The sequence below is a fragment of the Quercus lobata genome, chromosome 1 (assembly GCF_001633185.2).
Source record: "Quercus lobata isolate SW786 chromosome 1, ValleyOak3.0 Primary Assembly, whole genome shotgun sequence".
Taxonomy (NCBI): Eukaryota; Viridiplantae; Streptophyta; class Magnoliopsida; order Fagales; family Fagaceae; genus Quercus; species Quercus lobata.
In genome coordinates, this window is record NC_044904.1 from 31,541,120 (window position 1) to 31,613,208 (window position 72,089).

General features: G+C 35.2%; 3 protein-coding genes across 5 annotated transcripts; all 3 read left to right on the plus strand.

The window, feature by feature from the left end:
- The first annotated feature begins 9,669 nt into the window (after positions 1 to 9,669).
- On the plus strand, positions 9,670 to 14,798 carry LOC115986764 (RHOMBOID-like protein 1). 2 transcript variants are annotated; one of them, XM_031110049.1, is made up of 7 exons: positions 9,670 to 10,643; positions 11,534 to 11,697; positions 12,635 to 12,798; positions 12,907 to 13,166; positions 13,992 to 14,118; positions 14,203 to 14,333; positions 14,530 to 14,798. In XM_031110049.1, exons 1-6 carry the CDS (start codon positions 10,180 to 10,182, stop codon positions 14,323 to 14,325), a joined length of 1,302 nt encoding a protein of 433 aa, XP_030965909.1. In that variant the 5' UTR covers positions 9,670 to 10,179; the 3' UTR covers positions 14,326 to 14,333; positions 14,530 to 14,798. The 2 variants fall into 2 exon arrangements, with proteins under 2 accessions (XP_030965909.1, XP_030965904.1); XM_031110044.1 differs by lacking the exon at positions 14,530 to 14,798 and having other exon boundaries at positions 9,671 to 10,643; positions 14,203 to 14,490.
- Positions 14,799 to 30,729: 15,931 nt separating this feature from the next.
- LOC115986774 lies at positions 30,730 to 39,005 on the plus strand. Of its 2 annotated transcripts, XM_031110063.1 has the most exons (5): positions 30,730 to 30,905; positions 30,991 to 31,020; positions 34,111 to 35,206; positions 37,756 to 37,872; positions 38,004 to 39,005. In XM_031110063.1, exons 3-5 carry the CDS (start codon positions 34,118 to 34,120, stop codon positions 38,721 to 38,723), a joined length of 1,926 nt encoding a protein of 641 aa, XP_030965923.1. In that variant the 5' UTR covers positions 30,730 to 30,905; positions 30,991 to 31,020; positions 34,111 to 34,117; the 3' UTR covers positions 38,724 to 39,005. The 2 variants fall into 2 exon arrangements, with proteins under 2 accessions (XP_030965923.1, XP_030965930.1); XM_031110070.1 differs by lacking the exon at positions 30,991 to 31,020.
- A 23,249-nt stretch (positions 39,006 to 62,254) lies between these two features.
- LOC115986781 (expansin-A4) lies at positions 62,255 to 66,084 on the plus strand. Its single transcript, XM_031110085.1, has 3 exons — positions 62,255 to 62,475; positions 62,982 to 63,300; positions 65,269 to 66,084. Exons 1-3 carry the CDS (start codon positions 62,322 to 62,324, stop codon positions 65,576 to 65,578), a joined length of 783 nt encoding a protein of 260 aa, XP_030965945.1. The 5' UTR covers positions 62,255 to 62,321; the 3' UTR covers positions 65,579 to 66,084.
- The last annotated feature ends 6,005 nt before the right edge of the window (positions 66,085 to 72,089 follow it).

Sequence of the window (72,089 nt, forward strand, 5' to 3'; positions counted from 1 at the left end):
ACTTTTGTACTCATTTATTCTCTTCCACAATAATTGGTTCAGGTTTTAGTTACATACTCACACTTTCATCTCTCAAAATGATAGAGGAAACAAACATGTTTATTCTTTGTTCTTTTTCTAAATTTATAATTTGTGTTAATTTCTTAATTTTAAATTATGAATAAGTTTGATTATATTCTTTATATTGAATGTAGATTGTTGTTTATAGGTTTTTGGTTGTGTTATATTCTTCAGAAAAAAAGAAAAAGAAAAAAAAAAGAGTTTATATAAATTTGGCAACAAAGCTAAATAGATAAGCCTAATAATAGTTTTATCAATAAATTTTTATTAATGTGATTTTTAAAAAATTGAATAGAGAGATAATTTATTAACGTGATTTAAACTCTACTAAAACTTTTTTAAGGGATTGGTTAAAAAAAATTTCGTAATTTTCTAATTATTAACTACTATGCGCTAACTTCTAACTACCAAAACCCACAATTGAAATACTAATCTGTATGAGATACCACTTCCAAAAATTAAATATCTTAGCTTTTATATATTATACACTGACTTTTTTTTCTTTCAAAAGAAGCATTTTTCTCTCTCCCCGCAAAACAAAGGAATTATAAGAAGAATTAGCTAGATAGGGGTAAGACTACACCACTTCTTTTCTACAATAAATGTCAAATTTAGATAATTTTTCATGCATATACACATGCTACACAAAGGGATTATAATAAGAATTAGCTAAACAGGGGTAAGACTACACCACCTCTTTTTTACAATAAATATTAAATTCAGATCATTTTTCATGCATATACACACATATGTAGCGTGCAACGCACAAGACTTAAACTTGGTAGGATGAATCTCACTCAAGTTTCAATGTTTTCTTCCATGCTTTCAAGGACAAAAATTAAACTCTCATGTGAGTTTCTCTCTACTTCAAATTTTTAAATGTTTAATAATTTAGATTGTTCTTAATTATTGAATTGAGCTTTCTACTTAAACATGATTTCAATTATTGTTTTGGATATTTTTTAACTATTAAATTCAAGAGTTTTCTATTTAAATATATGTGATTAATTGAGCCTTAAAGTTCAATGTATTATTGAAAATCATTTTGGGCAAAACTTAGATACAGTATCTTACATATTGTTCCTTAGGTACCCCTTTTAAATTGTTGCCATCTGTCTAATTAATAATCTCACTAAACAGCGTTTGAAACATCTTTTTTCTTTTCTTTTCTCCTCCACACACATGACAATAGCTGATGGCTTATTGCCCAGTAGATGAAGGATTTTGTTTTTTTGTTCTTCTCTTTTCTTTTAGTTTGTTTCATCTTCCTTGATTTTATTCGAAACAAGAAACCCATAGATATTTTTTAGAGCGACATTGATGGTTTGAGTGGCGAGCGATGGGCAACAAAGTTATCTAGGTTGGGTAATGACACTCTCTGTGTCGAGTCGAGGTGGTGGATCTTGGCAGCAATTCCTATCGGTTGGGTTGAGTTTGACAATGGCAGGCCATGGGCCTCTCGGCAGTGACTAGCATCAATACTAGATGGTGGGTCTCTGTCATGGGAGGCTTCCTTTTTTGGTTGGGTGGCTTGTTAAAAGCCTCACAGACCAAAGCTTCATTGGCTCTAATATCACCCAAAGTATCAAACCACCTACACCTATGACTTCTAAGTTTCCTTTTGAATTGAAGCTTTTGGCTAGTTGAAAGGAAAAAGACCTAGACTAGGGGAAGGGGAAAAAGAGAAAAAAAGAAATTAACACCGTTTGTTGATTTTTTTTTTCTTTAGACAGATGGCAGCAATTTAAAATGGGTACCTAAGGAAAAGTATGTAAGGTACTGTATCTAAATTTCGCCCAATCATTTTATATATATATTTTTAGGTACCTCTACCATCATCCATTCAATTATATATATATATATATATATATATGCATTTTATAATACCTTAGTCTCACACAACATGCATTCATTATGTAACTTAAAAGTAAAATATTCATTAATTATTTATTTTAAGTAAATTAATAAAATAATTACTTACATAAGAATTTTGATTAAGCCGTGTATCGCACGAGCATAATGCGTCAAGTTGGGCTTACAAGCCGTGATTGCGCCAAGTGGCTTCACCAAATTGCAAAAATTTTATTAGATTTTTTTTTGTCCTTATCTTCTTCTCCTATAATTTAGAAGTTGATAAAATTTTTAATTTAATTACCATCCAAATTCTTCATCTAATCCTTTAAAAATTAATTTTGATAATATCTTGATTAAGTTTATAAGAAATTAAACGTAGGTTTTTTTTTTTTTTTTTCCTTCCTTCAATACATTGGAGAAACCATAGACTCTCCTGAAACAAATTGAAATTAATAAGGTTGTTGAAGGAGTTGTAAAGTTTAAAAGGTAAAAGCCTTAAAGCTTCCTCATCTAAGTTAGCATTATGCATATTGCATACCCGTTTAATTTTATTTTTTATTTTTTTAAAACACCTTATAGATAGACAAAAAATTATAATTATTCTTATTGACTTTTCTCCATACATCTGTTGATGCCCACTTTGGCAGAGAGACCCAATAGCAGAAAAAAGCCCAACAATGTGGAAGGAAAATAGTTAGTAAATTGAGAAGAAAACCATTAAGCCTGAATGATAGGAATAATGGATCATAGGCCTAGAAAATAATAAATGGGTCTTAGAGAAAACAAGTGGGCCTAAAGGAGCCCAGAGAAAAGAGGTAGTAAACCCATGGGCATTATATGAAATAAAAAGCAAGCAAGAATAGGCCAAAGAGGCCCGAAGTAATGAATTAAGTGAGTAAGGGGTTGATGGAAAGCCCATGAACCCCAAGAGTAAATGATATGGTAATTTGGGCTGGGGAAGCCCAAAAGACAAGGCTCATGAGAGCCGAGGATGCCCAAGGAAAGGAAACGGGCCGAGGATGCCCAAAAGGATGAGATGGGCCAAGAAAGCCCAAAATAGTATGAATGCTAGCCCAATGGTAATACTGGGCCACGAGAATTAAGCAAATGGAAAGTATACAGCAAGCTCAAAAGAAGCCCAACAAGCACGGGTTATACAATAGCACAGCAGGAATGACAAGATGGCATGGTAGAAGTGCTAGCAGACCTGCGAAAGGGGCAAAGGATGGATTAGAGAAGGAGTAAGTTACAATCAAGCAAGGCCCAATCCAGGAAGGAAGTAAGACATAAAGAACGAAGGCTCAGGGAAACATTCATGCCACAAGAGGTCAAGAACAAGCGGCAGAATGTACATTCAAGCCTTTAAGTCATGGCAAGCGCATGAGCAGCAGACAAGCCATTGACACACATGAAAGTGGAGCACGCGCAAGGTTTAAGCACCACCAACCTATACCCAGCCAATACAGGAGTGGTGGGCTATGAGTCAAAGGTAAGAGAGGGTATGGTCTGACGGTTGGGAGAAAGGGAGAGCCTATTCTGGAATTCTCGCTCAAACTCTTTTGGGGAAATGTCCTGTTGGGATGACATATTGCCCAAAAGAAGGAAAGATTAGTTGGAATCACTAGGTGCATGCCATGAGGAATAGTGAGAGAGAATGCCCACCTTTATCCGGATGGGAATGCTACAGTGAGCAAGCAAACAAAATAAGACTCTTTATCTGGCAATGAGATGTGGCATTGCCCGTACAAGTAAGTGGTGACGGCTGAGCAGCTGACAGACTAGTGAGTGGTCTGGAAGGACATTCACACCCAGACAAAAGTAGTTAATGGGGTAAAATAGTAAAAACCCTTCACAACATGCAGTATAAAGGGGCCTTTCGTTGTGTACATAACAACAAGAAGAACGGAGCAACAGGAGAGAAAAGCAAGAGTGAACATAACAACCCCACAAGGGAACAAGAAAATAGAGAAAAATGGAGTAGAAAGCTTAGAAAGAAAAAGGAGGAGTTATAAAGAAACAACAGAGAATAGGCAAGAGTGTGATAACAGACATGCACCAATAAGCTAATCCCTTTTCTCTCTCTAAAAGTCTACCCTCTATTAAAGATTAATGAATTTAAGCATAAGCCATTTATGCCCATTCTCTCAAAGTGGGTAATTTCCATGGTAAGATCTCTCTGTGAGGTTACCCACATTGAAGAAGTGGTTCCCTTCTTGGACTTAACCCCGTAAGACAACCAAGCACGGCAGACTAACCACTTCTTCTTTCTTTTTATTGATTAAGCATTGGTGTTATTTCTCTCTTGTTATTATCATCTTATTTATATTGCATTTATACTGCTGCATTGCTTTACCTTTTATTTCATTCAATATTTTTTGCTTTCCAGTTGACAGTAAGCATACTCCCTTTTATTGTTGCTATATTATATTTGTCTGTCATAACCTTTTTGTAACAGTTTTCTCTGTCATGGGCATGTCGCCAAAGTTTTAGCAAAAGGGCCTTATTTTGCGCACAAGCTGGTTTGGGGTATGTTGCAGCCAAGCCGGTCTTGACTCTCCTACCTAGAACCTTTGGGCCTTAGTGTGGCAGGAGGCAGCCCAGCCCGCAATTGCAAAAAGGTCCACCACAGCATCTCTACCAATTTTTTAGATAAATACAAGAACTTAGTTGTTGTTATCTTTTGTTTTTTCTTTCACTCTTTGTGCTAACATTGCATTTGCACATATATTAGACTTCATTCTCTCAAAAAAAAAAATTTAATAGGAACTCCACTGTAACTTTAAGTTTATGTGTTGATTTATATTTCTTTCTTTTCAATACTTCATTTAAGCTACTTTTTATTTGGTCTTTATTATATCTGGTTGGTTAGATCTTCTTGGGTCTTTCAATCTCCTTTTTCTTTATGTGAAAAATTGCATAACTTTAATATATATATATATATATATATATTTTTTTTTTTGGTAATAGGATTTGAACCGATGTACTTGAGACAGCAAACGAACCAACTAGTTTTGCTAGAGATGAAAATGATTTACACATATTGCTAGAGGATGTTTTCCCAATAATTTGAAACCATTTTCTTGAATTAACATTTTTTTGTATTTTATTTTCTTATTCTTTGTAAGGCATTGATTTTATTGCATTTTTTTTATTATAAAGTTTATGATAGCTATTTTATTTATTTTTGCAAAAAAAAATTCTAGGAAAGTCGTTTGGATCCAAATCCATAGCCGAGACTTTACCAGTTGAGCTAATTGGAATCTATTGATAAATTGAGCCTTAAAACTCAATATATACATACATACACACACACACATACATTTTATAATACCTTAGTTTCACAAATTATGCATTCATTATATAACTTAAAAGTAAAATATTCATTTATTTTTATTATCTATTCTATTATCTAATTTTAAGTAAATTAATAAAAAAAACTATTTACATATGAATTTTAATTAAGCCGTGCATTGCATTAGCATAATGCTAGTTTAAAAAAAAAAAGTATAGTGATAAATAATGACTTCTTGATTTTATTTTCTTGGGATTGTGATTTGTGCATATCATTGGCTGGATTAAAAACAACAACAAAAAAAGTTCCATATTAGATAAGGAAGTTCACATTTTTTTTTTAGATGAAAGGAAGCCAACTAGGGGTGTGCATGGGTCAGGTTGAGAGGATTTTTTGACCCAACCCACTATGGTGGGTCAAAAAAAAATTCAACCAAACCCAACTCATCACATAAGTCCAACCCAACCTAATCCAACCCGCATGGGTCGGGTTGGGTTGGGTTGAACTCATGGGTTTGACAAATTTTTTTAATTATTATTATTAAATTGAGTAGAAAAAAATATAAATATTAATATATTAAAAAACCCTAAAGATTAGTATCAATGCAACTCCTTAAAGGCAAACAACACTAATGACTAAACAACAATAGTAATTTATTAGGATTTGTGTGAACTAATTAGCTCCTATATAGATAGGAAGAACTGGTTATTTAAAAAAAATTATTAATTATATTATATTATATATATATATATATATTAAATTAGTATTAGTAGGAGGAATTGAGAAAATACTGCTCTACAGTTGGTTTTTTTTTTAAATTATTAAATATATAATATATATTTATATATATATATATATAAATATATAAAAGTGCCCTACAATTGATTTTAAAAAAATTATTAAATATAAAATATATTTTAAATCTATATTAAATATGAGTGGGTCGGGTCGGGTTTGGCAGGTTTGTAATTTTATGACTCAAACCCAACCCGACCCGCTATAAAAAATTTTTTTGTAACCCAATCTAACCCATCAAGCCTTAAAAACCGACTCAACCCGGCGGGTCGGGTTTGGCAAGAAGGTGGGTTTTCTGCAAACTCCTAAAGCCAACATTTTGAATCTTTGATAATCAGAACTTTCCTAATGATGAAGAAAGTTTTCAACCAAAAAAAGATTCATTTAATTTCAACGGACTATTAATATGAATAGGGAAGAAGAATAAAATTGAAATGGTCAATATTGACCAATCATTTATTTCTTTGCACAAATCTATGCCTTGAACTTCTACCACAGAAGCAGTTTGCAGAAATGAAACTGGCTGAAGTTGGCAAAAATTTGCTGAGTTTCATCCTTACAAAGCGGCTGTTCTTCTCTGTACTTCACCGAATATTTAATAAAGCTTGTTAGTGCGTTGATCATTTCTTTATCCTTTTGTTTTAGTTTTACATCTAGTTTACGTAAAAACTGACCCACCAGAGCACGTAGTATAATTGGTATTTCTTGGTGTTTTTAACTGACACGTCTAGGATTCAAATCTTACATTTTCCAACTATCCAATTAAAAAAAGAAGAAGACCCGGTATGCTGTATGATTATAAACTCTAATATGGCTGCAGTAGTTCTAGGTTGAAGCTTGGTAATGAAATTCATTATGCTTCAAATGCCAAAGGGTCTACAAACCAAAACTTAAGCCTGCACATAATTCCTCTGCTGATGAGCAAGACTTCTATGGCAAAATTAGAACAGTTGATTTCCCTACAACAAAAACCAAAGGAAAAGCTGCTAAGATTGAGGGGAAAGAAATCGTATATAACGGCCGAAGAAGTGAGCTCATCAGGACTCGGTCTCTGCACTATGATATTGAAAGGTTCTTATAGCACTCATCACATGGTTCTCATCCTTCTCCTCCTTTTTTGTTTTTTAAAAAATTAAGTAAAATAAGTGCAAAACTATCACCTTTGATAAAAGTGTGAAGTACTGAAGATAAAATGGCCAGCATTATTATGAAATTTGGAACTCATACAAATCTTGATAGAAAGTGTCATTGCCTATAAAATTTCGATCTGTATACCTGAATTCTAATTCTCAGATGCAGAATTGAATATAGATTTTGGCAATGAACTACATGATATAACGTTGTATTTCATTGGTGATAGGATGGTGCATATGACCCTACATGAAGCCACCAACCTTATCTAGTTTTTGGAGGATGAATAGCTAAAGATAACCGTTAAGAAGGAAGTGGAATTGTTAGAATTTATAGAGACACGCAAGTTAATTGGCATCATATGAAGCAATGAATGGTTCAGATGTAATCATGTAGCTTATAAATGCTAGCAACCTTATCTTCATAACTCCGCTAATTGAGATTCATTCAAAATTTTTCTTAAAGGGTTGCTTTGGATGGATTGCATTTGTTGTGAAGTATTTATTAAACAACACCTTTTTTTTTTCTTGACACCCACTTTCAACAGTTTCCTTAGCTAACTGTATGCATAGTGCACATGTGCTTTTTTGTTGGGGTTCATGGTGTACTTTTTTTGTTGACAAGACAAACATTATCAACACACAGAAAACTACAATCAAGAGCAAGCTTCCTCCCTAATAACCAAACCAAAACAGGGAGGGCAGTTGCCTAAATCAAAGGAACCAAAAAAATTACAAGATAAAGACCACTTAGCTAGAGTGTGAGCAGCCATCTTAGCATGTCTAGGCACCGAAGAAACAGAAGCACTAGAAAGCGAAGACAACATAGATTTCATGGTGTACTAGTTTCTAACTTATTGTGCTTTGATATTTCCCTTGATTTGTCTGTGTGTCTTTTGACATTAGAGGGTACAATTCTGTCTACGTGCTCTTCCTTTTGAATGCTTGCAAAAATCTTGATTAAAGTATTAAATGCCCAAACCTCCTCTCAACACACACAGATTTGAGGTGAGGGTCACAGGGTTAAATGTACTTTGTTGAAAGAAAGTGGCTGCTACTCCTTTCGCCAGGTTCTTAGCATCTGAATTGATATAGCAAAACCAGCTTAAGGAATAACTTATGGCCTTCTTACATGATGCCTATCTATTAAAAAAAAAAAAAAATCTCAATTTCACTCACATGATGCCTTGAATGGACTAACTTCTTAGGCTATGGAAATCCACACACTTTTTAACATAAACCAAGTGATATAGGTAGAATTAGTCCATTCTTGTGCCAAAACATTTAAAGGCTCCCAAAAACTAATGGTAAGCATGCACACACATGATTAATCCTACCATCACACATTAATGCACCCTTGATTTTTGTCAAAATTAATTAATTTGATAAGAATTTGACCTCCATAATATCTGATTAGGATTGGCTGGGGGGGGGGGGGAATTGGAAGAAATTAAGGGAATTAAATGCAAAAAATGAAAATAATTTCGATTACTGTTAGTAGTAAATAAAATTAGGGTTTGGTTAATGAATATCCTTAGGGCATTTGTTAATGAACAATTTTATAATAGTTTTGATATCATTTTCATGGGAAATATAAAAAGTCGTAAAAAAAATTAGTTGCTTTTATTCTTTTCCCATAAAAAGTTTCTAAAAATATTTCTTAACCAATGCCTTTTTTGCCACTTGTATAGGATTTTTGTCAATGGCTCATTCTTAAGAATTAGTTTAAAACGGTAAAATCATCTGTCCATAAGATCCATGGGTCCTCCCTGAAATCATATATCTCCAATGATAAAACATGCCCTTTTGCATATCAGTTGCTTGGCAATCCCCTTCCAGAGTGGAGAAACTACTTTTGGTGGGATTTTCTTAAGCCAGTTATCTCTCACTTTGTAATTACTTCTTAGCAACTTTATGCATAAACCGTACTTTGTAACCACCATGCAAGCTAACTTTGCAAGTGGAGCTGGGTTGAATTCTTTAATTTTCCTAAAACCTAGTTGTCCCTTGTTTCTAGGTGCACATAACATGTTCCAAGATTTCCAAGCCAAAAAATCTTGGATCAATTCTCTTCGTTTGTAGAACTTGTTTCACTCCCTCGTCAAGTCATTTCTAGTGTTATTAGCATACATCAAATGGGTAAAGGGGATAAAGGATCCCTTCCTCTCGAAGCATGGGTAGGAGATTTGAATTTGGATATTTTTGAAAATATCTAGATTAAATTATAAAACTCTTAACAATTATCAAGATCTAAAAAGAATACAATTGAAAAGATAAGATAATTTTCTTTATGATTATGGAAATTAAAAAACATATTATGTCGTGTCGATATCTCATACCATCTATGCAATATACCGGTGGATCTATCAGTCAAATACAATTATTGGTCCTCCGAAGGTGTGTACGTAGTAGGAAACTAGGAACTAGGTACAAACACTACAATTGCACAAATCTGATGTCATGTGGTGATGTCCCTGATATAAAATACTAGTCCTACGTTTTTAGCATAGAATTCGTGTAACATCAGAAACAGAACAAACTAAACCCAAAAGTAATTCCCCTTCCCATTGCAAATCAAGAATATATACGCATAAAGAAAAGAAAAGAAAAAAAGAGAACATTGATTTGGCACAACGAAAGTTTACCAAACCAAACAGAAACACAGAAATTTGAGTTGGTATTGGTGAAAGCTGTTCCCCCTCCAATTCCAAACCAAGAATAAGAATGAAAAAAAAACCCCGCGTTTAATGTTCATCATCCATCCCTTTGCATCTGTTTCACAAACAAACCACAAACCTCTCTCTCTTTCTCACTCACTCACTCTCTCACCTTCTCATGATTTCCCAATGAATCATTCGTTGTGAAACAACTCCCACAGCTAGATTCTCAAATCACATTCCCAACTATTTACCTTTTTAACTCACACCAAATGGGAAAAACTTTTCCCAAGCCTCAGTTAATTTAAGAAAACACATTCTTTTGAAAAAGTGAAACCAAATCAAAGTATAATACATCTATTTTCATCGTCGGATAGACCCAAAGGCTGTGATGGGGAGGAGAGAGTCCTCGTCCTCCCCAACGACGGACCAGATCGAGATTAAGGTCCATTCATCACGCCGTGGCGACAACTCGGTCCACCCAGATAGCGTGGGTCCCACTCCTTCTACTACGGCGTCGTCTCAGCCTCAGCCTCAGCCGCAGCGGCATCGGCATGGACATGGGCACGGGCACAGGCATGGGCATGGGCAGAGGCAGAGACAGAGACAGAATCGGGGGACGGCGGTGGCGGCGGCGGCGGCGACGACGACGAGTAGGGAGGAGTTCAGGCCGTTCAGGCGGTGGGTGCCGTGGCTGGTGCCGACATTTGTGGGGATAAACTTTGTGGTGTTCGTGATCACAATGTATTTGAACAATTGCCCGGAGAATTCACCTCCTTGCATTGCTACCTTCTTCGGCAGATTCGCTTTCCAGACCTTAAAAGACAATCCTCTTCTTGGTCCCTCTTCTAACACGTAAACTTCCTCTCTCTCTCTCTCTCTCTCAATATTACATTTTGGTTGCTTTGAGTTGTAATGTAATAATGCTGGTTAATGGTTTGGTAATAGGGTGTCATAACTACTGAACTTGGGAATTTGGGATTTGTGCTTAGACAGTAAAAAGCTAGCTGGGTATTTAGTCAGTTTGCTCAATTGTTAAGTTTTCTTGTGATTGGACAAGAGATCAAGAGAGACCTATGTTTGAATCTCGCTTACTATGTCAAGGAAGGGAAGGGTGTTTTAGATGGTAAAGTCTCTTGTAATTTGATGAGAGACTTGGGATTGAATCTCACCTACACCAAGGAAGGGAAGGGGTATTAGTTTGCTCAAATGATAAAGTTTCTTATCATGGTTTAAGTGGTGTTAGTTTGCTCAATTGATTAAGTACATGAGATGGGATCTTGCCTATACCAAGGAATAAGGGAGTTTAAGTGGGTGTTACTTTGCTCAATTGGTAACATCTCTTGTGAGCGAACAAGAAACCTGGGATGGATTCTTGATTACTTAAGGATAAGGAGAAGGCAAAAAGGCCCCCAGTGGACAAAAATAGTTTTAGCTGCTTTGAAACCTGGTTGGTTGGTTTTATGTTGATGTAATTCAAGTAATCTAGACTGGAAGTAACTAATTCTCTTCTTTGTGGTTAATATGATTCAATCATTTTTTTTAAATCACACTGTTAACTTGTGTTAGCGGATGCACTCATGCGCCCTTTAAGTGATAATTGCTAATGGTGTAGTTATCTTTGATTTGACTTGGTATTGATCTATTAGTTGTGGATAAATCTGTGTAGGTCACAATTATAGGGGTGGCAGAAGGGTTTTAGTGTTTTATATCGATCATGCGCTGATCTGTTTTTACTTTTTCAGGTTAATGAAGATGGGTGCTCTTGAGGTGGATAAAGTGGTCCATGAGCACCAGGCATGGCGCTTGTTCACTTGTATATGGCTACATGCTGGAGTTTTCCATATACTTGCCAATATGTTGAGTCTTATATTCATTGGAATTCGACTTGAGCAAGAATTTGGGTTTGGTATACATCCCTTCTCATCTTCAAATTTTTTCTCATGTGTATGTCAATTGTATATTATCAATTATATTAGCATGAATCTGTATCTGTTAAAGATGTTCACTATTATATCCCTGATTAATTTGTTTCTTCTAGTCTCTTTGGTACATGGCATTGGAATTGAACTCTCAAATTATAACATCAACCTCAAATCTGATAGATTTGGAATCGTAATTGTGTGTCAATTTGTTCTTAAAATCAAAGTTGCAGAATTTCAGGGGCAGGTTATAGAAAAATGTTCCATACATGGAGAAATGGAAGGGGTGATATTTGACAATAATCAAAATTATCCTTTATTAATAAATGTGACTTGAGAGTTATTATCAAACCAATAGAAACCCTTATGATTATATAAAACTAGTTGCAATTTTGTACATTGATGGCTTGAGACAAATCACAATCAGATTCAGATTTGTTTTGCATTGTATTCACTTAATTTTAATCCTAGATAGGTGGACAATTGATCCTAGTGTTGATTTATAACTTGTATAAAACTATGACCATGGATGTTTGATAGATTTCAAGGAATATAAGGGTTGCAGACAACAATGAGAGAGATAGTAAGAATTATGCTAAACTTAGGCAGGATTCAGGAAGTTAGTCTATGGTGGAGTGTGTTATCAGGCTCTATAAACATTTTGTTGGACTAATTCCATTTAGTTGAAATTTTTTTAAAACAAGCACACATATGTAGATCTTGCAAATGTACTACCTGAAAAATGGAAATATTCCAAGACAAATTTTTTCCCCTTGTAAGAAACATCATGCTGGGAAGATAATAATAGAAAATATGAAATATAATATCTCAATTCTTTTGTGTAACTGCTTTAGTCATTCAATGAAGAATTATTTTGCCTTCATAGTTTGAAATTCTAATATCTTTCTATCTTTTGTCATATAGTTAGAATTGGGTTACTTTATGTCATATCTGGTTTCGGAGGGAGTTTGATGTCGGCTCTTTTTATTCAATCGCGGATCTCTGTTGGTGCCTCTGGTGCACTTTTTGGCTTACTAGGAGGCATGCTTTCGGAGCTAATTACAAATTGGACAATATATGCAAATAAGGTAAATAGAGTTCTCTGATTTTGGCAAAGCCTCCTAATGAATATTGACTTCTTTTGGATTAGCCTTTTGTGGCCCAATCATCTCACACCTTCAAATTTTTATGTGCAGTTAGCTGCCTTGTTGACTCTTATTGTCATCATCATAATAAATTTAGCAGTTGGAATCCTACCACATGTTGATAATTTTGCTCATATTGGAGGATTTCTTTCTGGCTTTCTTCTTGGATTTGTGTTTTTGATTCGCCCTCAGTTTGGATGGGTTAGCCAAAAGAATTCTCCTCCTGGATCTATTTCAACAACCGTTAAATCTAAACACAAGACATATCAGTATATACTGTGGGTTCTCTCTCTGATAATATTGGTTGTTGGGTATGTTCCTAGAATCCTTTCTTTATATGTCGATTTTATGTATCTGATTGTACTCCCTGCACATTGCTTGTTTTCTTGGCGTAGTTTAAGGGCAGCTTGGGAGTTTTTTTGGATTACATCTTTCTTTGTGTTTGGAGTTGGTACAAGGGGTGTATTACTTGTTTTCTGATGTATATGCATTACTTTAACCCTTGCACACTACTTGTTTTCCTTGCTTGGTCTTGGGTAGGATTTTTGGGTTGTGTTATTTGTGGTTGGAGATGGTAAAAGGGTGCATTACTTATTTTCTGTACGTGTGTAATATAAGATGTGTAAGAGGTAAATAGGCTGCCCTGTGGAAAGTTAAAATTCTCCATTGGTTGAGATTCTAACTTTGTTATATAGAAATATTTTCAATCATCGGCAGATAGCCTACCTAACTGCTTTAAGCTAATTGTTAGATTCATGAATCATGTTGCCTAATTGGATTGGTTGGATGTAAGGCATTGCAAATTAACACACACTATATGTATTTTGCCATTATGGTGATATTATGATGTTTATCTCATAAACCACATTGTGTACCATTCTACGTTCCACTAATCACAACTTGCCAGGTATTGGTTTTACTTTCCTTATAAAATAATTGAAGTTTAAAATGGAAAAAAAAAATCAATACATGACAAGTTGTGATTGGTGGAACATAAAATAGTACACAAAAAATGGTACAGAGGATTTGTATTTCTCAAAAGTGCCTAGTATTATTAGGCCATGGAATTTACTTATTATTATTATTTAAAAAAAGATCATGGTGTTCTCTAAATTGAAATTTTGTAATTTTGTCAGATATACTGCTGGTCTAATTACACTCCTACGAGGGACTAATCTGAATGATTACTGCTCCTGGTGCCAATATATGAGCTGTCTCCCTACCTCAAGGTGGAAATGCAAAGCAGATAAAATGTACTGTGAGGTAAGAGATGCTGCTACTATTCTTTTCCTTGGGAGAAGGGGGAGGTATGCGTTTGTTATTGATATTGATATAATGTTATTGCAGTCAACCCAAATTGGAAACCAACTGAACTTGACATGCATAGGCAACGGAAGAAGTGGCGTTTATTTGTTGTCAGATAATAATGCTTCCCAGGTTGAGCGGCTATGTACTCGGCTCTGTAATTGATGTACAAGATGATTGAAGGTTGCTTGAGTCCATTTTTTTAACAGCTCGGCGTATATGATGCCTTGAATATGCAGATAACAAAATATTAATCAGAAATTGTTTACTATTATCATTTATTCGTTATTTTACTGCTCCTTAGTTTGTGAAATATCAGCAGTTCATCAACAAAAAAAAAGGTTAAATATCTGCTTCTATTTTTTGCAGCTCAAATGGAGTTGTTTGGATACAGATCCAAGTGTATTGATAACAAGCAAGATAAGATCGAATGTATTTTATATTTTTTGCTAGTCTTCTTTCACATATTCCAATCCTAAATCACCTTAATGTATCTTTATATCACAACTTTTGTGGCAGTGGACAAAGTTTAGCTCCAAAAATATTTAGAGTCTTGGGTCCGTTTGATTGGAGGAGTGAAAAAATGGGGAGGAATAGAGAAATGGGAGGATAGAAGAGATTTAATTTTTTCCTATTTGTGTTTGTTTGAGAGGATGAAAAAGTGGATAGATGAAAATTTTATTTGTTTGGTTGAGAAGAAAAATGAGAGAATGAAAAATAAAGTTGGTATAAATTTACAATTATGTCCACATTGAATAAAAAAAATGTGTTTATGTACACTTCATTTGAAAAAAAAAAAAAAAAAAAAATAGCACAAGCCAAAGGAAGATGAGCAAAAAAAAGAAAAAAAGAAAAAAAGCACTAATGAGAAGCACAAGAAAAGCCAATAAAAAAAAGGGAAACTTGTGGTAACATGGAGAGACAGTCACAAAAACAAAAAAAAAATCCAAAGGAAAAAGAAAAAGAAAAAGAAAAAGAAATTGGCAAAGAAATGTATAACCCATGTGACATTTTTCGTCACATGGGCTATTCAATTTTCTCCCCATTTTGGGTAGAAAACATTTTAGTAAGTCTGAGGGAATTCTTTTCCTCCTAACCAAACACCGACTAAAAATACTATTTCCTCAATTTTTTATCCTCTTCTTCCCTAAAATCTCTCCAAATAAACATACTCTTAGACTTCAACTCATAGTAAGAAGATGACATGTGTTCCTCTCGTGTACAATGCATATGACTCACTTAATCACACTTAAATGATTCTATACAACCATTTTAAGTAAGTCAAGTGCTATTATGAATTGAAACCCAAGTTTCCAACCATTATGAATTGAAGCCTAAGTTTCCAACCATGTTTGGACCAAACTTTGTTCTATGTTTAAATTCTTCAAAAATTATGCAGCATGGAATGTGAGGGGTTTGTAACAATTATATGATATCCTTTTTAAAAAAAAGAAATTATGAGATAAATAGAAATTCTACTCTAGCATAATATAAGTGAATATGTGTTAAGTTCCCTTTTGAAGACTTGAACTCCGACTTTTATCCTCCACACTTCCATAAGCACTTAAAATTGTGAAATGACCATTACACCAAGGGTGCGTGATGATATCCTTCAAATAATCTATATCTTTACCATGATGATTCAAAAACAAGAGATTGCAAATATGGTATAACTTACAAGACTAGACTAGAGAGCGAATGGATCAAAATCCATGTAAGTGACCTTAAAATCCTTGACTGGTTTGGAAAAAGGACTCATACAACCAACCTTATCGGTTAGAGATCAATTTAGATTTATTAGAACTCCCTTTTGTCCATTTCAAGTTATTTACTAGGGCTGCACAAAGACCCTTTTCCTTTAGGTGCACAATAAGCGCCATTTGCTATCGTGCGCTCAAGCTTTTCTCCGCCAATCTCGCAAGCTTTGCTCTGAGAGGTGCTTGTCTCTGCCCGTCCGTAGGTCATCTACCTCCCTTTGTGGGCCATGTGCCACTCATTTCATGTGGGTCACCCTTTTTCATTTATAGGCCATCTAGCCCTTTGTGGGTCTACATTTCTTTGCCTATCTTAGCCTTTATGTGCACCATCAGTGGCTTCTTTGGTGGCTAGGGGCGAGTTTTCGCTTCAGCCGTCAAAATCCTATCCTTTTGAATACACGTATGGATTTTGCTTCTTATCTCGGTCGATCCTATTTGAAGCTATGTGGGCAAAAGAAGAAGCAAGTATAGGAATGGTAGAGAATGCATGGCAAAAACTGCAGGTTGAGGGCCTAAATGACTTCAATTAAGGAAACTAAGGCAAACCAAACATGAATTGAGGAGATGGAATAGAATGTGTTTTAGCTAGACGCAATCCAGGATCAAAGAATTAGAAAGGAAAAGTAAAGAGCTTGCAAAGCCCACAAAAGCTAATCTTGAAAGAGAAGCAATGATAATTAAGAGGAGGGAAAACTTCATCACTGAGATCAAACAAGAAGATGGAGCTTGGTTAGAGAATAAGAAGGATATAGGAGATTATTTCATAGATCAATTTGATGACTATTCCAATCAGATCAGCCCCAATTTCCTTAAAACCTGGAGAATCTAATTGGCTCATGTATCTGAGAGACAAAATGAGGAGCTATGCAAGGTGATGGGATGTCAAGCTTATCTTACAAACACTATTGATCAACTGTGAAAACCAAGTTATTGCAGCATTATTAAGGGTTTATTAGCAATGTGTGCTTTTGGTGCGATGATCATTTCATAAGTATAAGTGTTTGTGGGTGTGAGAGGCCAAAAGTTAGGGTTTAAGTTTTTAAGAGGGAGCTTCACATATATATACACTTAGATTAAGTTAGAGTAGAATTTTTATTTTGTAAGTATCAAAAAAGAATTTTAATCTCATATAAAAAAAAGGTTTAAAAATATTATTATTATTATTATTATTATTATTTTATTGTATTTTAGGGATGAATGGCTACTACAGAAAATAAACCCAGACTTTTATCACTCCCACCCTTAAGAAGCAAGGTACCTGCAACTTTAAATTCTTTAATCACTTCCGATTTATAAGATTATATAACGTGTGTTATAAGATCATTGCAAAAATAAAGTTGCAAAGATTCAAACCTCTACTTGGGAAATTGATAGATCCGACCCAACTTACTTTTGTGCCAAACTAGTGGATCACAGAAAATGTGGTATTTGCACAAGAAATGGTTCATACCTTCAAAAATCACAAAGAAGAAGAGAGGTTACTAGGGAATCAAACTTGACTTTCAAAAAGCTTATGACAGTATGGAGTGAGATTTTATCCTAATAGTCCTAAGTGCTTTTGGCTTCTGTGAGAAATTTGTTAAAATGATGCATCAATGTATCTCAATTGTCTAATTTTCTCTGTTATTAAGTGGTAGTAATAGTATCTACTCCAGCTTCTCTCCTTCTAATTAAGGTGTGAGGTAGCCCTTTGGCAAGTGAAGTTTTAGCGAGGCATTTTAACAGGTAGATTAGCTTAGGGGGTGATAAAAGGTGTTAAAGTTGCCTACAATGCTCCAAAGATGTTCTATGCAAACAACGTTATCCTTTTTCATGGACCTTGAATGTCAGAGGTAAGCAACTCACAGAATGCCTTGATACTCACTGTGCTTGGTCTAGTGAAAATATAAGTTTGGACAAAGTACGGGCTTTTTGCATCAAGAGGAGCACGCAACCAATTTCTTAAGGAAATTCTCCTCGTGTTGGATGCTTGATTGCCTGGTCCCTCAAGAATTCCTTTTATGGCCTTTATGATATTTTGTCTGACTCTCATAAAATTTTTTTTGTAATTTCAAGGGGAGTTTTTTTTTTTTTTTTTGAGAATCATTTCAAGGGGAGTTTTGTTTGACTTTCTTTAATAAATTTTTCTTTTCAACCAAGACAAAAAATATATATAAGTGAAATGAATCACGACTTAAAATACTTAAATTTGCAGGCTCTCTTGCATCATACAACCCAAAACAAGTAGTTGCTAGAATATTTTTCCAGCTCATCTTTGTGAATCAGGAATTTAATTTAAAAAGAAGCAAAAACCAATTGTTTTAAAGGAGAGCAACAAAGAGGGGGAAATAAACTTAAAGTCGACACATAAAATGTTTACTTTAAAAGTTGAGCATATTTAGTCATTCTTTATTGATATTTTTCTTGCAAATAAATAATTTCTATTATAAATTTTTTTTTTAAAGAACACGCATACACAAACATTAAAATAGTCTTAAAGTTGTTACAGATAGTTGTGAGCAAAACATTCACATTTGGTTTTGCAAAATTCCTTCAAATTTTGAAGAAAAAAACAATTTTTTTTTCTACTTTTATGCTCCGTTTTTTTTTATGTAAAATATTTTTCGGAAAATTTTTTTCCATTTTCACGTGTTTGTTTGCAGGTAAAATATAGTCAAACTGGTAAAATATTTTCCGTTGACCATAAAATCCTTTATAAAAAGTTATAAAGTGTTTTACCTTTGAAATTTTGATAAAACATTTTCCATAAACACATAGTGGTTTCCCTTCTCCCACTTGGTTGCTTGGTCATTGGTCTAGTAGCAGGAGACGCCTCACTGGTAATCGGTGCGGCCATTTCAATGGCCAAAGACACTACACCGACGCTGATGTTAGCAGTCCAGTGGCCAAAGACTAGGCAACCACCAGTAATCGAAGATGCCATTTTGTTGACTGGTATTGGCGGTTCGGTCACCGAATATATCGTTTCAATGGTGATCATCGACAGTCCGGTTGTCGAAGCCACTGCTCTGACTATTGGTTTCTAGTGGTCTAGTCACTGGACCTCCAATAGTAACAATTTTTGTGTTAAGCCATCGGTTTTGGTGGTTTGCTTGAAAAATTTTACTTGTCATATCAAAACACCTGAAAATATTTTAGCTATCTACTTTTCAAAAACACCCAAAATCACACCCTTTGCTTTCTTAGACATCCTATTAAAAATTTTTTAATAAATTCTTTTATTTCTCTTGCCACCCCCTTCCATTAACATGGGGTCGAACATGGTGAGACAATGGTGTGCTCGAGGCCTTCCTTTTGGTCATTGAGGGATCCAACTTGGAATTTTGATAGGATCTAATTGAACTTAAGTTGAAAATTGACTGATTTGATGATTGTAGCGATTGACAGCAGGTTTCCTTCTTCAAAAGCCAATGAATCTTGATTTGATCGACGAAAGAAGCCAAATTTGGCATAGGTCTACCAAATTTGATGAGATTTGGGTGAGATCTCCACTAGAACTTCGCTGATTTGAATTTTTTGCTTCTCCTCATGTAACACTTGCCTCACTTAAATTTAATTTAATTGCTTCTATAGTGGAATTGGTGAATTATTTGATTTATTTTGAAGGTGATATTATTTTACATTATGATCACTACAAAGAAAATAAATAAAAGAAGATGTAATGTGGAGAGATTAAAACCTATTTAGATTAGGAGTTTAAGTGATATTGAAATCTTTTAGAGTTCCAGCCTATCTAAACAGATAAACCTTAATTTGAGTTTAATTGGGAATTAAAGTCATGGAAGCATATTTAAGTTGTTGGGTCCTTCTTTTATACGAGTGAATAAAAAAAAGAGTTAGTGCTTAGCGTATAAAAAATTAAGAGTAGAGAATTAGGGTTTCTCAAAATTGAAAGGATATAAGACCGTGGCACTGCTAGAGGTAGCCAGCAAATCCGTTTGTATTGAGGTAAACATCTGATTATGGATGCCTTATTGATATCTTTGAACACATCTTTGATTAAGGAACCTTCGTCTTTAGGTTGCTTGGAAGTCTTAGTCTTATACTGACAGTTGCATAGGAGTACAGGTTATCATGGAAGTGTTATTATAGACATGCATTATTTTATTTGATTTTGAAACAGATCCTAATATATGTACATGGAGTAGCATCACATCCTATATAAGTTAAGCACTTGTAGATGTCCTAGGGTGGTAATCAGATGGTCTATGTACACACACACACATATATATATATAGGTATAATAGATTTTAGTTTTAGGGAATATACTACAATTATATAAATCTAGAATAGATATGATGTATATTAGAAAGCTATGTTAGATTTAATATTGCGAAATCTTCACAGTGGTTAAGGAAAAGTTTTATAAGAGAATTTTTTGGGCTGTTTGAAACCTGCCCGTATTGAGTTATTTGATCCTTAATTAGGTTCTAGTTGACATCGTTTCAAACAATTGAAGTGAAGTTTGGTTTAGCAACTAGAGGTAAGAGGACTTCAGAACATGACGTTTCTCAAGATATGTATACACACACACACACACACACATACATACATATACATATTTGCAAAAGTGAAGTTTCAAAATCTTTTATCATTGTCAATGCTTTATACATAACTGATTTTTATTATTTCTTGTAAGTTTCTTTGAAACTGTATATGTTAAGAATGACTCAAAAATTATATTTTTGAAAAGGTATTCATTATATAATATATGATTTGTATTGACAATATTGTAATAAAGTGAGAATGTTTTCAATTGGTCAGCTAGACTGTTTGCAATCTTTGCCAACACAAGGTTAAGTGTTGGTCTTCGGTAGATGTAGCGTTATTGTGGTGTGGTGTAGCATTATCATTACTCTTTGGAGCCAGTGTTGCCTCTTTGAGGTTATTGTTATTGTTTCCCATGGGAATCACCCACCGAGTATTTAGCAATTTATGTCTTTGTTTGACTAATGTTTTCCATATCGAATTATTGTTTTATTGTTGTTGGCCTTTGTAAGGACGTAGCTTGGTGCCCCGACCCAAAAGATATATGGACCTTGGTCCAAAAAGCCCAAAAACAATGAATTTGTAGAGAATGAGTTGGAAATCTAGGTTCTAGTGAGTTGGATAGTTGTTATCATAGATTCAAATGACAACAAAGTAAGAACAAGCAGCTTATATTTAAAGAAGGTCACCCTCGGCCCAGTCCGAGGAGATTAGTTCTTGCATGTCTTCCGGATTAGGTTACCAGTCCGGGCCATATTGCTGCCGTCCTTTCTTTCTCCATTTTTTTTGTAATGGTCCGGAATATTGCTCTTGATGGCAGACTATGCCCTCTGTCCTCAGCCTTGCCTAGTCGAGGAGGGAGTCTTCCTCATTTTCCCCTTGGGTGGCTCTAATCGGATTCCATTTCTTCCCTCATTGGCATAAACCCCTCTAGAAGTGTTTAATGTCCTCAGATTGGGCCCCTGGCCCAACATATATATAAATATGGCCTCTCTGGCCTTTCACCCCTACAATAGCCCTTCGAGATCATTCTTTCTGACTCCTTAGGAGGAAAGGAGGATGTCCATATGATGATAGTTCCTTTGTGCCCAATTTACATCACCTCTGACTGTACATATATATATATATAAATATATATATATATATATATATATATGTATGTATATATATTAATCATAACTGTCCAAGTCACACTCCTGATGTTTCAATATACGAGACGCGCCTTCATTAAATTCTTGCGGCTCCATGTTCCCTCAAGCTCTACGACGTGATGCGGATCCAATGGCTAAGGATTTTATTGGAAATTGAATAGGATTTTTCCCACTTGTAACTTTCTTTTCGAACTTCGAGCGGGATAACTCCCACTAGATTTCACCTTCTATATAAGGCACCTTGGGGGAATCATTCTTCTTCGCTTTACAAATCTTCGAGTTCTCCAGAAATTTCAAACTCTTAAATCTTCTGGGCTTCCAAGGGATCCAGCCAAGATGGTGATCAAGGCCTAGGGGATGAGATGGCCAAGGATAAAGGCAAGGGTGAGGAATCCAAGCCCTCCTCAGAAACCAAGGATGCTGCCAAGGCCTAGGATGGTGCAGTGAAGACGAAAGAAGCAGAGGCCAAAGATGTTCCTGCCTTTCAGCCGAGTAAGAAGATCCTCCTTCTCCAGCCAAGGCCCAAAGCAAGTGCAGATCGCATCAGATTTTTGGTGTGACAAAGTTTGGGTTTCAACCTATATCATGTGTGCACAAATGTAAAAAAAATCCAAGGTTGATCGAGTAAATTAACAAGAACAAGGATAGGCAGGCTTTTTGTTTTTTAGCCTTGATAGTAGAACATCTTGTAATTAGGAGAAAAATGATAGATAGGTCTCCTATTTTTCAGCCTTGATAGCAGAACATCTTGTAATTAGGAGAAAAATGATAGATAGGTCTCCTATTTTGTAGTGGAAGTTTGCCGTTATGCATAATGTACATTTCCTTCATCTAATAAAAAGGGGCTGCACTTTTTACTTTGTGAGTCTTTCTTTTCTTTGCAATAACTATTTTATGAATGGTGGCATTGTTATTTCTCCCTTTAATGGGACTTAAAATTGATGATGTTGTCAGTAATGAAAAGTTGTCACCTTGACTTTATAAAAGCCGACAGTAGTGCATGGCTGCTATCTTAAGTAAATTAACTTCGTAAAAAATAGTAAGGAAAATAACCGTGCGCTTATATCGCGAACTGTGCAATCCATCATAGAATACTGAGTCCAAAGCAAGTGATTTGAGGGGACCATCATGTACTAAGGTTCTGCCAGATATTTACAAAGATGCCAGCGTGTTAATTTCCCTAAAGCATCTAGTCCGAGGACTTCAGGCATGACTTTGGTTCTGTTTGAGCACTCATAAAAGATGTCTGCGTGTTAATTTCCTCAAAGCATCTGGTCCGAGGACTTTAGACATGACTTTGGTTCTATTTGAACACTTATAAAAGATGTCAGCATGTTAATTTCCCTAAAATATCTGGTCCGAGGACTTCAGACATGACTTTGGTTTTGTTTGAACACTTATAAAAGATGTCAGCGTGTTAATTTCCCCAAAGCATCTGGTCTGAGGACTTCAGGCATGACTTTGATTCTGTTTGAACACTTATAAAAGATGTCAGCGTGTTAATTTCCCCAAAGCATCTGGTATGAGGACTTTAGGCATGACTTTGGTTCTGTTTGAACACTTATAAAAGATGTCATAGTGAGAAGTACAATGCATTTGCACAATGGATAAGCATATGTCAGTGGAAACTTTCGTTAATAATAATACATTTTTAGGAGATACTAAAACTAGCTCCACTTCGGATCCCCTTTGATTTGCAACATCATCAATATGTATCCTCCTGGACAAAGGGTCTGATGTAGTGAGACCATGCCAGCTGATTTTCCATCCATGTTTTGTTTCTCAATTTTTATTTATTTATTTTTTAAATGGGATTTCAGCGAACTCGGCCACTAAATCAGTGAAAGCTTCACCCTTCACAGAGGCGCGAGACATGTATTCGATATAGAAAGCCCCCAATATCGTATCCTACTTGACAATCCTCCGCGTAGCATGCATCCTTGCCAAAATGGCCTCCTCTAATGATCGATCTCCTGCTGCATTGCCTTGGTATGTTGAGCGTTGAACTCATTAAAACACCAAACTCCCCACAGATGGCGCCAATTGTAAGGATGTAACTTGGTGCCCCGACCCAAAAGATATATGGACCTTGGTCCAAAAAGCCCTAAAACAATGAATTTGTAGAAAATGAGTTGGAAATCTAGGTTCTAGTGAGTTGGATAGTTGTTATCGTAGATTCAAATGTCAACAAAGTAAGAACAGGCAGCTTATATTTAAAGAAGGTCGCCCTCGGCCCGACCTGAGGAGATCAGTTCTTGCGTGTCTTCCGGATTAGGTTACCATTTCGGTCCATATTGCTGCCGTCCTTTCTTTCTCCATTTTTTCTGGAATGGTTCGGAATGTTGTTCTTAATGGCAGACTATGCCCTCTGTCCTCGGCCTTGCCCAGTCGAAGAGGGATTCTTCCTCATTTTCCCTTCGAGTGGCTCTGATCGGATTCCATTTCTTCCCTCATTGGCATAGACCCCTCTGGAAGTGTTTAACGTCCTTGGATTGGGCCCCTGGCCCAACATATATATAAATATGGCCTCTCTGGCCTTTCACCCCTACAACCTTTATAAGTGGAAAAATGATTTATTTCTATATTTTATTGTTTCTACCTATTTAGTGTATTTTTGGCCAACTAAAGTGGTTACTATTTTATTTACTGATTTCAGTGTTATGATTAAATGTTTCATTTCTGACAGTTTTATAGAACATGATAGGCCAAAAACGTATTAACCCCTTGTGATAAATTAATTGATTAATTAGCCAAGTTTATTAATTAATCAAATTAACATGCAAACGCGTGGTAGCACAAACAAATTACCAATTAAACTAAGTGCAGTGGAAATTAAATTGACACGGTGATTTGTTTTCGAATGGGGAAAACCAACACAACAAAAACTCCACCAAGTGATTTTAAAGTCACCACTCCCGAGAATTTACTATTATCACAACAAGCAATTACAAATAAAGGAATCTCAGTACCATATACTAACCTACAGTTCAACTCTTACCCTAATACACAATTGGACTTATTCTGTAGTGACAATCTCTGCTTGTAATGCACGGCTCCCAGTACGTGACTAACCAATTATGCGTATCCCAGTACGCGATTTCAATCACCAACTAGAGAAGGTTGTTGGCTGCAAAGTTCTTCAGTTCATCACGTGATGAAGATCGAGAAAATGCTTGGTCACAAAACCTTACAGTATACAAACACAACAACTTCTTCACAAGAAAGATGAATTATGGCAAATTTTGTCTCCAGTCACAATTTGCTTGAACAAAATTTTGTCAACACTTGTGCAACTTGTTCCACCTTTGACGGCCCTTAAAATAATCATTTTATATGTCTAAGGTTGTGAGAAAAGAAAGCCCAAACATACAATCACGGATTGGAGTCAAAATAGAACTGAAATTCTGTTTTTCATAAACCTCGATAGATGCACCATCTGTCGAGCTACTGTCAAGCCACAGGACTGGAATAGCTCTTCAAGCCACGGGACTGGAACAGCTCTTCAAGCTCGATAGATGGCTAGCTGTCGAGCTTTAATGACAGGAACTTTCTTAGCTTGAATCTTGGACATACTTGCATGGCTTTAACACTTGAACTTGAAATAAGGTTTCTTGAAGTATTAAACACATCATAGATCTATCCAAATACAAATAAAGTGTATTTTGTCAAAGGATTAGCAAATTACATAAAATAGTGACATATGTTCTTAACAAGTGAATCACATATGTCCTTACAGAACGTATTATATTACTGATAATACTATTTGTAAATGTTTTATAAAAATTATATTTGTCAACAATACTATTGTTTTTTTTTAGAGACATTCTTATGTTATGCAGTCTCTTATTGAGCTTCTTACCCATTTTCTCCACCCTTTCAAATTAGAGCAGTGAAATCTCTTTTGATGGTAGATCATTGGAGCCATAAATTGAAAACTTCTTTTGGATCTATGTTAGTTGATGGATTATTTTATTATGTTTTCTTAGGATAATGAGTTTAGTATTCTTGAAACTATTTGGGATTGTATTTGGACACTTTATTGTTAAAGTTTTAGTTTGATGGATTTTATAAGAAAGACTTGATGGTTTGATTCTTATTTGTGGATATTTAATTACGCTTTGTTCCATTATAGTAAATGTTGATATTTATAAGACAGGTCGTGCATCAAATCCTTGGTATGGATTTGGGATGTTACACCTCACCATTAGCTAATGTTGATCGTATTTGACTGCCACTTATGGAGAACCCAGTCTGTTAGGGCCGTTGTTCCTTAACGGTTGTTGAGGACCAAAATGTGACAAGGAAACTTGTTCCATGAAAAGCAAGGAATGACCATGGGCCTTAACAAAAGAAGGCACAGCTCGTGAAGTTAAGAAGGACCATAAAGGCCCAAAGGTCCAAAAAGAAGGAAAAAGAAAGAAAAAAGTAAAAGAAGAAGAAGAAGAGGACCTAGACTTAGGCCATGAGCAGGATCTCCATCATCCAGGAAGCGAATCCTTTGAGAGAAAGCCTAGAAGATCTTGAGAAGTACGTGGACAGTCTAGAAGATCCTAAGAAGGACAGGGGCGACCAAGAAGATAGTATGGGAAAAAGCTACTCACATGTATCCTTGAAAGAAGGAAAGATTCATTAGATGTCCCGTTGAAATCAAAAGGCAGAGAGAAGTGAAAGGGACAAGTGGTGTCTTCAGGTTTTGTACCTAATGTAAGAACCGAGGGATCTCGATCAGGGCAGTGGACATGGAGCAAAGGGGAGGATGGTCAAAGGCTTTTTGTTGAAGGCCAAAATTTCACAAGAAAGCCCATTCCATGAAAAGTAAAGAAGACCCAATTTAAGCAACAAGAAGAATCAACATTAAGGCCCTATTTATGTTCAGATTTCTAGCAAAAAGGCCATTAAAAAATCCAACAAAATCCAGTGAAAGAACTAGGCCGGGATACCTAGAGGTTGCTAGAGGCCCGGGATCCTCAGGTAATGCAGCACAGCTAATGTGGGATTGAGACAGCTCAAGAGAGGTACCACGAAATACAAGAAATGAAGAACAGATATGTCCTTCTCAAGTACCCAGTGGTGCAGCAAAAAATCAGAAAGTATAAAGCAAAACATTCATGAACAAAGGAGTTGTACCACAAGGAACCAAGAATGAGAAAACCATAAGTAGAAGCGACTGGAAGGGAACTTTCAACCCAGCAGTAAAAGATTCCAACTATTTGGGAATAATGACAGCAAGGAAATTCAACCAGTAGCTGAGTTTAAAAAGTGAGAAACCTTGAAAGAAGAGAGATTGAAGGTTAGTTGCCCAAGGACGCCCCGGAATGGAAAGTCAGTAAGTGACTTTTAGAGAAACAGCACTAAAAGATGAAAACTATGAGAAAAAAGGGAAGAGATCAGCCCCTGGGCAACTGTCACAATACGAGCTCTGAGGGGCAAAAGAGAGAAATCACTAGTACCTCGAAGCCCTAGAAAAGGAAGAGAAAACCCATGTTGAGGAGGGAGGATTTTTAGTAGGAAGAATATCATAACAGAGCCATTAGAACTCTGTAAAATTAAAGAAAAACAGAGGAACGTCTCCCGGTATCCCAGAAACAGCCACTATAGCACATACTTGGATTCAAAAGGATTCAAACTTTGCAAGTCTTAGAGGCTTGGATAGCCATTAAAGTCTGTAATTTTTGAGCTTATTTGAACCTTGTATCACGACTTAGTGAGCACATTTGTAATCCACAATTAAGAAAAATAATGAAATATCTCATATTGATTTGAGGATTTCTAACAATTACTTTGCATATTTCTTTATTATATTATCTTCCTTTACTGCTTCTTGCTGTTCAATACATATATTCTTGCTTGTTAGTTTTTTCCTTTTACTCAGCCAAAAGCTGAGTCCTTTTACCGGGGTCCTCACTTCAACTTGGGTCTTGGACACACTTAGCCTCCAAAGAAATATATGCTAAAACATACACACATCAGATATCTCTCTCTCCCACAAAAATCCTTCTCACCTAACCATCTTGGAAGGTAATGCCCAAGCAAAGCCACCAAGACTTGAGTTCCAAATCCCACAAGTTTTGTGCAAAAAGCACTAAGTCTGTGAGAATTGAGGCCAGGATCTTCGTGGTTGAATCATTCTCATGAAATTCATTTATATATATATATATATATATATATATATCCTAATCTAAGAAACTAACAATTATTTGAAGATATGTGTATTGTATAGTTTGTTTTTTATGCAGAACCTATAGAGATAAAGGGAAAGAACAAAACTCTATTGCATGATAAGCATGGAGAAAGATTACACAGTTCAAAGAACCAGAGATTTTGGATTCTTACAGGCCTAATACGCCCCGGGATCCCACGACAATACGCCTGGGGTACCAAGTGAAGGAACTCTTTTAAATGTTTATACAATAAAAGATAAGTCTTAAATATTCTATTTCAATCTCTTTCTCATTGTGAATATTATGAATACTTATTTTACTTATTTTGTAAGAGTAAATGGTCATTTTATGATACTAAAACATTTATAATGGTATTTTTATTACTTAGGAGGAATCATATTTTTGTCTTGAGGAGCTTTACGTGACTTGCGCACAACTTGGTTTGTAATCAGCCCCATTTAGCTGCGGTGAACCAAGCCCAGTCCACCAAAACAACAAGTAAAGGGCCCAAGATCCTTGTTTCTACATGGACCTGTGTGCTAAAGAAAAAAAAGTACTCTCACACTTTCCAAGCTCACCCATTGCAAGGAGGAATCTATGCCATTTATGTAAAAATGCCAAACTAAGAAGAGTCAACATCAAGGCCCCAAGAGCTTGATGTGTCATTTTAAAGTCTTGAGAAACCTTGGCTGACACATGGGAAGACCAAGGTGTATGTTCAAATCCCCAGCAAAAGCCATTAAGTACCCAACAAACTAGGTATCATCTTTGTGACCCATGGTCCAAGCCCATGGGATCTCGAATTTGTAGTAAGGGAGAAGTGGTTTGGTCGATAAAGGAGTGATTTCTAGTGAAACAAGGATCTTGAAGTTTTCCTTTGGTTACTATATTTTCTTGGAATGCATGAACTAAAGGCCTAACTCAGTTCCTCCATGTGCATGGCATCTCCCTACAACTTCCTCTTAGTTGTCCTTATCAATCAAAACTGTCATCCATTACATTAAATATCCCACCTATTCCTTTGACTTTCCAGGAAGGCATCTTCCATTTGTAACTAAATCCAAATACTCTTTTGAGTTATAATTTCCAAACTAAGCTAAAACTCTGCCCAAGGAACTCTTTTAGATTCCTGTTAGAGAACATGGTTTTACCCAACAAACCAAGGACGTCCTCGCTTGGGGGTCCTAAACCATGTTCACTATAAAGAAACACCAAAGCACAACGAAAGGGAAGGGGTTCAGGGGAGATTTCTGAGAATTATAAGAGTTTAGTAAGGGAGAGGGGAGAAAGAAAGAATAAAACAAGAGAGCCAAGGAGGAGGACTTCGTCCCATATCCTTGAAATCCTTCAAAAATATCACTTAGACTCTAAAGAAAGTTATACAAAAACATGCACACATCAGATATCACTCTCTCCCACAAAATCCTCCTCACTTGATTGGCTTGGAAGGAAATGTCCAAGCAAAGCTACTTGGGCTTGAGTTCCAAATCTCATAAGTCTTGTGAAAAAGCACTAAGTTTGTGAGAATTGGGGCCAAGGACCTCGTGGCTGACTCATTTATATGAAATTCATTTACATATATGTATATGCTTTAGAATGTATATCCTAACCTGAGGAACTAACAATTATTTGAGGATATGTGTATTGTATAGTTGTTTTTATGCAGAACCTACAGAGGTAAAGAGAAAGGACAAAAATTTGTTACATAGTAAGCATGGAGAAAGATCCTATGGTTTAAGGAACCAGCATTTCGAGTTCCCAGATTAAAGGCTCCATAGTTCTAGGAACCATGAACCCACGTCTTGGGAACCACTGGTGGAGGAACCACTGCAACTTCTTTCCCAAGGAATTATCATGGAGGAACCAAGTGAAGAAACTCTTTTTAAATGTTCACATGATAAAAGATGAGCTTTAAATATCCTATTTTAATCTCTTTCTCATTATGAAAATTATGAATAATTCTTTTACTCATCTCTTTATCATTGTGAACATCATGAATAATTATTTTACTTATTTCGTAAGTGTAAAAGGTCATTTTACGACATTAAAACACTTACATTGATATTTTATTGCTTAGGAGAAAATCGCATTTTTGCCTTGTGGAGCTCTATGTGACTTGCGCATAAATCGGTTCATATAACGACTCTAATACACCACGGAGAATCGGACCTAGTCCAACCAACAATCAATCATCCATATTTGGAGGCCTCGGACCCTTTGTCATCATTGGGCCTGGGTACCATCCAAAACAAGAACCCACAACGGTTGACATTGAGCTTTGTTCTCCTCCACCTGATGTGATCTAGTTGAGCACAAACCCAGCTTAATCCAGCTCATGGACTTTGTTATGGTTAGAGATGCTATACAAAAGATTTTGTATTAAAGGACTCCTTATTTTGACTTATGAATAGCCAAATGTAAATTTGTTATAGACACAAATTTTTTTCACAATCTGCTTGAGGAGGTAATTTGTGATTGGTAATCACTTTTATATGGACTCACAATTAACACCACATATTTTTTCAGCTCCAAGTATGCATTTGACATTAGCTTATTCTTTTTACATAAAGTATGCTATAATACATTTGTACTTCGAAAAAAGTTAAAAAATTTGAGATTTTAAAAAACTGAAAAAGTTGTGTTATGTGTCAATGACGTTAAATGGTGAACTATTACTAGTGGATAAAAAAGTGATATTAGTGGTAGACCTAAATTATAACTAGTAACAACTTACCACATGAGATTTGTTGTTAAAATATTGTAAATATAGCATTATTCATTCCTTTATGAGAAATGCAAAGTTCATAACATTTTTATAACAAATCTTAAATGTCGGATTATTCCTGACGAGTAAAAATCTGATGTCAATGCTAATCCCAGATTATAATGAGTCAAAATTATTTGTCTCATTGCTTTTGGTAGAGTCTAAAGAGTAAAGACGTGTATCTCAGCTTTACCAATTCTATACGGTCTATACCAATCGCCTTAAAAAACCTAACAGTCGCCATAACAACTATTTCACACTGAAAAATTCAGCTTGAACCATTTAGGGGCTACAATCGCCTTAACAAGTCAAGGTCTTTCACTATATATCATCGAACACTCCCACCCTGATTCCTCAAGCTTGTTGAATCGTTTCCCTAATCTCTCTGCTCGTTCGCCTTTCGATTTTCATCCATACCAGTAAAGTGAGTCCTCGTTCTCTTTATCTCACTGATTAATGCTCCCAAAATTATTGCATAATTTTAATGGCTTTTGGTGATTCTGGCTTAGGGTTTCTCATCTAATCGATTTTGGAATCAGGTCAGCCTATTTTGTTCCTCTTTGATTTTTTGTTCTGTGTTTTTCGTTTGATTCATAGTTTGCTAGCTGATGAAGTCATGAAACTGTGGTCTGTTTGGTTGCTGGGAAAATAGTGTCAAAACAAACGAAATGTGCTTTTCTTTGACTTTCTCGGCGACCAAACAGAAGATGTGAATCCTCAGATTTCTTTTGTTTTGCTTTCCAATTAGCTCATATTATTGTTGCTCTTGCTTTGTTTAAGCAATTTTCAGGCTTGTGCTTGATTTTCTTCTATATATTAGTGTTTGGATTTTCACTTCCCATGTTTCTGTTGATTTTAGATAAACGCATTATGGTGTATAGTGATGGTTATACCAGCTGCGTTTTTCAAAATTTCTTGGGATAGAGTTTTCTATTTATAGTAGCCTTGGTATGAGTTTGCAAAATTGACATTGTTAAGAGCTTGGGGCATAGTAGCCTTCCAAGACTTGCTGACATTGTTAAAAGGATTATGGTCTGTTGATCTATATCCTCCTAGCGGAAGGATTGTGATCATGGAGTAATTTGATACCATTTGGTTTTGTTGGCTGAACATTGAAATAAGTGTCATCGAATTATTAGTGATGGATACATTCATGGGTGTTTGAATAAATCCTGGGCTGCCTTTGTAGTCCATATCTTTCTATTACCCTCCCTTCCATCAATTCCCATAAATATCAAGGAAGACGATGAGGGAGATTAAGATTTGGGGGAGAGGAGGAGGCAGGTGTATTTAAAAGGTATGACCTTTTTAATCAATGCCTTCCTCCATTCGCATACCTATATCTTGTGGTGTTTTCTTCTCCTTACTTCAATCCCTAAAAACATTAAGGGATGACAAAGAAGATGATAATAAAGATGATCAAGATCATATAGCGAACACAATATGACTAAATATAAAGATATTGGTTATATTGTTAAAATGGTTATGAGTGGTAAATCACAAGAAGCTTAGGAGCATGATAAGTGCAAGATGATGAGTTGAGTAAGTTTAAACCCTTGGTATGTTTTTGATGATTTGAAATTTAGTCTTTATGTAGCTTTGTTTAGAATTTGTTGAAGATTGAGTTGTACTAAATGGGCTTCCATTTTATTCTTCTTTCTTAACTTAAAACCGTAGGTTTGATTTCATAAGAAAGAAGTCTTGTCAGAAATTCTAGTATTCTTCACGCTTATTGTAGTATTATGTTTGACAAGAAAGCATATCACCTGCAAGCAATATGAATGGTTGGTCCTATAATTAAGTGTCAGCTTATTAAAAATAACACATTAACTCCAACTCACAAACTAAGGTGTCAAACAACACAAACCTAAATAGATATCACATTCCTTGTGGTCAAACAAACCCAAACCTCCACCATCCCTCTACCATTGGGGACATCTAGCCACAAATTGGCTTCACCAACCTCCACCACCAATGATAAAACAAAAATCCCCACCAAGTTCATCCCCCCAAATCTCAATGCCATCAATTGTGGTGGTGATGTTGAGCCTAAACTTGGTTTGGGAGCTTGGGTTTTGTGGGTCGTGAGTTTAGGCCAATTGTGGGTTTAATTGGTGGTGTTGGCATGGCTGACCTTCACAGTGGTTTGAACGACGGTGGAGGTGGTGCCTTGGGCTTTTGGTGGGGCTTTGACTTTGGATTGATTCATTTTAGTGGTGGATGGACTTGCCAGCATTGATTCGTTTTAGTGGTGGATGGACTTGCCAGCATTTTATGCTGGCAAGAGTGATTGTTTGGTTGTGGCCAAGGCTGGATTTGAAGGTGTAAGCTGGTTTTGGAGTGGTTTGGGTGAGTGGGTAATTTTGTATTTTGATGGTGGTGGTGTGGGCTTGAATGTGTGTTGGTGGTTACTGGGGATTTGATGACTTGTGGAGGTAGTTTCAGATTGGTTTGGTGTTTGGTTGTTGTTGAGGGTTTGTTTTGCCATGAAGGACGTCAATCGTGGAAGACATGATCGTGAGTTACACAATGGGGTTTGTGGTGATTTGGCATTGAATGCTGTGAAGCTATGGAGGGTAGTGTTATATGATATTGATTTGGGGCTGTTTGGCCACAAGGGAGAAGTCAAATCTATTTGTGAAGTTTGACACCTCAATTTGATGATGTGTTATTTTTAATTAGTTGTTGCTTTATTATGGGATTGTGGATCCCTTTGATACAATGTTTAACATAAACTTAACGTCTTGGAAGCTTTTATGCTATTGAGGGAAACAATGATGGCAAGCCAAGAGATCAAGGCAAACAAAGAATTTGTGTCACGCTTATAGTTGGTTAAATTACAGGTAGAAAGTGAAATTTTGTGCAATTGAATGATATGTTTCATGTATCAACCTTAATAATCTACTAAAAATGGCTTTGGATGCCATAATCATTGTCGAAGTTCTATATGAGCTAAATAAGCCTATCTTATACCTCCCCTTTCTCACCCATGCCCCCCTCTCCTCCTCCAAGCAAAAAGAAAAAAAAAAAAAAAAAAAAGAGAAAAAGAAAGGAAAAGGAAAAAAATTAGGGAAGTATCGATACAATTGATTTGGTCAATCATATGGCCACCATTGTTCCAAGTAACATGATTTCGACTAGAGGCCCATTAGGCACTTCTGAAGTTGCTAGTTGGACTCAGAATACTCAATGCCTTTAATAATTAGGCTATTGTGGAGGACAAAATTTATTTCTGGCACTTTAAAGTGTTACGTGATTATATAAATTGTTTTGGGAATTGGCAAATGAGTTGGATTGGTTTGATAGCTGGCATGTCTTCTGGTCCGGTGTACCCCCTTCAATTGCTTTATGATCAAATTTATATATGATACAATTTGAACTTAAGCTTAATAATCATTTTAGTAAAACTCTAATCATTTGACCAAAGCTTCTCTTGTCCTTATTGCTTCAATTGTATAACTATAATTTTACTTATGAATAAATTTTTAAAAAAATATTTATGACGCTATTGTCCAACCTTTGGTCGTACCCTTGATCGGAACTCTAAAACTTGATCCTCTCACTTTAATCGGTTCATTCAATAGTCCAATATCCAAAACAATGATTATACCTTCTTTGTGATCATACAGGGCGGTCATGGATGACACTAATGGTCAGAGTGTTCTAACCCCCGAATCAAAAACTAAAAAGCTCGATAAGACCAAAAGTGCTGAGACTAACGTAGTCGTACATGAGCTTGCTAAGATCAATGGTGAAGGATCCGTCATTGCAATTGGGAATGAGGGCACGATGGTTCGATGTGAACCAATGAAGATGAATGATGAAGAATCCATGATTGTTACTAGGCATGGGGACGAAGATAAGGAAGAACATATAGTCGAAAAGACAAATGATGATGAAAATACAAGAGAAAAGGTAAGAAACAAAGAAGAAATGAATAAGGAAGTAAGGAATGAGGAGGTGACATTGAATGACAAGGAATTGACGAAGGCGAAGGGTGAAAAGAAGGAAGAACACATGGTAACAAAGGAAAATAATGAAGAAAAGGTAAGGAATGAAGAAGAAATGGATAAGGAAGTAAAGAATGAGGATGATATTGAAAGGGATTCTAAGGAAAAGATTAAAAAGCCGAAGAAAAGGAACAGAAGGAAGAAAATGGCTTCGAGGAATATCAATGCAATGATGGCCAAGGATGACAAGAAACTAGAAGACTCTTTGGACAAAATTAGTGAAAGGAAGAATATGGTTCCGAGTGGTTCTACTAAAGTGGCCGTTGGTGATTCTAAGCAACCAAAATCTTTAAACACAAATCGCAAAAGGAAAAGGATGGCTAGAGTTACCAATGCATTGACCACTAAAGGTGCAAACGAGTTGGAATCATCTGACAAGAAGACCAAGAAGGGGAAGATGGCTTTGAATGGTTCTAATGAAGAGGTCACTAAGGATATTGGCAAGCAACAATTGTCAAAAAAAAAGACGACGGAAAAGGTGAAGAGTATGGGAATGATATTCATGTGTAGTTCAAAGACAAAGAAGGATTGCTATCGCTACAAGGTCTTAGGGTTGCCTGAAAACAAGAAAGATATTGTACTAAAGATTTATGAAGGCATGAGGTTGTTCTTGTATGATTTTGATTTGAGATTGATGTATGGGGTCTACAAAGCCGCAGGACCCGGGGGTTATAACATTGAGCCTAGGGCTTTCAAGTCTGCATTCCCGGCTCAGGTTAGCAATCAAACAAAGTAAATTTCTTAATATAAAATTTGTCTAATTGATAAAAGATTGATATTTCATGAATATGAAGGCTATTGCTTTTGGTTCCTCACTCTAAATTTACAGGAAAAGTGCTTCTAAGTAAATGGAATTCACAATTTTCCTTCTTGTATGTTCACTTGGAAGGGTTTAGTAATTCTTGTTATGTAAGAAAGGCCACTCTGGGGGCTACATACCTCTCTTTTATCCCTCGAGCCACTCATTCTTTATTTAAGCTTTGTTTGTTTTTCTGTGTTTGATTGTAACCCTAAAAATGCTTTTGAAAACATTTATAGAGTTTGGCTTGCACGGAATATCATTAATATTTTATTTAAGTGGGGTGGTGGTGTAGAGGGGCCTGTGGTGTTGGTAGGTGCATTAGTAGTGGCAACAGTGTTGGGTGGTGGTGGCGACAATGGCAACACAAAGAAATTGAGGGAATAAATCCAAAAAAAAAAAAATTCGCTTGTTTTCGTTGACTTTAGAAAATGCTTTTTATTAACCAAGATTTTTTATTGCACTAAATATTGGAAAATGAGGAAAACATTTTTTGTTGAAACAAATGGAGCATTAAGATAGTCAAGATTTGATTTGATCAATAGACTTTACTAGCTAAGTTGATTGACATTGTTACAACAACAACAATAAACCTTAATCCCAAATTGTTTTGGGTTGGCTGTGGCTATAGATGCTCAACAAATTAGTTAGGGTCAGCCATATGTATTCTTTTCTTCCATTCTATTTTATCCGAAGTCATGGTTTCTATTACTTAATTGACATGTCGTTTTTAACTACTTTTATTATTGTTATTTTGTCTTCTTCTACCCTTTTTTTTTGTTCCCTTAACTTACATCAACTCGTGTTTTCTTACTGGAGCATTAATTGCTCTTCTCTGAACATGACCAAACCATCTCAAGTCACTCGACCTTATCTTTTCATCAATAGGTCCCACCCCTATTTTTAAACGGATTTCTTAATTTTGAATCCTATATTTCTGTATTTCCACTTATTCATCTTAATATTCTCATTTTTAGTTATATTCATGAATATGTTGATTCTTAATAGCCCAATTTGGGATGAGGTTTGGGTCTAGTGCCCAGTTGCACTAGACCCATTGAGATAATGACACATGTCCACTTTTGGATACGTGTCATCATCTCAGTGAGTCTAGTGCACTGGATGCATTGGACCTAAGCCTAACCTTTTTTTATTTTATTTTACGGTACCATAGAGCATAGTTAGTATTATAGTAATCATTGGGCTGGGATAGTCATTGAAGGGGAAAAAAATACCAGGAAAAAAAAAGGGGAAAAAAAAAAACACTGAAAAGAAGGGGTTCTAATTACTTTTCTTGTGGTAGTCAATGAGGTCAAGTTTCAACATTGGTTGGACTTGAAGAATATGCATCATGCTTGAACACCTCCTGTGCATTTGGAGGAAAACGTGGGGCCGATGTAATAATATATTAGGTTTAGTATGGTTACCCTAAAACCATGATAGTCAATGCTATAAAAAAACTACGGTAGTGGTCTACATATTTATGGTGATATATTAATATATTGTAGCATACAACTTCTCAAAATATATATAACATACCTTGATTTTTAGGGTATCATGCCATAAATCCATATACGGCTGATGCAAACTTAGTCAGGTGCTACTTAGTATGGGGTTTAGGGAGCGACCTTAATCAATTGGGAATAAGGTTTGGTTGAACTGAATTGAAATAAGTAGTAGCAGAAACACTTACCTTTTGAACTAAGTTGGATTTATGAAGCAGCCTTAGTGAAGGTGTTCTTTTTTTTAATATTTTGTATGTGTTTTCCTCAGATGCTCTGTTTGTTTCATTTTTCAAAAAGTATTTTCTATAAAACTATCTAATTTTCCTATGTTTAGTAGCAACCTTTAATGAGTTAAAAAGCAGTCTCCTAACTTCCTTTATTTAGCTTGCTGTGAGATATAGTTGTTTTCCAAAAAAATTTAATGGAAAACAATCTAAAAAATTAAGCCATACTTTTTCTGTTTACCAAAGATAATTTTCCTTTAACTCATTTATCTGATGCTACCAAATGCTAGAAAAGATGAAAAACTATTTTTACATAAGGTTTTCCATCGAAACAAATAAAGTGAATTGCCTATTTTTTTTTTCACTTATAAAAAAAAAACAGAAAAACAAAAATATTGCCTATTGCTTTCTTGGAGGGTTTGAATGAGAGGGATTTTATTTTCTTGCCTTGCAATTTAATTGAACTTCTCCTAGGATAGTATTGCAATACCTTCCATAGTGGTCATGATATTGTATGATTGGAGGTATTCCATCATATCGTCTTGTTTTATGGCATAGCATATTGATTATCCATTCATATAAATTGGAGTGAAATTATGACTTTTATTTTATTTATATTTTTTTATTGCAGTGATATTAAGATTCTCATTAGGTATGAGTATACCTAGTTTTGAATAATAGTAGAAAGTTTTAAGGAAATAATAATGTGTGAAAGTTTGAGATTTGTTTCTGGTAGGTGCGCTTCACTGTTTTGGAGGATTGCTTGCCGCTGGCAGAGGAAAAGTTTAAAAAGGTCATCAAGGATAATTATTACACTAAGAACAAATTCGATGGTCAATTGACTTCTGAACAGGTTTGATTTTGTTTTCAAATTATGGAAGATGTGTGAACAGAAAATTATGTGGCATCAAGCTAGTATGGATTGGGTTTCATTCTCTGCATTTTATGCTAGTTGATAGTGATTGTATCATATACTGGTTATAGGTGAAGAACCTGTGCAATCTTTTCCGATCTGCTCATAAAGTTACGGAGTCCAAAGGGATTGGCAGAAGTCCCGGGGCAGAAACTCGCACTTATGGAAACCGAAAAAGAGCCAGGCGGCACAAGGCAGAAACTCATACTTCTGGAGACCGAAAAAGAACTAGGCAACATAGTCGGGAGCGAGAGAGGGGGCACAATCGGGAGCAAGAGAGGCACTATGCTGATGGTGGAGGCCGCCTGTATGGTGAGAGGCCTGTTTATGAAAGGGAGGCATTTGCATCTTCCCTAGTGCATGCGACTCTACCCCCACCTTTACCTCAACCTTTGGGACCTGCGCATCCTTTGCCATCATATGTTTATGAGAGGGCCTCAGAGTTGGGTACTTACAGACAGGAACCACTCAGTGAGCATCATGATCGACGGCTTTCAGATCTGGAACTGAGGCACCGAGATGGGATTGAATATCACGATCCCTATGTTTTAAATCGGGATCCCCTCCTTTTGTACAGGGAGCGTCCTTTGTACCGTGATCCGTTGTATTCTACAGGTGCACTACCCGAGTACCGTTTTGCAGAACCACATATTGAGTATCGACCTCTGACAGGCCCTCAACCACTGCATGAGTTCCGTACACCCACAGACCCTCTTCGTGAATACCATCCCCATCCTCCCCCCGGCCTCTTACCTGAATACCATCCCCTTCCACCCCTGCATCGCTACTAGATCAGTCTCAAGAACTGGGAAGACTTTTAGTTCACATTTCAGTTGTTTATAGTTTATCTAATGCATGAATTTCTGCAAAGCAGTAATTATTCTGAAGTGGCTTTGGCAGTTCCAAAATGAACTTTTAAAAAGACTCCAAACTGTTAAAGAGTTGTCTGCTCGATCATTGCCAAATAATTAACCTGGTATTTTCAGTTTGGCGCCTCATGCTTAATCTGACATATTACTATTGTGTTCTCTGGTCTTAGTGAGGCCGAGAATATTTTGTTTTGGAGTTCTTAATCTTGTTCCCCCCTCATATGTTTGGTCTTTGATGTTAGCTGTTTTCTTCCTTTTTTATTCCCGTGTTATTGTCCCTGCTTCAAGTTTTTGTTCTGTCAGAGGACGGAAAATGACTTCATTTGGAAGATGCATGCAACTAGAGAGGATGGTATTACAAACCTGGGTTGTAGTTCCTTCTGGAGGCATCTTCACGTACTCATAAACTAGCTACTAATTGCAGTCCATCTACCAAAATAATCTAATTGCTTAAATGCATTCTAGCATGATTACCGTAAAGGCCCCAGAAATGCTGTGTCTACAGATCTTTGAATCGTTTTGCTGCAAAATTCAACAATCAGAAATCATGATAGCACTCCAGCCAATTGGGGAACTTGGGTTGTCTTCTACTCTAAACAGGGTGGTAGTCACTAGTCATTGGGTGAATAATGGTTTTTTGTTTTTTGTTTTTTTTGTTTTGTTTTTGTTTTTGTTTGTTTGTTTGTTTGTTTTTTTTTCCATGATATGCAGATTAGAGCATCCGTAGCAGCTGTCTTATAAAAAATGTTATTTTAACACACCAAAAGTTTACTTTATTATTTTACCACATCATTTTACAATATTCTATTTATCAGATGTTTTATTCTTCAATTCTATACATTAAAATAATATTTACAACACATTAAAATAATATTTACAACACATTAAAATAATATATTAAATTCCTCCCCCATCATCATCATCATCAACCACAACAACTACAACAACAACCAGAAAAATTGTTGCGGCCATAATCATAAAAAATAAAAAAAAAAAAAAAAAAAAAAAAAAAAAAAACCTGCAACCTCCAATTCGCCAATCACCATTCGACCCACCCACCACCACTGATCTGCCCATCACCACCTCAACTCACCCACCGCCATAACCCACAACTCGAACCCACCCACTACTGATCTGCCCATTCGAACCCACCAATTACCCAACCCACCCATCAAACCACAGCCAAAAAACATGAACGGAAAAAAGAAAAAAAAAAAAAAAAAAAAAAAAAAAAAAAAAAAAAAAAAAAAAGAATCCGAAGCGGAATAGAGAAGACAGATGATCAGTGGCGTCGAGTGGTGGCCTTTGGTGATTGGCATGTTGTGGAAGACGAATAGAGAAGATAGAGGTGAGAAGACGGAGAGAGAGCCATCTGTGATGAGGAGAGAGAAAACGGGAATAAAATAACAATATATATTTTGCAATTGTTGTCCGTACCGTCTCAAATTTGAGACGGTACTATAGCATGTTGCAAACATTTAACACATTTAACACATCTGATAATGCTTGGTGTTTGGTATGCCAAATATTTGGCATTTGGCACATTTGACACATTTGTTGTGGATGCTCTTACTGCTCAGCACTTAGAGTACTCACATCAGTGGGTGCATAATAGAAAAAGTGGTGAAATTTACACAATATTGCTCAAAACTCACCCGCATCAGATTGTGTATTGCTGTGTAAAAATGTAAGCTAGCTACAGTAATCATGTATTGGGTAAAAATGCAAGCTAGATATAGCAACCGTGTAAATATACACGGTTACTGTAGCTTGTATTTTAATTTTTTAATTATATTCTCTCTCCCCTCTCTCATCATATTCTCTCTCTTCCTCTTAACTCTATTCTCTATCTCCTCATGAATCCTAGCATCTCTACAAATTCATCAAAATCATCCTAAATTTAGATCTAAACTCATTAAACCCATATACAGAAATTCAGATCCCAAACTCATCAAACATATATGAATCATTATACCCATTATATATATATATATATATATATCATCATCATCATCATCATCATCATCATCAAACCCATATACCTATATATATATATATATATATATATTTATATTTATATTTATATGAATCATCAAATCCATATTGCACAAAAGAAGAATATATCATCATCATCATCATCATCAAACCCATATACCAAAAATATATATATATATATATATATATATATATTTATATGAATCATCAAATCCATATTGCACAAAAGAAGAAGCACCAGTAGCAACGACGGCGAAAAAGAAGAAGAAGAAGTTGTGTCGACTGGATTAGTGAAGAAGAAGAAGTTGGGTTGATTGGATCGGTGGATTAGTGCTTGTGGAGGAGATTGGTGCTTATGATAAGGAAGGAAATCTGTTCATGAGATAGAGAGAGCGCGAGAGACAGAGAGAAATGTTTGATTGAGAATCTGAGTTTGAGAGATTAAAGAGATAGGGAAAAAAAGAAGAAGAAGAAGAAGATAGAGAGATAAGGACAAAAAATAAAAATAAAAAATAATAAAAAATGAATGAAAATGATTATTTAAATAAAAAGGAGTGTATAATAGATAGTCTGACGTGGGTGTTTTGTAAAAGTGATCATATAAAATAAAAAAAAGTAGGTTCTTATACTAAAATAAACATGAAATTTTACACATTCTGATGCTAATGCTGTTAGTCGCCTACATAATGCTGTGGAGGTTACAACTGCAGCAATGTCAAGAATTGAATCCACTACCCCAGTGCTAACAGAGGCTAATGTCTTTAAAGGCACACTATAGGTTGCTAAGTCCATAGTAACTACAAAGGTGTTGATTGAAGGTGACTGTCTCAGTTGTTTTGAAGCTCCTTTGCAAAACTCTAATTCACATTGTTTGATTATTACAGATGTTATTGATGAATGTTTGTTGTTAGCAAAGGACTTGGTGTCTTGTTTATTTTTCTTAAGCCCCTAGATTATATGATAGAGTTTCCCATCTACTGGGAAAATGGGCCCTTTAAAATTTGATTGTAGGCTGGCTTCCTCTCCAAGTCCCTCCTCTCTTTGGGCTGTGGTGAGGAGAGAGGCTACTTTAGCATCCTTTTGTTTCCTTAGTCCTGTTTTGTTGGGTTGCTTAGTCAATGAAATCGCTCTATTCGTTTTAAAAAGAAAAAAAGAGAGTAGAATTCAGGTCGTCCACCAATCGTCTTCTGTTAGTTGATGAAGGGCTTATGATCTCAACATATATTTTCGCATTATTCCGTTAGAATCCATGTGTTATCAAGGTTTGCAATGCATTAAGGGAAGAAGAGAGAAAAAGATTGTTTGGGTGAAAAAAAAAAAAAAACCTATATATTATGATTTCTTTCTTTTTTGTTTTTGTCTTTTTTTTTGGGGGGGGGGGGGGAACTAGGAAAGTGTGAGGAAGATGTCATGAGTAAATGAAGAGTACCTTTTTTTTTTTTACCTATAAAAAAGAGTACTTTTAAAAAAACTCCAATTTTTATAATCGAGTACATGAATAGTACATGAAGACGTCCTTTCGTTATTTTATGATCTAATAAAACAACCTAAAAATCAAGGTAGATATTAGAACGCTGAACAATCCATTCTCAAACCTTGGTTTTTGGTACTTTCCTATAAAGAAGACTAAAAAATTTCATTAAATTATAAGGCTCTTAATTGGAATATCTCATTTATCCTAAAAGAAATTTATATTTTCTTTGTCTTTTGTTGTTGGTTCAAAATATTTGGTTATTGCCTTAAAAAAAAGTAAGAACAATCTTTACACTTTTCATGAAAGTCTTTATCAATTTTGTTTATCATACAAGGTACAATTGATTTAAAAGGAAATCCACACTTTTTTCAATGTTAAAAATAAAAAATGTTAAGATAGGTAAAAAAAAATTATATTATTTTCTTGATATTTGTGTATTTTCCAAAAGAACAACTACTATTTAAGAACATGAGTAATCTTTGAAAAGACGTAGGTACCATGTAGAGCAAAGGAAATGTAGGATCCTTGATGGGAGAGAGAATGAGTGAGGCTGCGGTGAGGTCAAGAGAAGAAGATGAAGAGCTGCAACAAAGCACAAAAAAGGTCAAAGAAAACCATAGCTTGGGAATACGTCATAACACTCTTGGTCCTTCCTTTGAGGGAGAGAGTAAGTCATACAAAGAGAAGCTACTTGGAGAAATCCTTGGAGCCTTTGAGCAAGCATTCGACTTTGGATTCAACATGGAGATGGAAGTGGAGTTGGATGATGAATTCTCCAATTTTACATTGGGTGAAAAGGCTGTAAAGTTCTCAGGGAACATGAAAGCTAAAATTTGAGCTTCGTGGGCAAATGCATTGATAGTTAAAGTTTATAGAAAGACCGTGGGGTTTCATTTCCTACATTCACGCATTCTTGGCCTTTGGAAACCGGTAGGGAGAATGGACTGTGTCGATCTTGGGAACAACTTCTTCCTTGTTAGATTCCAAAGTAGAGAGGATCATGCCTGGGTCCTTAGGGAGGGACCATGGTTTGTTGGAGGTCACTACCTGTCTATTAGGGCCTGGGAGCCTAACTTCAAGTCATCTACAGCCAACTTATTGTAAGTAGTAGTTTAGATACGACTACTCGAGTTGCCTGTTGAATACTATGAACCATTGGTTTTAAGGGAGATTGGTGAAGCCATTGGCCCTGTGCTGAGAATTGATACTCATACTACAGCCGAAACCTGAGTGAGGTTTGCCAGGTTATGCGTTCAAGTTAACCTTGACGAGTCAATTACGAAGCTACTCAAGATGGGGGGGATAGACCAACCAGTCCAATATGAAGGTATCAACTCATGTTTTGTCTGTGGTCAAGTGGGTCACAGGGCAGAGAAATGTCCTTACAAGGTTAGAGCTCCAGTGAGAGATGGCGGGGTCGAAGACGTGGGAAAGAAGGTAGAAGTTCAAAGTCAACCTGCTTCTAAGGAGGAAGATGCTTTTGGACCATGGGTCCCAGTTATACGGAAAAGACAGCCATATTTGAAACAAGGGAAAGATAAAGCCCAGGCTACTCGTTTAGGCTCTCCTGATATAGGCCCGAGGGAATCCCATGATACCAATCCTTTTATTTCTACATCGGGCCCAACAAAAGCTGGGACAAGTAGTAAGGAGGGAAAGCAAAAGTCCATCACTATCCCCGATAGTAATGCGATTCGAGCAGATCTTACTACTGAGCCCGTGTCAAGCGAGAAGCTCAAACCTGTTCTGTCAATGCTAAATGACAAATCCCTAGCACAGAGTCTAAAGACAAGAAAGAAGGGCCGAGAACTTCCCACTCGGAAAGGTAATAATAAAAAGTCTCCCTTAGTTTGGAAGGAAGTGGGCATGAACCCTTATGGTCTGAACAATCAGGGTTATCCAAACTTCCCAATGTCAGAGATTAGGGAGTTCAAGGCAGGTGGTTCTACAAACACGAAGGTGGTTGAAGCTGGACCTAGCCTAAAGAAGGAGGCAAAAAGGATAGGTGGAGTCAACCAAGGGGATTTGGTTGGAGAGTTGATAACTGAAGGGGGGGGGGGGGAGTAAGGAAGGGATGGCGTCCCTTCCCAGTCTAGACCCGCCGTGTATCCCCCTCATGGAAATATCAAACCAACGAGCCTCGGATAGGGACTGGGGATCAGGATTAGAGATTAATTCGGCTAACATAGTCAACTGCCCGTTGAAACGAATCAACCTAAATCTCTGATCTAGGCATGCGAACCAGGTGGATGAAGAGATTCCAGACTGTGAAGAGGAACCTGGTAATGATCAGTTAGGGGAACCCGACCCTCCAGATGCAAATATGAAGGATGATGTGGGAGGTGATGTTCCTCTCCCTTCTTAGTTGTTACTTCCTTTGTATATATTGTAAATATGGATTTGCTTATATAGAATTATCGTGGGGCTCTCAAGCCTACCTTTTGTAACAATGTTTTTGATTTAGTTCACACCCATTCCCCAGCGATCATGATCTTAATCAAGACTAAGGCTTGTGGTGATAGAGCAAAAGGGATCGCTGATAGGCTCCCTTTGATGGGGCAATCTTTGCAAATACAATTGGGTTGAGTGGTGGCTTATGGTTGCTTTGGGATTCCTCCCAGGTAGTAGTAGTTGAATTATCGTTAATGGAGCAGGAAATCCATGCGGTGGTTACTCCAAACCATCAAGACGGTTTGTGGTTATTCTCTGGGGTTTACTCTAGTCTGCGGTTCGCAAAAAGGCGTCTCCTCTGGGAAAACTTGATCTTGATATTTGGACTTCATTCCTTACTTTGGGTAGTAGCAGGCGACTTCAATGAAGTTCTTATGAGGGAGGATAAGTACGGGGGTCGGCCAGTGAATATTAGCCGAGCTCTCCGCTTTCAAGAATGCCTTGACACTTGCCGCTGATAGGTATTGGGTTCTCTGGACCTTGATACACCTAGTCAAATCACAGGGCGTTGACAGACTTAATCCAAGAAAGGATCGATAAAGTCTTTATTAATGCTGAGTGGAATAGTATTTACTCTGAAGCTCATGTTAAGCACCTTGAAAGGGTTCAGTCTAACCACTGTCCCATCATGGTATGCCTTGAGCAGAATCAACAGTTCAGGTTTCAGCGGCCTTTTAGATTTCATCCTATGTGGTTGTCTCACCCTGAGTTTCCAGAGGTCATTCGTGATGCCTGGACCAGCCCTGTAGTCCTGTCCAATGTAGTGGCAAAATTTGTGGACAAAGCTAAAGTTTGGAATAAAGAGGTTTTTGGGAACCTTTTCCACCGCAAAAATAGAATTGTTGCTAGACTTAAGGGTGTCCAAACTGAACTCTCTACCAATCCTAGTAGTTTCCTAGTGGATCTTGATAGGACATTGAAAGCTAAATTCATGGAAATATCAAAACTCGAGGACGAGTTCTGGGCCATGAAATTCTGGATTACCTGGCTGGTTGAGGCTGATAGGGATAATAGTTTTTATCATACCTCAACGTTGGTTCGTAGAAGAAGAAATCGAATCACCTGTATGAAAAACTGAGCTAGGAATTGGATTCAAGGAGATAAGGAGATAGTCGAATTCATCAGAAATGGTTACGCCAAGTTGTTCTCTTCCAGTCACAGCTATTCTATTCTAGCAAATTGGGATCCTCCTTTCTGGCAAGCTTGCTTTAAAGAAGAGGATATGGTTAACCTGACATTCCTAGTCTCAAATGAAGACATCTCAGTTGGCCTATGGTCCCTTAAGGCTTTCAAGGCCCCGGGGCCAGATGGCCTCTTCGTCGGATTTTTCCAACACTTTTGGTTATTAGTGGGGGACTCAGTCAGGAATGAAGTGAACTAGATTTTTATTAATGGTAGGATTCCTGAATACCTTAACTAGACTATCATTACCCTCATTCCTAAGTGTGGTAATCCGGAATCTTTTAACCACTACCGCCCCATCAGTTTGTGTAATACGGTTTACAAGATTGTGTCCAAGATCATAGTTGCTCGGATAAGGCCTCTGCTTGCAAATCTGGTTTCTCAGCTCCAAATAGCCTTTGTCCCTGGCCGAAAAGGAATTGACAATGTGATAATAGTCCAGGAAATTATCCACTCCATGTCTAAAAAGAGGGGAAGAAGTGGGTATATGACAATCAAGATAGACTTGGAGAAAGCTTATGATCGAATGGAATGGAGTTTTATTAGAGTTACACTTACTCTTTTTAAGTTTCCAAGTCAGCTGATCTCTCTTATAATGAGTTGTGTATCTTCATACTTAATCTCTATTCTATTCAATGGAGGTGCCCTTGAGCCTTTTCTCCCATCCAGAGGCATTAGACAAGGGGACCCTCTGTCCCCTTATCTCTTCATACTGCGCATGGAAGTTTTGGGCGCTCTTATTTCCGAAAAATGTAATTCCAAACTCTGGAACCCAATTAAGGCATCACAAGGAGGATTGGCTTTCTCCCATTTGTTCTTCGTAGATGACCTTGTTTTGTTTGCAAGGGCGGATCGCAAAAATTGTGTGGCTGTCAGGAAGGTGTTAGATTCCTTTTGTAGTCTCTTAGGACAAAAGGTCAGTCAGGATAAATCCTGGATTTTCTTTTCCCCCAATGTTTCAGCTGATAATAGGTCTGACCTGTGTGATATTCTAGGCTTTCGGTCAACTCCTTTGCTTGGGAAGTATCTGGGTTTCCCAATCAAACTCTAGGGCAGACCTTAGGATTTTGGATTCATCTTGGAGCGGGTGCAAGGGAGACTTGCTGAGTGGAAAGCCAACCTGCTCTCCTTTGTTGGGAGGCTCGTTCTCACCCAGGACGTGACATCCACGATTCCAAATTATGCTATGCAGTGTATTGCTTTACCTGCTAAGGTGCTCACCAACGTGGACAGGCTTAGTTGCGACTTCCTTTGGGGATCATCAAAGAACAAGAAAAAGCTTCACTTGGTCGGTTGGAACAAGATTACAAAGCCCAAAAAGGAGGGTGGTTTGGGCATTCAGACTGCCAAAGCCAAGAATATTGCACTCCTTGCCAAATTAAATTGGCGCCTCGCTTCGGAGCCCACCACCTTATGGGCTAAAGTGCTGACTCAAAAATATCGCACTCCCTGGAGAGTTTCCAACCCTCGCACTTCTTTTAGGACTTGTTCAACCACTTGGTCAGCCATTCAAAAGGGAGAGTCGGTTTTCAAGAAAGGGTCCAAATGGATTGTTGGTAGAGAGAGTCAACTATCTCTATGGTATGATAAATGGATGGATAAGGGCTTTCTCAGAAGCATGATAGAAGGCCCTCTAACTCGTGGAGAAGAGGAAATCCGATTGAGAGATGTGATAAACTTCTCGGGATGGAACTGGTAGAGATGTTCATTTTCCTTTCCTGAACAACTTCTAATGGAGATAAAGGTGACACCCATTTCTTTTTTTGCTTTAAACATAGACCGGATCACCTAGTCTTCCTCCCTAAGTGGGAACTTTGAACTTAAGGAAGTTTATAAACTAGCTAGCATGGAGGAGACAGGTAGTAATCTTTGTCAGTTTGGTGGTGATTGGATTTGGAAGGCTCTAACCATCCCAAAAATTAAGTGTTTCCTCTGGCAATGCTATTACAATAGCATCCCAGATTGATCTATCCTTGCTGCTCGAGGAATGGATGTTCCAGCTTCGTGCCAAATTTGTGGAGGTGGCCCTGAGACTATGGTACATGTCCTTAGAAACTGCCGAGTTGCTCGAAGCTTCTGGAATTCGTTTCCCCCTCCTCTCTCTGCTACTTTATTCTATGGCACAAATCTTATTGACTGGCTTAGATTGAACTATTGCAGCATGAAGAGACACTCCACTATAAACCTTAACTGGGGTGTTGTTTTTTCATTCGGGGTTTGGAGCCTTTGGTTGTGCCAGAACGGTATAATGTTTTGAGATGAGAGGCCCAATTTGAATGTGAGAATGGAAACTATTTCAAAAGCTACTGAATTTTGCATACGTTGGCGTAAATGGGAAGATGGCCCAGTCCCGACAGAGAATTTCTGTCAATTGGAGTAAACCGCCTCTAAATTGGTGCAAAGTTAATTCAGATAGCTTGTCCCTTGGTAATCCTGGGCGGGCAGGAGGTGGAGGTCTGATTCGTAATGACAAGGAAGAATGGATTAGAGGCTATGTTAGAGCCATCAGAAGCATAACTAGTGTGGTGGCGGAGTTGTGGCCACTGAGGGACGATATCAAATTGTGTATCGCATTAAAACTCCCTACTGTGATATTTGAACTTGATGCGAAACTCATTGTAGAGTTGCTTCAAAAGGAGGATGGTCAGCCAAACTCTATAGGTGCCTTAGTTAGTGATTGTAAAGCAAGGCTGAAGGAGATCCCAATAGTCCAAATTCAGCACTGCTATCATGAGGCCAACAAGTGTGCTGATGCCCTCGCTAGAAAGGGAGCCTTACTCCCACAGGATTTTGTAGTTTTCTTAAACCCTCTAATGGAGGTGTCCTTACTTTTGAGGTTGGACTCAATAGGTGTGTCTTATAAGCGCTATGTCCCATTTTGTAATCATGTTCCTTAGTTTTTAATGAAGCTCTCTTTCTACCCAAGAAAAAAAAAAGCAAAGGAAATGTAGAAATGGAGACAAACTGGCAATTTCCTCTTGTCAATACAATAGTATAACATTTTAGTCAAGAAAATTGGGAATAATCTCCAAAGAGAGTGAATTTTTATAAGATGTTACTAAGTTCTAAATATTAATAGTTGTCAAGAGCTATATCACTTATCTAGTACTTTTTATTATTTTTAACAGAAACATTTAAGGTTTAAATATCCTTTTTACTATCAAATTAAAAATATATATAATTTTCTTTAAATTACTAGTTAGAGAAGAGGAGATTTAAATCCTGGTTATTTTCATTATAAATACGAAGAAGTGCCAGGTAGTCTTCTTTCTTTCCTTTAATTTATTATTTTTATTATTTATAAAAGAGGTCTTATAAGACAAAGAATATGTTGCAAGGATTATCACTAGACTATCAAGTGATAGTCTAGTGATAATAACATTTTTTGTAGTTACCCATATTTTTTATTCCAAGTCTCCTCCCTTTCTCCACTATATACCTTATAAAAATCCATGACTGAATGATATATTTCTCTTTAACCCACAGAGGTGAAGGACTAGACGGTTTCAACAAACGAACCCTAGTTCAAAGTTTAAATTCCATAAAAAGGGTTAAACTACCTTGTGCCTTATGGAGGTTATGAACTCTCAAAAAAGCTCTAACAAAAGTGAGCAATTGGTTTTTGGTCTTTACAAATAAGAACGTTAGAATGATTTTTAAAAATTCTTAAGGTAAGCTCTAAAATTATATGTGTATTCAATGACCCCCCCTAACTCTAAATTTATAGTATTAATTGTACTCCTACTACCTTTATAGGTGAAATTTTTTGTTCCTTCCCTGTAAATTCACATAGATTGTGAGTTGTTACATGCTTTAATATAAAATGACTAAAAAATACGTTCTCTTTAAGGTATGTGTCTTTATTAATAATTTGGAGCGTTTCAAAAAAAAAAAAAAAAATTTTGGAGCAGTATAAATAATTTTATGGATAGCCACTTGGTACGTTTGGTGAAGACACGAATTTTAATAATTGTTCATCAATTTTCCAAATGTATAGGAGCTATCAATGAAGGAACAGATGGATCGATGGTGGGTTGGCCCGAGGCAAAGGAATTGTCTTTTGCATGCATGTGATGTGGTTGCACTTGCACATTGATGACTGATCTCTCTCTCTCTCTCTCTCCATCAATTAATTTTACAACTACACTCCTCCCCCATATTGTACCTTGCTAGGGTACTTTCCTTTCAAACTTACGAAGTCTCTCACTTGCTTTTGGACCTATAATCTTTTGCCCTTTTTTGGGTTCTTGGGAAGGTAGTTAATTCGGTTGTTGGTGTAGTTGGTCTCTAGCTAACAAGGCTTTGAGTCCGAATATAGCGAAGAAGAAGAAATTCAGGTACGTATTACGTAGTACTTATGCCTTGGCCTTTGTGAAGAAGAAGAAGACGAAAGGAAAGGCACAACACAATTAAATTCAGTACAAATTTATTGTAGTGTAGTGATGGTGTTGGGCCGTTGGGGGAGTGCTTTTAAAACAAAGAAAGTTCCTTAGATATGTATATGTATTATATGATGCCAATTTGCTTGCTTGAGAAACTTGGAAAACCTTTTTACGATGAGATTGCGTAAAAGTCGAAACAGGTATGCAAGAGTTTCATTAATCAAAGTAATAAGGATTATTCATGTTTTGGTAAAATGGTCCCTACGGTTCAACCAATGGGTTTGATAAAGACCCGGCATGGTTTTTTAATTATTGCAGGCATGCCAACTTCTGCACACTACTTATTATCATAGAAGAAAGAAGATCATTATTGTTTTAGGTCAGACTTATTGAGAGTTTATTTTCTAATTTTTCAGTCGCATGAATGGGAATTGACCTAACACAGAAAAAAAAAAAAAAATGTTGTTTGACATCTGCTTTTATTCTCTTGATTATTAAATGGACTTACCTTATAATCTTATTTATTTAAGAAATAAGTAAAGAAAAATACTAAAAGTATTACAAGTTTTACTGCATAAGACTTGCAAACTAATGTGGCAATGAATGTAATTGGTGGACTTTAATCACATCATAATTGAATATTTGAGTTGTTTCTTTATAGCGAGTGACACATCAATCTGTAAGTCTTTAATGTAATAAAAATTGTAGTATCTGTAGCACTATGCAAAGATAAATTAGGTTTTATAGTGGTCAATGGTCATGTCTTTCTCTAGCAACTTACCATTTTCTAATACAATTTTTTTTTTTACACGAAATTTTTACCTTTCAAGCATTGGTAATATGATATATTGTGATTGATATATAATAAAAATTATATCAATTATAGGATTACGAAAAAATATTACCACTATATTTCTAGTATTACTCTTTTTGAAAACCTTCAACTCGACAATTGATAGGATATTTGCTTTTTTGGTATGAAAACGTGGAGGCATATGAAATTATGAATACATTTATGAACTTTTTCTAGAATGAATATGACATCCTCCATGCAATGCAACCATTGTGTGAACTCTATAACTAGTCATGGGCTGCAGGGGGCTGAGCAATTACTCCTATGATTTTACGCAGTAGAAATGCCTCCTTTAAAATCATAGTGCACCCATTCTAAAAAGTTGATTATGGCAAAATAATTTATAATAAATAATTAGAAAAAGGGTAAAATACAAAAACTAGTTTTGAGATTTTGGCTAATACCAGGTACTACCAAAATTTTTCAAAAATATCCAACTTGCTCCGTAAGCACTAATGTCTTTTAATTAACACCGTACGAAAAATTTTCTATTCCCCTTGCTACTTTGTCCATCTTTGGATGTTATTTATTTACCATTGATTATCCAAACACTCATTATTTGTGCCTATAATTTTTATAACACATAATCGCTATGAGGTCTGTATAGTCAAAACAAGCCGTTAGATTTTCTTCCTCACTTTAAGCAAATAAGCTAACAAAATATGCACTTGATTGACATGATTTATATATATATATATGTGTGTGTGTGTGTGTGTGTGTGTATATATATATATATATATATTTTTTTTTTTTATCATGATAGATACCAAGGTACCGACATAGATGATTGGTCCAGTGAAAAATACTCACCTCAGTACGTAAGATTTTCAATACTCAACTCAGAATAAAGTAATCTGTATCATTACTTTTTAAGATTTTCATGACAAATCATCTGTGGATGTTCCCCATCCTCTTTATATTTATTTATTAATTTTTTGGGCTAAGAAAGTTCATGATAAACTTAAAATCAATATTGCTTGCTCCAGCATATAACAAGATCTGAGAAGATGTATGTCGGAGAAAACAACAATTTCCATGATGGACTTAGGTTCCAATAGCCAGCAATGAGTTACCCACTTTGCTGACATTGTCCCCTTCTTTTGACAAAACTGGCTTAAACTTCCATGTTCTCCCTGTCCATTTATTTCCAATGTTGGACTAAATTCGAGAAAATCCATCACTCAGACTCAGGTAGGCTTTTGCAGCAAAATGGTGGTTTTGGGTGTATCAATGTGAAAGAACCTCCCATGTTGGTGTCATCGATAATTCATCTTATCTGCACAATATGTGTGCCACAATAATTGTTCTAATTAATACTGACCCCCCAAAGATTTCCAATCAGCTGGTGGGTGAAATTGACGATGATCAAAGCCACGTTTGTTTGTTTGTTTATTTTATATTATTTTATGAGTGTTGCAACATTCCCGTGTGTATGGTAATGTTAGTTTTGTAGTAAAGTTGCATATTGAATAATAACTATATGAACTGGTGGTTAATGTGATATAATTAGACACAAAAATAGTAGTTTTAAGCTTTTGGATTAAATAATATCACAACATGTTATATGAATCTCATACAAAGAAACTTCTTAAGATGTTAATGTCTAATATTTTTCATGAACTTTTTATTTATTTATAATAATTCAATAATTAGGGATTGGGAGATTCAAACTCTGAATATTTTTATTAGAAACACCAAGAGATATCAAATAGTTGAATGACAAAACTCTTGCCTCATTTTCACAAACTTATTACTATCTCAACAGTATTCATGAAGTCACATTCATAAAAGATACCCTCAAATTTTGGCAAAGACAGATGATATGTATCAAGAGTTTATTTTATATATGAGGATCACATGGAGGAAAGGATCATAGATAAGGATTGGTTTGGATGGATGTTAACTGACATAACTAAATATTTGGTGGGGAGCACATATAGTTATCCCCTTTGCCAAGTTATCTCCCACTCGCTTGTGGTTATGTTTATCTTTCTTCTCCCCCACATGCACTTTCGCCCCCCACATCCGAACGCAGCTTTATCTCCCTCTCCCTCTCATACTAATTATGTGACATGACATAGCATGTGAAAGAATCCCCCAGTGCCCCTTTCAAACACTTATTAGATGCTTTCCTTTAAAGAACTAAATTACATCCCATATGGGGTTACAGTTTTGTAAAAATAAACATTGGATTATAGAAAATAATCATATAACTAAATTAGCATCAAATAATTTAGATTGAGACTTCCTAATTGTGAATAAGAGCACAAGACAAGAAACGACACATATCCATTTTAAGAACACATATAAGTATCGTATCCCCCTCCGGTTGTCAAAACCACCCGAGGGTAGCTAAATCCAACAATCAAATCTGTGTAAAAAGCATGGCTCCAAATTCCAAAATCAGGTCAAGAGAAAAATGTCATTTATCAAGTTTAAAGAATGAAGACTCAAAACCCTTTCCATTCTCAGCTTGCTAGTCACTTTGGCTAATTAAAAGTGGACCTATATGTCCAACAATCAAGCCTCGATTGATGGCATTAGATTTTCCAACATACCACTTTATCTCCACGATTCTCTAACAATCATGTGGGCAATACGGTGGTTGGGGAATGAGAGGCACCAAACTTTAAAATTTCAAAGTCATCTACCAATTAATGGGAAAAAAAAAATTCAAAGTCAGCAAAGGAGGCAGGTACCACAGGATTCCTACCCTACCAAATAAAAATGATGTTAGTTACGCATATCACGTAGTTTTCCATAAATCTTAGTCGCTCAATCCACACAACATGTGGTTTTTAGTCCTTAGACTTTAGTTTATGGGGTACGGCACTACGGCAATTCAAATTTACATATGAAATTTGCAATAAAAAATTAGAAGATTTGACTGTGTAAGAGTCGTTATCATTAATATTATGCTAATTGAAACTCATGAATTTACAAAGTTTAATTATGTATTATACAGTCAACGTCAAGAATGATAAAGGTTGGTATATAGCACAAGTCAGTATTAATTTTTATTATAAATAAATACCAATAACCTCGTTATTAATTAGTTTTAGTTTAGTTCACGTAGGCTGCCAGAATTCTCAAACTAGGAAAAAGATGTATCAACTGTCAAGCCTAACAAAGTTCAAATGGATTTTATAGACTTAAATTTTTTCATTTTACATCTTTAAGTGGTAGATGCTAGGCATTTTTTTTTAAAGAAAATTAAATCACTACAAAACACACGGGCTATAACCACTTTTTTTTAGACCACGTTTACAAAAAAATGCGGCTTGTAGTTAACTTATAGTCTCGTTTTTAAGAAAAACAGTTTAAATTACTGACCTATTACTGCATTTATAAAACGTGGCTATAAGTTAAATCTATAACCGCGTTTATAAACCTTCATATTCACTGAATTAGGATGTTTCAGTCAACTTATTTTTTGGTTATATATTGTTTTCAAAGCCCCATTTTTTAAAGTACAATTTATGTTTATTGATCAATTTTATTATTATTTTTAAATAGGTATGGGGAGATTTAAATTGACGTTCTTCACCTGAGTGTAAACCAATAAAATTAAGTTCATTTTAAATATATATATATATATATATATATATATAAAACTAATTGCATAGGGTCAAGGGCCAATGGGCCATGGATACTTAATAATTCTATAAATGAGTGCATGGAGTCACGGACGAGTTAATGTAGCATTTTATGGTTGATCTTTTATTAAGTTTCACTACTTGTTTGTCATTAGAATCCAAATTTTATGTTGAGAATATACTAGCCAAGTTATTGTATTAAATGCTCCCTTTGGTGTAGTAAAGTGACCTCTCTAGCCAAAATTGTCGTAGTAAAGTGACCGGTTGCCTCGGAATTTGGAAAACAATTTTCTAAATTGTGACTTTGACATGAAGGGAGATCTGTGAAAAAACAAATGTTTGCTTGCTCTAAACCATTACGTTGAGCGTCAGAGATGCCATTGCATAATAATTCAAAACCATAAACAGTAAACAATGGTAGCCAACAAGTTAATATAAAGATTAAGATAAGACAGTAGGAAGAGAACAACAGCAAATTGGTCCCGTAAGAATGATATTTGGAATGCTTTAGCCTTACTAATGGCCAAATAGAAACATTCCTAAAGAATAGGTACATAACCGTATCAAACACCTTTTAATATACATACTTTCTTTCAATATTATAACTTATGAGACACTAAAAGAGGAAAATTTTGCAATATGTATAGGTCAACGGGTAGGATTTGAATTAAATCATACACAAAACATGAACAATCATCTTAAGCATATAAAAATGAATATATCTAACATTATTTTCAGCTATCCATGGACTTCCACATACTATAATAGTTCTTTACTATATTAACAAACGACATAACTACAATCATAAGTCATGTTAACTATTATGTATATATATATATTGGAGAAAATAGAGTATTTACACATCTTTGAGTATTTGACTATTTTTTCGTGTGTATGTAGTCTTCTTGTCCCACACACATTAGGTTATTATAAGGAAAAATTCCTTCAAAATGGCCTCAAGATACTGGCAAAATGTTTTGAACCTAAGATCTTATGGATATCATAAAATCTTAGGAACTACTAAATTGAAAATATTTCGAATTAAGTTAGAAAGTGTAGTTTGTAACTAAGGAAATTATTTATAAATGCTTTCGGAGGATAACACAATGCTTGTTCCTTGTTTTATCCATAAAATAAATCCCTTCCCCACTTTGATGATAAAGGCTTAGAACCTAATCCTTCTCTTAAACAGGGGAGACAACATTGTAAATTGGAAATAGGAAATTGTTCCAAATTGTTATGGTTCATAGATTTTACTAAATCCCAGAGGTAAAATAATATCAAATTTAATTTGGGACAGAAGTTGCTCAAGGACAACTAGGTTTTGATCTTGCTCTCTAATGATTTCCTATTTAAAACCAACATTTCTTGAACAAATTGAGTGGAGAAAGTTGTTGCATCAATATTGCGCTAAGAACAAACCTTCTTGAACCTAAACATTTATAAATTCCTCTCCCTAGGGTGTTCTATTTGTAAGATATCTTTCAGAGTTCTCTTCTAGAGATTCTCGTTAAGCCTAAACCACAGCATGTGTTCTTGAACAATGGGTTGCTGTTGATTTTTGGAGTTTCAAATTACCAATAAGATTTGTTCGTGGAGGAGATTTGCGTAGAAGAATTCTAGGGGTTCTAAACCCATTGTGGTGGGAAGGCAAATAAGACATTTTCTGAAGTTACAATAGAGAGTCCAGTTTTACAAAGATTTTGCAAGTAGACTGTTGTAATTGTTTCTTCTAGTGAATATTTTACAGATTGAATACCTAGAGTAGTTTTTCTATTGAATTTTTTTTTCATTGGTTTTCTACTTCATTATCAAATCTATGTTCTTTTTACTACTTTCACTGTTATTGTTTTTAGATTTGGTATTATAACTGTGGTTAAGATATTCATTTGCACTGTCTATATTAAATAATTAGTTCAATTAATCCAAGTAATCTTTGCATAAATATTGGGATATAAATAAGTTTTTATTTTTTTATTTTTAAGTGGTATCAAAGTATTGAGAATACACATGGGTCTAAATTTGGATTTTTTCACATACCATCATCATATGAAAGCAGAAAATTGCTAGTAAACATACTATGAAATTAGTAAACACCATACTTAAGGTTTGTTTGGGATCCAATTATTTTGTTGAAACCGAAAACATTTTGCTTAAAGTACAGTGAGACCCAAGAATAGTACCAAAAAATGTAATAGAATCTATGAATAGTAGCAAAAATAAACTGAATAGTAAAATAAGTTGGTTTTTTAATTTTTGCCAAACACACCCTTGATATAATTAAGGGAAAAGAATTACAAAGTTGTGGCCTGTGGGGGTGCTTTTTTTTTTGCTGAATGTGGGGGTGATTTATTTGTTGGCCTTGTGACTTGATTATTAATGATTATCCTCAGAGAAAAATGTTGCTCCTACTCAGCACAATAAGCTGCTTCATTTATTTAAAACCCCTAACCACCAAAACTCTTGAGGCAAAACCCACAGAGCCAGACATGGAAGTGGACCAGGGATTTTTTTTTTCCTTTTCTGTGTTTTTGACTTGGGGAAAGTATGAATCAAGAAGAAATGATTAATAATCACATGGTTGCTACTACTTGTAAGGAGCACACTCTAATCAGAGGCAATCATGAACCAGGACTCAGCCTGGCCCCGTGTGCATCACACCATTACACCTACCTAGTGGGCCAGTCTGTGCGTGATATGATTGGTCCACGTGTGTTACCTTGTTCATAATAGAAGTCATTCTTTCTGCAAATGACTCAAGCTTGAAGAGCACATGGATGTGAGTTTGACAAACCTCACAAGTCACAAGCTTGCAGTAAGAGTCACGCAGTCGGCAGTCAAGATTGGCCGATCAGAATCATTTGCACATGAGCCCTACCTTATTTCACAAGCCAATTTTATTCCTACCTTTTCAAGTTCTTGTGCATTGTCCCTCAATTTTTGGACATGGGTAAGTGGGGGTGTTTCAAGTGAAAACCAAGTTTGTAATCCATCTTTTTGTGCATCTCTTAGAGGGGAAAAGGTTTTAATTTTGCTTACGACCTTAGGAGTGAATTTTAGTTAACTAATAAAAATTATTATCTTTGAATAAAGTAATTAGGATTGAATCTCACATTTAATGAAAGAAGAAATTTATTGATGTCTTTGTGCGATAATAACGAGCAATTTTCATAAATCACATGTTATTACTTAAATATTATCATTTCTATAATAAGATAAAGTATATGCACTTAATCCTTAATTTAGGGAGGCGAATAGGTGTGCTGATAGATTAGTTAGGTTGGGGGCTGATTTGCATTCAGACCACCTTATTTTGTACAATCCACTGCCAGTGGTGGAAGACCTCCTGACTGGTGATAAAACTAGCCATTTTTGTAATAGACTTGTGGTGCCTTAGTTGTATAATACTTGCATGGTTTACCAAAAAAAAAAAAAAAGCCTATCACTTTTAAAATCAATTTAAATGAAAGATCAATCAAATAATAAATTTGTGTACTTGTCATACCAGTTTTGCAGTGAATTCTTTTGGGCACTCAAAGGGTCAAGTGTTGGACAACTTAAATAAGTAGTAGGGGACAACTTAAATAAGTAGTAGGTTCATAGCTTACAAATTAATCAATCATCAATCATCAATCATTAATATATATAAAAGCAGAAACCTCATGTGAGAGAGCATGAGATTCTGCCATGTGACGCATTCTATGAAGAGAATTGAAATACTCTTAAGCCATATTAGAGATAAGAATAAATTTAAAAATAAGGACTCTTTATTTCTTTTGGTTCAATGTTTAAAGACTAGTTTTTATTACATTTTTTATTCAATGTTTTAAGACTACTATTTGTTTCATTTGGTTCAATATTTCAAGACTTTTCCTCTTTCTCACACACAAAAAACTCTTTGCATTTCCATTCACCATTTTAACTTCTACTACTCATTTATATACACATGCCCACAACTCTTGACTTTATGCTATTCCATCTCAAATACACTAAGACAAAAAACGATACAATTTACCTTCAACCTTTCAACGATACCTACATAACTCCAACATTGCAGTACTATTTGATTCTAACACGTATGGGTAGGTTTTGACCAAGGAAAGGGGCTTGGGTTTTTATTTAGTAACGGTAACTTACAGTTTTGATGTTATAGTCGAACATTATGGATTTTGTGAAGGTTGTGATTCATTTTGAGTCTTTGGATGTTTGGGATTTTGGTTTGGGAAAGTCATAAATATATTTTGTTTTAGGACTAAAGAAAAATAAAAAGAAAAAGAAAAATTCTAATTGATTATTTATGAAGTTAGCTATTTTTTTTATTTTGTGTTAGAACTCATAATTTGTAGGTTTCTTTGTAGGTTTTTTACTGCTATTTTGTGTAGTATGAGCTATAGTGATAAAAAAAATAAAAAATAAAAATAAAAATCGATGATGATTTTAAAGAATTTTCTGCTTTTTTTAAAGGATATGAAATCTCAACTAAAGACAATTAAATTTTGATAAAAATCTTATTTTATGCTTTAAATTCTTCCCTAAAGATTTCAAAATCATTTAATCAGTTTAAAAAATAAAATATATTTTTAACGATAAATATATAATCTGTTATAGTCTTATAGTGTTATAAATTTTTTTAAAAATAAAATATGAATTAAGAAAATCAAGTTTCAAAGTATTCAACAATATTGTGGGCAAACATAAATATTATACAACAAAAAAAAGTATTACATGTAGGTCTTAATATATATAAAAATGATTTCAAATGAAATTGTAAAGTAGGTAGCATGCTAATTTAGGGCTTTTTATATGATATCAAACAACTTGATTGAAGGCCATTGTATTCACCTAAATAAGTTAATTTTCCCAATTTAGGGCTTTTTTTTTGGGGATAAATATTGTATACAACTATACGTAGAGTTTCTTGCAATCATACATGTTTTTCCTTAGTGGAAATATAGGAGTCTATTTTTAAAAACCACAAAATAAAAAAGGAGAGTGACCAAAAAAGAAATCATCAGTTTTTTAATTCCTTTTCTAATCTCTTCTGAAAAGTTCTACATTTTGTACAAATGGTCTTTTTGTCTACTTACTTTGTTTGATTTCATATTTGCCTAACTTCTTGGTCTTTCAGTTCAACTTTAATACACTAATTTTTAATCTCTACTACAATGACAACAGACTTTCTAGAATACAACTTCACACCAACAATGAGCTTAAAATATATATTCGAATTTGAATTTTGCTTCAACAAAATTTCTGGCACAAAATCCAAATCTCTCTACTTTCCATGCATATTATTAGTACGGTTTGTTGACAAAACAAATAAAGTTCCTAGTAAAGAAAGAAGACAAATATAAAAGGATGATTATCATCTTTGTAAGATGGGAAGAGCATCCAATGTATCCACCATTGATAAACTAGTATTAGATGGAGAGACTATTGTCAAGCCCATCTTAAAAGAAAGTTAGGCTAAAATGATTGGAATAACATGCATGCATGTTGCGTTAAAGTAGAGAGATGAATTGTCTTATACATTCAACATTTACATCATTTCTTCCACCGTCCCAAATAAGGTAAGAAGAATGCTACATATATCCAATATGATAGGGTAAAACTTAAGTACATTCATTTTATCTTAAGTATCCCAATTAGATTCTAAAAAATATTCAATTAAATTTAACAAGGTAATTTTATTAATCAATTCAATACATATTTCTATAAAGAAAAATACACTCAATTATGTGCTTTATTAGTCACTATAATTACAATTTCTGTTAACGAGTTTTTTAAGGGAATAAATTAAGATGCATTTTTTTTTATACTCTATTAAATAATAATTTTATATGTTTTTTAAAATAAAATCAAAATTTGTGCACACACAAACTCGCACATAAACGATCACAATAAATTTGTGCATATGTTACAACTTAATTAAATACTTATTATTTTTAACTTTACTTGTTAATAGATTCCTATAATTATAAGGTTGAATTCAAGTTTTGCGAGATGTGGCTATCAAAAAAAAAAAAAAAAAATGTTTTGCGAGATGTGCCTTGTCCAAAGGGTTAGGCTTTACCGCTTTAGGGTAGGGGGTGTTGTTGGAGATGGGATTGTGTGCATGCGCGTGTGGCTCGAGATTGTGTGTATGTGCCCCACTTAACAGTTAAAATCCGGCGGGATATAGGGACCGATGATCACGGGGCTTACGTGGGTCCCATCACTCACGTTGGATGCTAGGTCTATCAGTGTCACCTAGGCTTGATTTGCCCTACATTACAGCTTTAGTTCTCTGGGTCCCATCTACCTCTTATGTTGTAGTAGTGGGAACTAGATTGCATACATCTCATAACCCATTAAACCTCAATCTTTGCTTTATGGGACCCAATTTGATGTCCTCAAATCACAGCCGCACATCACGCCTCATCTTCCGATTGACGCAAAGCTTAGCCAAACCCGTTATTCTTCTCTTATCTCTTTTAAGTCTTTTTGTTAACAAAGTACTAAATCGTACAATTTTATTTTTTAAAGTAGACTCTTTCCTCATATTGCCATTGTTTATCCTTTGTGATGTCAAATTGCCATGTACAGTAGCCCTCAAGGGTATTTAAGTCCAAAAAGGAAAAAGTGTAAAGTAATAGCGTTAAGACCTATGAATATTCCTTAAAGGTTAATTTAATTGTTTTCTCCTCTTTTTTAAAAAATATTTAATTTGCTGTTTTTTTTTTTTTTTTTTTTGTGGTTACGTGTGACAAATCATGTGCCGCCACAAAAGACAAAAATAGAAGGAGTATTAGGTGTTGAAACAAGGAAAATCAAGCAACCTATAAATGAATTTTTGCTTAAATAAACGGGAAAAAAGAGAGAGAGAGAATGCTCTTCCACTTGCTTCATCAGCTTGCCAAACACAGCGCATCAAGAGGGAGAAATCATCATATTAATAAGTTTAGGTCTAACATTTTTCACAATTTTTTAAATAATTGATATAATTTATTGTAATTAATGTCTAAAAGTTTCGTCAAAAAAAAAAAAAAAAGTCTAAAAGTCATGTTAGTAATAGATTCATTTAAAATTAAGTTGCTAAAATTGCACATTAGCTTGTTAGAAAGTAAAATAATAATAATAATGAAAAAAAAAACACTATCATTTGCATTGCTCGTATCCAATAGTCACTCTCTAATCTTAAATAGGTGGACCCCAGCATATCCGTACAAAACTCAACACAATTGGAGTGTAGATATACGTGCGATAGATTGAGAGTGGGGATTACACAAGACAAGCACCTTTTTCTTTTTCTTTTTTTTGGTAAGACACAAAAATTCTTTTGTTCTACGCAGAAGAACATGCATGATTAAATTTATTATGGATTTGCTATTATAAAAAAAATAAATAAATAAAAAGTGTTTTGTTTACCCAAGAAAGAAAAGAAAATAATGGGTATTTTGTTTTTTCAAAATTACAAAAAGTACCCCTATAGTGTCTCCCTGGCTCCATAAAAGTAGCCACAACCCACCCCATAATCTTTCATCCCCAAAAACTCTCTCACACGCTCTCTTTTCTCTTTCTCAGTTTATTTTGTAGTTTTAGTGAAAAATGGCTGTAGTGAATGTGAATGTGGTGTGCATTGTCTCTCTTATCTCATTAATGTGGATGGCTGAAGCTAGAATCCCTGGGGTTTACAGTGGGGGTGCATGGCAAAGTGCTCATGCTACCTTCTATGGAGGATCTGATGCCTCTGGCACTATGGGTTCGTTAATTAACTACCTTCTTTATTCATTCATTTCCATTCTGTAAAAATCACAACTCTCTGAACAAAATGTGAACCATTTTTCACTACATTATTTCATATTCTAGCAAACACAAAACAGAGTCCCCTGTTTTTCTACTCTGTTTTGACCAATCAGCACTATTTTTATCTTACATTTGGGCTTGTTCTGTTTCTGGGGTGGGCATGCAAAGTTCACATTTTGCTTTTTAGTTCTTGCATTTTTTTTTTTTTTTTTACTTTACAAATAATACTACTAGAAAATCGACGTAGAAATACTGAAATATACATTATTGCCTGCTTTATCAGGGAAACATTGAGGACCCACTTGGAAAATTAGTATTAAATTTTAAAATGTTTAGTCATTGTCAGCATACTCAACTCAATTACAACATTATTAATGTTACTAAAAATACTTTCTTTGAGGTAAAATTTTCTTAATCCAATTAACAAGTGTGTGTACCTATCAATGTGACTCTGTACTGTAGGTGGGGCATGTGGATATGGGAACCTGTACAGCCAAGGGTATGGAGTGAACACTGCAGCACTAAGCACAGCACTGTTCAACAATGGGCTGAGCTGCGGAGCGTGCTTTGAGATAAAGTGTGCAAATGACCCAAACTGGTGCCACTCAGGAAGCCCATCAATCCTTATTACAGCCACTAACTTTTGCCCACCAAACTATGCACTCCCAAACGACAATGGTGGGTGGTGTAACCCTCCTCGTCCTCACTTTGACCTTGCCATGCCTATGTTCCTCAAGATTGCCGAATACCGTGCCGGAATTGTCCCTGTTTCCTTCCGCCGGTTAGTTTTTTTTTACTTTTCACTTCTTTTAAGTTTTTTAACTCTTGAAATTTTTTTTTTTGTTTATAACCTTTTGGTAACTAAGTTTGAGTAAGGTATTTTGAGTGTTTTTTATATATGTGGAGGTGAAAAAATATGTTGAAATGTGTGTAAGTGTGTTTAAAATGTGAAAAATGTGTGTTAAGTAAGGTTATCAAACGGACAAAGTTTCACTTTTTTTTTTTTTTTTTTTTTTAAACTAGCCCAAAAAACATGAATTTTAAAATTTAGGCTAGAGGGGATTGCTTTGAGAAGTAAAAATTATATTTTATATTAAGTGGTTGTAAATGTTTTATATATAAAAATATTAATTTATTTCTTATGTCATATATGACATAAAAATGTGATCATGCAAACTCGTGCCTAACTATCATTAACAACCTTATTAATGAGTGATAAAAGCGTAATATAACTTCCAATATATGTATTATTCATTGCCGTGACATGCAAGGCTAGCGAGTCAATTTTGTTTTGTTTTTGTTTTTGTTTTTTTTTTGCTTTCCCTAACTAATCCCATATGTTCCACTTTGTTGAATTGTCTTTAAAAGCGAAAAAGGCTGTTCATTTAAGGCTACCAACTAAAGTGTTAACTACCATCTTCTTTTAGCAGAGTAAAGAGAAGGGCCAATTGAATTGGCCCTTTAATTCTGTATGGTGGTGGATGATGTTATAGTGGCATCTGGGTCAGGCATCCATGGTCCATAGGGTTGGGTATTGGTAGGATCTTTATTGCTTTTGTCAGATCTTTGATGATGAGCTTTTTGTTCATAAACTTATCTAACAAAATACATAAAGCGTTTTCCAAATAATCATATTACAAAAACATAAATATATCTGATTATATAGGATAACAGTTCAATAAACACCATATTTTAAGTTTGAAGTAAAAAGTTGATGCGGTAATATTTTAAGTTTGAAGTAAAAAGTGTGGTTTGATATTAATATATCAAGTTTTAAGTAAAAGATTGATGTAATAATTTTTTATTGGATAACGTAAAATATGAATTTTACACTCATTTTTACCATATTTGGAATCTTTCCAAATATACATACTTGTTTTCTAATTGTGCTCACTTGCTTAGTTCTATAGCCATTTATTTCCATCCGCATTGTTTAGCTTATTTGGGCCTTTGGACCCTTTTTGGTCACTTTCGCGGTTTGTTCTTACCTCTTTGGTCCCTAACATGAAAGATACGGAAAGCTAGTTTGATTATTTCATTTTCCAACTCCTTTTGTCTTTTTTAGAGAGTTTTTGACTTATGACGTTTACTTTCAACTTATGTTTTAATACAAGTTTCCAATTAAATTACTAATTTCTTCTTCAAACTCGTGTAAAATTAATTGTCTATTAACTATGCTATCAATAATTGAGAAACCAATTGAACTTGAACCCGAGGACCACATTTATATTTTAACCTAATTAAGCCTTACTTTCTCGTACAACTTCAAACATGTGTTCTTAAGACATGCACCATGCATGGTGACACATGCTAGAGTCATGGGGTGCGAAAATTACTCTTTTGAATAACGAATTGACACATCGATCATCAACTTGTCACAAAATTATGATTTGTCCGAGTTGCTGATGTTGACTGATATTTTAAAATAAATATCAAGGACGAAAACAATAGTCGAATTTGATTCGATATCTCTATGATAGCAAAAAAGAAAAAAGAAAAAAGATAACACAAATACGTTGTCGTTTTATTGACATGATATGGAGCCCACTTTTCAGCACTTGTCTGCTACAACCATCCAAAACATGCCACGTGTCTTTTCCCTTGATTAATGTGCTTGATCTATTCCATGAAGATCTGGACCGTCCATACTTTTATGACCGTAAATCACGGTCCTTGCTCCACGCAAAAGAAACTCTTTTTCTTATCAAATGACGGAAATGGCCTGACAGTTTATGAATTATTTACGCAGGGTGCCATGCCGCAAGCACGGAGGGATCAGATTCACAATCAACGGCTTCCGTTACTTCAACCTGGTTTTGATCTCCAACGTCGCGGGTGCAGGAGATATCGTGCGCGTGAGCGTGAAAGGCACAAAGACTGGTTGGATGAGCATGAGTCGCAACTGGGGTCAAAACTGGCAGTCAAACGCAGTTTTTGTTGGTCAGTCATTGTCCTTCAGGGTCACAGGCAGTGACAGACGCACCTCTACTTCATGGAACATAGTCCCAGCTAATTGGCAATTCGGTCAAACTTTTACCGGCAAGAATTTTAGGGTCTAATGAAAATTTATATTTTGAGAAAAAAAAAAAAAAAAAAGTCAACATTTTAGAATTCCCGCCATAACCTATTTCCAATTTGACCCTTCTTGGCGCCTGCTTCTAGATATTGGTATTTTTTTGACTTGGGGTATTGGGTTATGAGAAAAGTGTTGGACTAAATTAAAGTAAAAGTGTGAAATTGAAGATGGTTTTGGTAGGGGGGGAAAAAGTGAGTCTTTTAAAAAAAATATTTTTGACTTTATTGATGGGGTTTGTTTTTTTTTTGGTGGGGGCCTGTGGGGTGTGAGTGAGTGAATGGGGTTGTGCAATTGTAATGTAATTGTGTATGTTCAAAAAACAAATGAGAAACTCTGTAGGGGAAAGCTGAAGCGGTTGCACAAGAATGTAGCCCGCAGCTTATGATATTTAGTAATTATATAGGATGATCATAATGTTATTCGAGAAGTGTATTTGTAGTAGTAATTTTTACAGATTTGAATTGGAAAGTATTTTGGTTTGCTACAATGTGCTACTATTGTTACGCAGTTTTTACTTTTTGCTACTTGTGCCATCAATTGTGCTTCCAAGTTGTTGATATGGATATGTTTACACTGCATAGGAAACAAAAGAAAGAGACTGCCTGAGAGAGTTAGAGCATTCACATCATTGATGCTAAAAGTTTTAGAGTATCCACGACCGGTTTTTATATCTCATCTTATTTTACCATCCTAAAAAGTTATTTTATCAATTATACCATACAATTTTATAATACACCCAACATCTCAACTTTTATTTTCTTATTCTACTCGTTAAAATAATATTTCTACACAATAAAATACACTTTATCATTAAAATAATATTTTCATATTCTACTTTATCATTAAAATAATATTTTCCTATTCTACTTTATCATTAAAATACATTTTTTTTTGGATGGCATAGCGCTACAGTGCAATCTCATAGTGAGATTGCACTGTAGCGCTATGCCAAAAAAATTTGGCCAGTCCCAAGTATAGCCATCCAGTTGTTGGAGCAATTTGGGCCCAAATGCCAAATGAAATTTACAATTTGGCATTTGAGAAGCCCGCTGCTGATGCTCTTAGCTTTTAGCAACTAGAAAAGCTACTTTATCAATTTTAAATAACTATTTTACAACTCATCTAACCTTCTATCTCTTATTTTTCACATAAAAGTTAAATATTATTCATTTATTTATTACTCTCTCTCTCTCTCTCTCTCTCTCTCTCAAACAAATACCTAGCCACCACCAATCAAAACACACCCACTAGCCATCACACAAACTAAAACCCATCCACTTGCCACCACCGCAAATCCTAGCCCAAAATCAACCCAACCAAAAAACAACAACCTAATCACTATCATGATCACAACCCAACCACCACCACCCTGTGGCCATAAGCCAAAATCAAACCAAACACCACCACAAAATCCCACATTTCAAACCCAAACTCAAATCTCCAATCCCTAACAAAATCAACCAATAACCAAACAAATAGGAAAAGAGAGGGATTTAGATAAACATATGAAATCAAAAGAGAAAGAGAAGGATAAGAACTTAGTACACGAGTCTTGGTGGCGGTGGCATTGTTGCATGTCACCACTATCAGTGGTAGCCCTCTCATAAGATTCAGCCATGGGTCTTAGGCCTCTTGGTTAAGTTGAGAGAGAGAGAGAGAGAGAGAGAGAGAGAGAGAGAGAGAGAGAGAGAGAATAAAAATTTTACTTTAGCACTACCAATGTAGCGTGCTTTTTAGTGTTTTAGCTATTTTAGCACTATCAATGTGAATGCTCTAATTAATCTAATTAGTAAAGTCTCTTCTTATCATGTAAGAGATCTATGATCATATCTTGTTTGCACTACAATATATTTTAGGCGAAAAGCCACTTTTAGTCCATACATTTTCAGGCGATTCTCATTTTAGTCCATACATTTTATTTTTACCACTTTTAGTCTCTATCTTGAAAAACGCTTCCCGTTTTGGTCCCTGCCATTACATTAGAAACGGAGAAAACTGACGCGACAAATGGCAAAAATAAATAATATTAAATTAATTTCCACGTGGCCTAAATTAATAATAAAAATGCCACGTCAGCATTTAAATTAAAAAAAAATTAATTTATTGATTTTAACTAATAAAAAAATTAAAAACTAAAAATCACATGAATTGAGATCTAAGTGTGTCTTGAACAAGAACAACAAGATCATGAACCCAGATCCAAGAACACAAACCCAAATTTTTTTTTTAAAAAAAAAATCGTTCCAGCCTATGATTGCCGTAGCGACTGTGACTCGTCGTCTTTGGCGATTGATGATGACAATGATGACTACTGTGTTCTCACCTCCTCGTTTCACAAGATCCAGCCATTCAATCCGAATCTACCTCCTCTGATGTATGAAGATTTCGGCATCACTGATGATCTTCAAGCCACCGCTTTGTGTCTCTGATTGTGGATCTAATGGTTAACTTTTTTATTTTGCTTTTATTTTTATTTTTACTTTCTGTTTTTTCTATCTTATTTTCTCGAGAAAATGATAAAAATAAATAAATAAATAAATCGTTCCAATGGTTGAACATTGAAGAGAATTTTTTTTTTTAAAAAAAAAAAAAAAAAATCCTTCTTTGTGTTAGATTATAACTCCTATGGTGTAGAATAGTAGGGTATTTGAGTTGTTATGCGATCTTGGGGTTTCTTCAACTTTCATGGGCTATGAATTATTTTGTCTCTGTATTGTTGAAGATAATTAGATCTTATTACAAAGCAGTGTATGAGATCTGCCGTAGCGACTGCGAAACTAGTGTTTGATTTTAGAAATTATTGGAAGAATTGGAATTAGGGGTTGGTGCCTTGGTGGGTTTTCATGTGGAAGGTGTTAATTTTTTTTTTTTTTTTTTTAATTTCTGGGTTTGTGTTCTTGGATCTGGGTTCATGATCTTGTTGTTCTTGTTCAAGACACACTTAGATCTCAATTCATATGATTTATAGTTTTTAATTCTGTTTTTAATTTTTTTTATTTAGTAAAATTAATAAATTAATTTTTTTAATTTAGATGCTGACGTGGCATTTTTTAATGCCAAATTTTTATTATTATTAATTTAGGCCACGTGGACATTAATTTAATATTATTTATTCCTACCATTTGTCACGTTAGCTTTCTCCGTTTCTGATGTAACGGCAGAGACCAAAATGGAAAGCGTTTTTCAGGATAGGGACTAAAAGCGGTAAAAATAAAATGTTGGGACTAAAATGGGAATCGCCTGAAAATGTAGAGACTAAAAGTGGCTTTTCACCTATATTTTATTGATATATCAATTTAATGATAGAGATAAAATATCAAGAAAAAGATGTGACATTAAAGAAGAATGTTGTGCAATTTAAATATTAAAGTGGAATTTAATAAAGAAAATATATAAAATTGGAATATTACACTTTCAAATTTTCTTAGTTTCACAATGATGCTTGCTAAGTTAAAAGTTTTGTAGTTCAATTGTTACTTTTTGGTAATTTCATAAAAATGTGTAATATTCCAAATATTTAATTATAAAATAATAACAATTTACATAGAATGGTATGAAAGAAAGGAAGCTTCATTTATAAGAAATATCTAATGAAGAATCCTTATTGATCTAGTAACAGCATGGGAAGTCTTTTCAAGGAAGCATATTCTCCATCAAAGCAAACAAATAACTTTGCACCTCTCACATTGATACTTCCATGGATTTAGGTCATTGGGTACGGTGAAGAATTTGGCTTGTCAATAAAACCTGGTGAAATCTTTATTGTTGACTAAAATTTGAAAGGGCGATTGCAGCTCTTTCTCTCGCCCTTCTAAGAAAGAAGAAGGAACCATCGCCTCAATTGTGTCATTAAAAGATGGTCATTTCTCTCTTTCTTGGTGGGAAGATTGTTCTTCCTTTTTTTTAGTGGGAAACTTCGAAGAATTTTCTCAGATGCTTCCTTTCCATCATTTTTTTTCCCAAATTTAATCATAACCCTAGGAATCATTTTACCATCCGGGAATCAAAGAACTTGGTTATGTAAGGGTGACCCCTTTAGATGAAAAAATGATGGAGAGTCACTTAAATGGTTTAATCATGTGTATGGGAAAATGATTTATTCACTAATGAAAAAGAATATGTTGATTCAAGTTTAAAGGAATGAAAAAGGTAAAGTAAGACAAAATAATTTCACTAGTAAAAAATGATGCATCAATTAATGAGATGATCAAAGTATGCCACTATATTGGGATTTAAATCTTTGAAAATTCCCATAGTGTAAGTAGGGATGACCTGAGCAACAGTTTTGATTATAATTTCCCTACCCGTTTTGGAAATGAATTTCTCCTTTTAGCCAACAACTCTCTTTGTAATTTTCTCCTGAAGGTCTCGAAAAGTATTAACCTTAGACTTTTCCCCCACCATTGGAAGACCCAAGTACTTCTCACAATTCTCCATAATCCTAGCTCCCATCAATCCTTGAATGGTCATTTTAACCTCTGATCTTGTGTTTCGACTGAAAAAAAACTGTCGTCTTTTGCCTATTAATTGCTTGACCTGAAGCTTCCTCATGTCTCCTTAATAATTGAAGGAGATGTTGGCATTCCTCCACAAAGGCTTGGCAGAAGATGAAACTGTCATCTGCAAAAAGGAGATGAAATATACATACCCCGTTTGTACATGACAATTTTCCATGGAGGCTTTGAGAAGCAACAGCATGTTGATTCCATGTGAATTTTTCCAAATAATTCGATTTTCATCAAATCGAGTTTTACATTAAAACTCAATTTTCTAAAAATTGAGTTTCAAAACATGAGCATTTGCTAGATAATTTCAGAATATGGGCATTTTGCTACATCTTTTGGGTAAAAATGGTAAATGCCCATTTTGGCTAGATCAATTTTAACCGATTGGCTAAAACTTTAGATACTATCCTGGAGATTACATTTGCAAGGCTAATTGGCCTATAATGAGCAACTGTTTGTGGCCTATTAGGATTTAAATCTAAGTTGGCTAATTTTTGTGTCAAAATGTGTGTTTATGAGAGTTGTAATCATTTTAAATTAATAAGGAAATGTATAAAGACAATTTGTTGTTGAAGATCACAAGTTAAAGATGACTTGCTTATGGGAAACCAGACCTTGCTTGGGCAAAAATCCAATTCAGGTAAAACTTCACTCAATAGAGTTAAGACTCATTCGAGCGAGATTAAGGAAAATAATAACCAAATTTCTACATCACCTAGTATAGCATAGCTTTTTCTTATATGAACACAACCTTTGTTACGTGATTTTCTTGGGGAGAGGCGGCTGTGCAGAGACGGAAGTAGTTAAGGGCTGAGGGGGGCCATTGCCACCCCCCCCCCCCCCCCCCCAAATTTTTTTTTTTAAAAAGAAAATAGTAATAGTATACACATTTAATTAATAGTTTAACAATTGAGCCCAAAATAATTATTTTTGGCCCCCTCCTCCCAATAAGTTACAAATTGGCCCATGAAAATGATAAAACTGGGCAAACAACTATACTACAACATTTGTGTTACTGTGTTGGTTGTTTTTTACTCTTTCTTCTTAGATCCAAGCTATTTTTTTTATGAGTGTTAAGATTGACTATTTGAATTTTCATGAAAAAGATATGACTATTTTTGCTGAAAGGAAAAAAAAAATGCGCAAAGAAAAAAAGAAGAAAGATAAATGAATACAAATTACAAACCAAGTTAATGTACTTGTAGTGAGTGAGAGTGGGGTGCGTGGGTGGCCATTAATCGATGTGTGGGGTGGGATGACAGGTGTGTTTGGCCATTAATTTTTAACTTTAAAAAAAAAATATATATATATATATACATATATATATATATACATATATATATATATATACATATATATATATATATTTATATATTTTAACTTACTACTTACTAGTTGGTTGTTTATTAGTAAATTAGTTTAATTTTATGTGGGGTATTATAGAATTGAATAGTTGCGTTAATAAATTCGTGCTAATGTGTAGTGTACAGTCATTAGTATTACAAATTTTATTATATAAATTTTATAAATTCATGTATCATTAATCAAAAGAAAATTAGGATTGAAAGGGAGATTGTTGCAAAGTTTAGTACAAAATCAACTATAGATGATTTTTGTTATTTAAAAGAATGTTGAATTCTATTTTTAAAATATTAATTTAAAATGTATTAATAAACAGTTATTTTGTTTCTCCTCTCTTTTGTTGATCTTTTCTTTTCTTTTTTTCTTTTCTTTTTTTTTTTTTTTTGAGAAACTTGTTGATCTTTTCTTAATATTAAATATATGCTAATTTGTATTTTAAAGAATTTTTTTTTTAAATTTTTTTTTATTGAGGTTTTGTTCCCCCCCCCCCCCCCCTAAATTTTGATCCTAGTTCTGTCCCTGCGGCTGTGCTAAGTCTATTGAGAGATCTTTGATTCCTTGAAGCTAAATTTTTATAAAACTTCTCTTCGGAAAATTTTCTTTGAAAGTTCCTCTTTATGAGCCTTA

Bases quoted from the DNA above. Each gene is read 5' to 3' on its own strand.
- LOC115986774 (XM_031110063.1), top strand. From the start codon at position 34,118: ATGGATGACACTAATGGTCAGAGTGTTCTAACCCCCGAATCAAAAACT. The intron at 35,207-37,755 runs GTTAGCAATCAA...TGTTTCTGGTAG, and splicing joins AGTCTGCATTCCCGGCTCAG to GTGCGCTTCACTGTTTTGGA. The intron at 37,873-38,003 runs GTTTGATTTTGT...TACTGGTTATAG, and splicing joins GTCAATTGACTTCTGAACAG to GTGAAGAACCTGTGCAATCT.
- LOC115986764 (XM_031110049.1), top strand. From the start codon at position 10,180: ATGGGGAGGAGAGAGTCCTCGTCCTCCCCAACGACGGACCAGATCGAG. The intron at 12,799-12,906 runs GTAAATAGAGTT...TTTTATGTGCAG, and splicing joins GGACAATATATGCAAATAAG to TTAGCTGCCTTGTTGACTCT. The intron at 14,119-14,202 runs GTAAGAGATGCT...ATGTTATTGCAG, and splicing joins CAGATAAAATGTACTGTGAG to TCAACCCAAATTGGAAACCA.
- LOC115986781 (XM_031110085.1), top strand. From the start codon at position 62,322: ATGGCTGTAGTGAATGTGAATGTGGTGTGCATTGTCTCTCTTATCTCA. The intron at 62,476-62,981 runs GTTCGTTAATTA...TCTGTACTGTAG, and splicing joins TGATGCCTCTGGCACTATGG to GTGGGGCATGTGGATATGGG. The intron at 63,301-65,268 runs GTTAGTTTTTTT...TTATTTACGCAG, and splicing joins GTCCCTGTTTCCTTCCGCCG to GGTGCCATGCCGCAAGCACG.